The 56,364-nt window shown below is 35.1% G+C and overlaps 7 protein-coding genes across 10 annotated transcripts in view; 5 read left to right on the top strand and 2 right to left on the bottom strand.

Moving 5' to 3' along the window:
• Window positions 1–13,609: 13,609 nt before the first annotated feature.
• On the top strand, window positions 13,610–18,235 carry LOC140987290 (auxin response factor 9-like). The gene is made up of 14 exons (XM_073455745.1): window positions 13,610–13,969; window positions 14,087–14,208; window positions 14,365–14,460; window positions 14,681–14,737; window positions 14,822–14,974; window positions 15,062–15,146; window positions 15,666–15,756; window positions 15,927–16,091; window positions 16,180–16,296; window positions 16,377–16,449; window positions 16,531–16,684; window positions 16,783–17,219; window positions 17,406–17,593; window positions 17,828–18,235. Exons 1-14 carry the CDS (start codon window positions 13,918–13,920, stop codon window positions 17,898–17,900), a joined length of 1,863 nt encoding a protein of 620 aa, XP_073311846.1. The 5' UTR covers window positions 13,610–13,917; the 3' UTR covers window positions 17,901–18,235.
• Window positions 18,236–18,597: 362 nt separating this feature from the next.
• On the top strand, window positions 18,598–21,508 carry LOC140987289 (uncharacterized). Of its 4 annotated transcripts, XM_073455742.1 has the most exons (4): window positions 18,599–18,882; window positions 18,991–19,043; window positions 19,142–19,247; window positions 19,328–21,508. In XM_073455742.1, the coding sequence occupies exons 3-4, from the start codon at window positions 19,182–19,184 to the stop codon at window positions 21,380–21,382; spliced, it is 2,121 nt and encodes a 706-aa protein (XP_073311843.1). In that variant the 5' UTR covers window positions 18,599–18,882; window positions 18,991–19,043; window positions 19,142–19,181; the 3' UTR covers window positions 21,383–21,508. The 4 variants fall into 4 exon arrangements, with proteins under 4 accessions (XP_073311845.1, XP_073311843.1, XP_073311844.1 ...); XM_073455744.1 differs by lacking the exon at window positions 18,991–19,043 and having other exon boundaries at window positions 18,598–18,882; window positions 19,334–21,508; XM_073455743.1 differs by lacking the exon at window positions 18,991–19,043 and having other exon boundaries at window positions 19,111–19,247.
• Window positions 21,509–21,890: 382 nt separating this feature from the next.
• Window positions 21,891–26,109, top strand: LOC140987293 (phosphomevalonate kinase, peroxisomal-like). The gene is made up of 11 exons (XM_073455747.1): window positions 21,891–22,117; window positions 22,202–22,246; window positions 22,326–22,476; window positions 22,578–22,675; window positions 22,777–22,886; window positions 22,962–23,014; window positions 23,453–23,839; window positions 24,329–24,433; window positions 24,914–25,141; window positions 25,408–25,530; window positions 25,652–26,109. The coding sequence occupies exons 2-11, from the start codon at window positions 22,239–22,241 to the stop codon at window positions 25,916–25,918; spliced, it is 1,530 nt and encodes a 509-aa protein (XP_073311848.1). The 5' UTR covers window positions 21,891–22,117; window positions 22,202–22,238; the 3' UTR covers window positions 25,919–26,109.
• A 210-nt stretch (window positions 26,110–26,319) lies between these two features.
• LOC140987291 (pentatricopeptide repeat-containing protein At1g31920) lies at window positions 26,320–28,434 on the bottom strand. Its single transcript, XM_073455746.1, has one exon. It carries the CDS (start codon window positions 28,218–28,220, stop codon window positions 26,406–26,408), a length of 1,815 nt encoding a protein of 604 aa, XP_073311847.1. The 5' UTR covers window positions 28,221–28,434; the 3' UTR covers window positions 26,320–26,405.
• Window positions 28,435–36,783: 8,349 nt separating this feature from the next.
• On the bottom strand, window positions 36,784–38,048 carry LOC140988444 (uncharacterized). The gene is made up of 4 exons (XM_073457456.1): window positions 38,043–38,048; window positions 37,541–37,660; window positions 37,181–37,366; window positions 36,784–37,008 (listed from the first exon to the last, which is right to left on the bottom strand). Exons 1-4 carry the CDS (start codon window positions 38,046–38,048, stop codon window positions 36,823–36,825), a joined length of 498 nt encoding a protein of 165 aa, XP_073313557.1. The 3' UTR covers window positions 36,784–36,822.
• Window positions 38,049–46,976: 8,928 nt separating this feature from the next.
• LOC140987760 (protein SENSITIVE TO UV 2) lies at window positions 46,977–53,309 on the top strand. The gene is made up of 12 exons (XM_073456412.1): window positions 46,977–47,355; window positions 47,499–47,537; window positions 47,674–47,783; window positions 48,195–48,256; window positions 48,362–48,642; window positions 49,048–49,116; window positions 49,284–49,366; window positions 50,282–50,629; window positions 50,708–50,814; window positions 51,067–51,230; window positions 52,144–52,340; window positions 52,904–53,309. Exons 1-12 carry the CDS (start codon window positions 47,080–47,082, stop codon window positions 53,169–53,171), a joined length of 2,004 nt encoding a protein of 667 aa, XP_073312513.1. The 5' UTR covers window positions 46,977–47,079; the 3' UTR covers window positions 53,172–53,309.
• Window positions 53,310–55,387: 2,078 nt separating this feature from the next.
• LOC140988180 (phosphoribulokinase, chloroplastic-like) overlaps window positions 55,388–56,364 on the top strand; it is a 2,682-nt gene continuing 1,705 nt past the window's right edge. The window contains exon 1 of the mRNA XM_073457155.1: window positions 55,388–56,109. Within this exon, the coding sequence (XP_073313256.1) occupies window positions 55,568–56,109 (542 nt within the window). The 5' untranslated portion in view covers window positions 55,388–55,567. The remainder of the gene's footprint in view (window positions 56,110–56,364) is intronic.

Raw genomic sequence — 56,364 nt, forward strand, 5'->3', positions numbered from 1 at the left:
ATTTATTACTTGACAATATTGTGTAAATAAGACTATATCTTATTATTGTATTATTTGACAATATTATTTTCACACTTTACTTTCTTATATATAATATAAATTTATGGTCGATCCTTCAAACATAGTTCGTTGTTCTTTTACACAATAAATGTTGAAATTTTTCATATTTAACTACATTTCAATTATATAAAATATTAAATGACGGAAAATTTGCAGTTTTTTTCTCAATTTGTTTTCCCATATTTTTACATTTTATGCATGCCAAAGTTTAGCAGCGTTAAAGGAAAAATTGGTTAATTTAAATTAATCATTACCTATTGAATAAATTATTTGTTTAATTTGACCTAGGGTCGAGCACTTACGCTTACCACTAGTCCAAAAGCTATAGTCGGTATAACGGTGTAACTCAAATCTTTTAAACCGTATATCAGCTCAAACACCGTGTTTCGTTCGCTCTACTCAACAGAAATAATTATTGCACCCAACATTATGTAATTATATGAATTTTTTATTTTAAAAATGTATGCTATTTCATTTAAGTTTATTAATATTTTCAGAACTATCGATTTCTTTGTTTAGTTCTGAAAATATTAATAAACTTAAATGAAATAGCATACATTTTTAAAATAAAAAATTCATATAATTACATAATGTTGGATGCAATAATTGTTTTTGCTGGAATCGAATCGATTTCTGGGGAAAAAAATATTTTGTTTTTTGGTTCGCATGTTCGTGATTTTGTTTCATTTTGATTTTTTTTTTCCAAAATACATTTATTTTATTTTATTTTCAAAATATTTAATGGTAATTAAATTCAACTAATTTTCCATAACTTGAATTAATTGGTTGTTGGACCATGGCTACAGATTGCGATATACATCATACTTGAAGGCTCAACCAGCGAAGCGAATATTAAAAATTCAATACATTTTTTAGTGAAAAAATTATTAATAAAAATACTCTTATTCTAAATTTTGTAATATAATTTTTATAGTAAATATTATTGTCATTCACTAANTCATTAATTTACCTTATATATATTCTTTTGTCAAAATATAAAATAAAATAGGAAAATATGTAGGATTTAATTTTTAAACTGATATGTTTATACCAAAAACCTAATAAATATGTATCCGATCCGTTATAGAATAAATAAATAAATAAATAATAAAAAGTGGGTGTTTTTGAAATAATACTTTCTTTTTAAATTCCAATAATTTAAACAAAAAAAATATTGATGGTTTAAGTTGTTCTTACCTACAATAATAATAAATAGTGACATATAAGATTCGAGTGTTGTACAAACAAAGGCTTGGATTTTTGCCTATGAATGGGAAGCAAGAAAAAGCATTGGAAATCATCACGAAAAAATTTCTTGGATTCACTTTTTCCCAACATGTGGAGAAGATGTCGCTGTTTATACATCTAACTCAGACAAATCTCTCTTATCCACAATTCTTGCACCTACCCTCCAAAAATAAAAAAACTATTAAAAATAAAAATTTACGATAAAAAATAAAAATCTCAAACTCACGAAATATATTAAACTACATACTTTATAAAATTTTCTCCACTCAATTATGTGTTTTCATCACAAATTGAGATATCTATTTATAGAATTTTTTTGAAAATAATAAAAAAACAAATACATCATTACATACATCATCACACACTAATTTTCAATATTTACAACTCTTATATTCAACATTCAATAATTTCAACTCTTATTTTCAACAAAAACAATTTTCTCTTTATTTTTATTTTTTTGGAAAAAAATTATGACATGCACAAACTGACGAGGAATAACATGATCATTGAACAAGGACTAAACATTTTAAATGATACATTTACAAATATATTTATATATTTTTTCCAATAACAATGCTTCGAGTAAAACGAAACATACGACAAGAATCATGCAACCGACTCGTCGTCCCTTTATCCGGTTACGATCATCCCCTCTCGAGAAGAAAAGAATTAACAATATAAATTTTTTATACATTATCCACGCTCGTCGCTTAGTAGTCTCCTCCGATTTCGAGGGGTGTCTCTCTTTCATTCCAGACATAACGAGTAGATCTTTTGTAACATGACGATCTCATGTATATTTATTTGTTAGATATGTGAATCTTGTCCATAATTACAACAAAAAATAATAATTTTGTCATAAAAATAATTTTTTTTAATGGATGACTCAAATAGAATATTCGTATCACGAAATTGACCCGTGAGACCGTCTCACATGAATCTGTTCTCTATTCGTTCAAGAATTGGTATATTAGTTAAACTCTAGTCAAGGATGTAGAAAATGAACAAAGAGTTGAGAGAAAAAAAATTTGTATATTCTAGGAAATATGGAGTGAGATCCCCTGAATTATTGAATTTGCGCTAGTGGGGGTGTACTAACCTTTGATCTTGAATTCAAGTTTTAATATTATTTAAGCTTGTTCAGAATATCGGGTGCGATGAACATATCGTCAAAGTCAACATGTTTAAATGATCAATAAAATCTGTGTACTCATTATTCTTACATGTTGCAAAATGGACCATGCTATATTGGATCAAAGTAATTTGCCTGTTGGCCTGCCCTACTAAATTGAAATATCGTCCAAGTGGTACGAATAGGTTCGGTATACTGTATCGTATTATACTAAAACTAATGTATCGTATATCGTATCATAAGAAAATATGTATTAATATTGTGGTGAAATTTCGATATACTTACCATATCGATTATGCCGAAATTTTGCGATATACTGATATTTCGTTATGATAACCTCGATATATTGAAAATTTCGATATTTTTCTCACCTCTAAGCATGAATACTAGACAGATGCCAAGAACATCGACCCATCAGTTTGGTTTGAACTCACTCGATGTTTTGAAAGACGTGATTAATTTACCAGGAAAATCAAAGTTTAAAGGATACAATTTATGTCGGTATATATACTTGGAAGACAGAATCGGGCGTGCACACACAACGACTACATCCTGAATGAAAGGAAGACATTCATCTCCCCAAGATTCAAGAGTGCTGCTATATGTCAAAGTATATAATGTACCAAACTATGGAAAATTATGGGTATTACTCCGCCACGATTCAAATTTAATCCAACAATAAATGGTTATGTTTGAAACTTGACTTACATTTGCCTTGCACTACTTTCTAATGCCTAGAAAATTTCAAAAGTTAGGAATTGTAGAAAATTACATACGAATTTAAAATGGGAGGTTGGAAAAAACAAAACATTTATATTTTATGATCGTAAATTTACGGAAATTTTTAAAATATCAAAAATTTCAATTTAGAAAAATCTTGAATATTAAAAGATGACAAAATTTGTTCATATTTATCAGGAATATACTTTAAGATCTTTAAGTGTGACGTCCTAAGAAGAAGAGGGCAAGAAGTGGTCGTTGATATCATGAGTTAGCACGAACAAGTTGCGGCTTTTGACGGGGTGTTAGACGAAAGGAAACATGAATGAACCAATATCATTCCAGAATGAGAGGGATTTCAAGACTGTACAAATATGAAACTATATTGTGAAGGTGTGTCTCTCAAATTGGCACCAACATAAAAGACCCAACACAACTACCGATTGATTGAGTGATCTACCATATCTATCATGTGATAAATGACTTGGGACCCAACTGTCAAGGGAAAAACGACTTGGCATCAGTCAGTGGAAGTAGTTGCGGTTAAGATGGGAAAAAGGTGGAATACTTAAAAAGAGGAGAACAGAAAAACTTCACAGAAGACTTACACCGAAAAATGAGATTCACAAAATAGAGGAAGCTCNGGTTCGTTGAAATTCGACATCGAGAAATTCTCTGGGAAAAACGACTTCGGATTGTGGAGGATCAAGATGCGTGCGATTTTGGTACAACAAGGACTGATCGAAGCGTTGAACGGTGAAGCGAACATGTCAACAACACTGAAGGATACAGAAAAGGCATCAATCTTGGAGAAGGCTCACAGTGCAATAATCCTTAGCCTTGGGGATAAAGTTCTTCGAGAAGTCTCGAAGGAGAAGACGGCAGAAGCAATGTGGAACAAGTTGGAGAAGCTGTATATGACAAAGTCCCTGGCCAATCGTTTATAAATGAAACAACGGCTGTACTCGTTCAAGATCAAAGAGGATAAAAGTATCTTGGATCAAATTGACGAGTTCAACAAAATCCTGGACGATTTGGACAACATTGAAATTAAACTTGAGGAAGAAGATAAAGCTCTGTTTCTGTTGAATTCCCTTCCACATCCGTATGAAAATTTCAAAGAAGCAATGTTGTATGGAAGGGAAAGATCAATCTCGCTGGAAGAAGTTCTATCAGCAATCCAAGCAAAAGAACTTCAGAAGTGGCACCAGAACTCAACTGAATCTCAAGGAGAAATGCTCCATGTTCGAGGTAGGTCAGAGAAAAGAACACAAAAGGGGCCAAGAAACAGACCCCGATCAAAGAGCCAGCCTAGACTCAAGTGCTTCAAATGCCATCGAGAAGAACACTTTAAGAGGAATTGCCCTGACAAGAATAGGAATCCACAAGAAAGATCAAACACAAATGGTGAGGCTGCCATTGCATCAAATGGCTATGAATCAGCAGAAGCCCTCATGATCTCGAATCAAGATCCCAACACTGACTGGATTCTTGATTCAGGACGTACTTTCCATATGTGTCCTACAAAATCATGGTTCGAAAACTTGATTGAGGCAGATGAAGGGCTTGTGCTACTGGGAAACAACAAACCATGTAGAATAAAAGGCTCAGGTTCCATCAGATTAAGGATGTACGATGGACAAGATATGCTTCTAACTCAAGTAAAGTATGTTCCTGAATTGAAAAGAAATCTAATATCTCTCGGAACACTTGACAGTGATGGTCTCACGTTCAAATCTGAGAATGAAACTATGAAAGTAATGAAGGGATCTCTAGCTGTCATGAAAGCTATCAAGAAAACTCCCTGTATATATTACAAGGAAACACGGTTGTTGGAGGAGCTGCTATGGCACAGCAGACAGCAAACAAAGCTAGCCTTTGGCACCTAAGGCTAGGCCACGTGGGTGAAAAGGGACTGATGCAATTGTCCAAGGAAAATCTATTGTGCGGAGATGAAATTCAAGGCTTGGAATTCTGTGAGAATTGCGTACTAGGAAAAGCTAAGAAAGTTCAGTTTGGCCAAGGGAAACACACGACATCCAAGCCCTTAGAATATGTCCATTCGGACCTTTGGGGGCCATCAAAAACAGCAACGCATGGGGGAGGAAGGTACTTCATGTCCATAGTAGATGATTATACAAGGAGACTTTGGGTGTACGTATTAAAGACAAAGGATGAAGCTGCCATGAAATTTAAAGAATGGTTACAAGCTACTGAAAACAAAATGGACCTAAAGCTTAAGCATCTTCGAACAGATAATGGGCTGGAGTTTTTCTCAGAAACATTTAAGGAGATATGCAGATTGAAGGGGATTACTAGACACAGAACAGTTGTTGGTAATCCACAACAAAACGGGGTAGCAGAAAGAATGAATCGCACTTTGCTAGAACGTGTCAGATGCATGATTATAAGTGCAGGACTTCCAAAATCATTTTGGGGAGAAGCTATTCATACAGCTTGTTATCTAATCAATCGCTGTCCCTCAAGTGCAATCAATTTTAAAACACCAATGGAACTTTGGACAGGGACTCCAGCAGAATACTCACATCTTCGAGTATTTGGCTGTCTAGGATATGCTCATGTAAAGCAAGACAAACTTGATGCAAGGGCCTTGAGATGTATCTTTATAGGTTATCCAGATGGAGTCAAAGGATATAAGGTATGGAATTTAGAAGCCACTAGACCGAGATGCTTCAATACAAGGGATATCATTTTTGATGAAAACAAGATGGGATATAAACTGAAAATTGAGTATACTGCCATGGATAAAGGCCAACATGAAACACAAATTGAGGTGGAGACCAACAATAACTTTCCTCAATAAGAAGCTGATGGTCTCATTGAAACTCAGATACAGACAGCAGAAAATGATCCACCAAACCATGAACTTCAAACTTATACCTTAGCCAAAGACAGAACAAGAAGAGAAGTGAGACCCCCACAAAGATATGCTCATGCGGACCTGACATGGTATGCTCTCACTGTAGCTAAAAAGGTGGAGTTTTCTGAGCCATCAAACTATGAAGAAGCTGTCACATGCAAAGACAAAGAAAATTGGCAAGCTGCCATGGATGAAGAAATAAATTCTCTCATGAAAAACAACACATGGCAGCTAGTAGATAGACCAAAGGGACAAAGAGTACTTGGGTGTAAATGGATATACAAACTAAAGGAAGGCTTGCCAGGAACAGATAATGTTAAGTACAAGGCAAGGTTAGTTGCAAAAGGGTACTCCCAAAAGGAAGGATTAGACTTCAATGAGATCTTTTCCCCGGTGGTCAAGCACTGTTCCATAAGAATAATACTTGCCTTGGTAGCTCACTTGGATATGGAACTTGAACAACTCGATGTAAAAACAGCCTTCCTTCATGGAGAGCTTGAAGAGATCATATATATGGACAAACCAAAGGGACTAGAAATAAAAGGGTCTGAACAGAAGGTGTGTCTTCTGAAAAAATCACTTGATGGGCTGAAACAAAGCCCAAGGCAATGGTATAAGCGATTCGATGAATTCATGTCAAGAATAAGCTTTAATAGAAGCAGCTATGACAGCTGTGTTTATTTCAAAAGAAAAGAAAATGGTGTGATGACTTACCTCCTGCTATATGTTGACGATATGCTCATAGCAAGTGTGAGCAAATCGGAAATACAAACACTAAAACAACAACTTGGCTCAGAATTCGAAATGAAGGACTTGGGAAATGCCAAGAGAATTCTAGGAATGGAAATTACTAGGAAAAGGGAATGCAAAAGCCTGTTTTTATGCCAAGAATCATACATAAAGAAAGTGCTAAAACGGTTCAATATGCATGAGGCTAAGGCAGTAAGTATACCTCTCGGACAACACTTTAAACTTTCTGTGGTACAGTCACCAACAAGTGCAGAAGAAAGGATGAAAATGATGCATATTCCATATGCAAATGGAGTAGGAAGCATCATGTACGGCATGGTATGCACTCGACCCGACTTAGCACATGCAATAAGCTTGATTTCCAGATTTATGGCTGATCCAGGGGAAAATCATTGGGAAGCATTAAAATGGTCATTGAGGTACTTGAGAGGAACATTGAATATGGGACTGATGTTTAAAAATCAGCATGAAAACTCCACACAACCACTGGAAGGATATGTTGACTCAGACTTTGCTGGAAACTTAGATACCAGAAAATCCATAACAGGGTACGTTTTCACACTTTATGGCACTGCCATCAGCTGGAAAGCTTCACTTCAATCTGTGGTAGCCCTATCAACAACTGAGGCAGAGTTCATAGCTGTCACGGAGGCTGTTAAGGAGGCCATCTGGTTGAAAGGACTGATAGCAGAGTTGGGAGTTCAACAAGAACAGATTGTAGTGAACTGTGATAACCAAAGTGCTATACACTTATCAAAGAACCAAGTATTCCATTAGCGTTCAAAACATATTGATGTCAAGCTGCATTATGTAAGGGATATTATCTCTAAAGGAGAGATAAAACTTGAAAAGATAGCAACGGATGACAACCCCGCAGACATGCTAACAAAACCACTGTCTATGGTCAAGTTCAGATATTGCTTGAACTTGATCAATGCGGTACCTAAGGAATAGAAAATGGTGGAAAATGGAGAGCAGCCAATCTTGAAGACAAGGTGGAGATTTGTGAAGGTGTGTCTCTCAAATTGGCACCAACATAAAGGACCCAACACAACTACCGATTGATTGAGTGATCTACCATATCTATCATGTGATAAATGACTTGGGACCCAACTGTCAAGGGAAAAACGACTTGGCATCAATCAGTGGAAGTAGTTGCGGTTAAGATGGGAAAAAGGTGGAATACTTAAAAAGAGGAGAACAGAAAAACTTCACAGAAGACTTACACCGAAAAATGAGATTCACAAAATAGAGGAAGCTCAAGGAGAAGAGCAGTAGCCGTCCAAAATTTTCTGGTTTCATTTTCTCTTCTTCTTGATCGAACAAGCTCTGTATTTGTAATTCATTGTTGTTGATAAATAAAGATTGGTTGCCCTCCCGTGGACGTAGACGAATTCCGTCGAACCACGTAAATACTCTTGCAATTTCTTTTACGTTTGCGTGGAGTGTGTGAGTGTTGCATGTGCATGCTCTTCCAGAAAGTCCAAGAACGATCGATAGGAATCGGTTCGAACCATAACATATATAATTAAGGATTGCTTAAAAGATTTGATAGATATTATTCATGTCAACAAGATATATCTTCTTTTCGAGAGTTTATAACTTAAAAACTTCAAATTAAACGTGCTTAACTTGAGAATTTTAGGATTAGTGGCCTACTCAGTAGTTTCTTTAAAAAAAAAAAAGACATGTGTTAATACAGTTGAGACAAAGTATCAAATTTGGGACGTTGCATTTAGAATCAAAATATCTGTATATATCATACGTACATTTGTTCTATAAATTATGCTGTTAAAATTTACATGGATGATGATCAAAATATACATTATTAATCTTACCATGTATTCACATCCATGGCGGAGTGTAGATTTTTTTACTGCTGTTTATTTACTGTTTCGACTAACTATGTTAGATTTTCAAGAATTTCGTGAACATTTTATTATTATTATTATTTTTATTTATGCTATCCAAATTAAATAACATATCGAATAATTTAATGTCATCCATCAAAATTTAAAATTTGTGGTATTTTTTTGTAACTCTATTGTAATTTAGAAATCCAACAATACGAGAACAACAATGATAGACTCTCTTGTTAGGGTTCTAAAGCTTAATTCAACTTTAAAATTCACGATTTTTTCCCCAAAAATTGAAAACTAATATTATCGCATATTCCAAATCAACGGTTTCAAATATATAATATTGCCGATGTCTTATAGGTCATTTAGTATCTCTTGTTAATATTGTGTCATATTTGTTACATCACATAACCAATTTTTAAAATAAAAAATCATTTTATAAAAAGGATTGAAGATTAAAAGATTTCATTAAAAGATTTTTAACGTCCAAAAAATTTGAAGGTCCACGTGAACCACATGCATACAAGTTATCAAATTCTTATGTATTTTAATTAATTTATTTTTAATGTATTAAATGCATGATTATTGCATGCATAAGTGTTTTATGTCATGGTTTGTTAAGATTTTATGTATTAGGTCCTTTTAGTAGTATTTCGCGCTCGAACGAGGAACGGAGACCGGGGACAGTTGATGAAAAATATTTTTATTAAATAATCATTTAATATATGACGTAATTAAGGGTGATTTTCGAAATGGGCATCAGTAGGGTATTTTTACTCGTCGGGTCATATTTTAAATCGGTACGCAAATTTTAGCAATTCGATGGTCTTTTTGAGGGTTCGGACAATATTTTCAAAAATGTACCTAAACGAAATATTTTACGAGAGTGTATTTGGGCTTGATGTGACTATTTTATCGCATAGTGGGCCTAAAATTCTTTTTAACCTCATTATTTTAATTAAGGACTCATTATACATTAATTATTATATTAAAACCTACCAACTAAACTCTAATCCTCCTACCCTAAACATTTCGGTCGCCCCTCCATATTTTCCAGTAGCATTTTCACAAAAAGCTCAAGCAGCAACCTTAGAATTTCTCAAAGTTTTTCAAGGAATCTCTTCTCCGTCTCTCTGGTGCACGTTCTACGTGACTATATCAATGTTTTCAAGAGTTAAAAAGCCAAGGTCTAGACTCCTAGGGGCTGTTCACGTTGAGGTTGATGGTGACTAGGGCTGAGAGCACCTCGGATCGCTCCTAGACAAGGGGGCCGATCGGTTGGGTGTGATGCATGTTTCGGTTAAAACGAGGAAAGGGGAAGAGCAGACGTGAATGGCTCGTTCCACGTGCTGGTTTAGGTCATGAGGGGTTCGTTTCAGGGCTTGGGATGGTCCTTGGTCGACTGATAGGGAGGCTAAGCGCGGATCGAAGCTTGATGGCAAGTTAGGACAAGTTTGGGGCTAGATCGCGTACTCCTTGACGAACCGAGGGATCCGCATGTATGGGACTGCTACCTAGGGCTCAGTCGGTCTAGGAGGGTCCAATCACGTCCTAGGAGGGTCTGGTCCGAGGCTGGTCCAAGCTGGTTAGGTGCAGGGTCGAGCGTTTAGCTTGTTATTGTAACTAGGGTGTTCGGTCCTCTAGTGTGCAGAATTTTCCAGCAGCTGTATGGTCTTTCCCGAGGGTCTTATGTTTGTCTGAAACAAGGGGTTTAAGGGCTGGCCATGTAGGTTCAAGTCATGGTTTAAGTTGGGAAAAGTTTGATTGAGCTTCGGGTTAAAACCGATACCCCGATTCAAATTTTAAAACGAATTATATAAGCTATCGAATGGGCTCGAGTTTATGTCTAGAAAATGATTATAAATATATTTTGAGGTGTTTTAAGGAGTTTGGTTGGCTTCGAGTCGAAATTTTGAGGTCCAAGGGTAAAATGTTCAATTAGGGTTTCCAGAGACAAAGTGGTCATTTTGCACCTGGGTCGAGTTAGCAGTCCTGACAGTACCTTGATCACCAAAATTGCATGTTTAAAATCTTTATGTTTATTATGAATATGAATTTTTATGAAAATACGGGAAATACTTTGCATGATAGGTTTTAAGAAAATGTACGTATATGCATGATTTTTATAAGTGATGAATACAATTACATATTTTGAAGGAAGAGAGTTGGTTGTTACGAACACGAACATGTAAGGCCAAGGCTCAGTGGATGGGTAAAACTAACGCTGATGTCCCTGTCGTCGGGTACTGCGGTTATATGTAGATGGATCCATCGAATTAGAGCTGATATGAAAGTCACAACTAATGATCGGAATTCAATAAAAGAAAATGAACACGTATATGTTGATATGATGACAAATGTTATGAATACGTTTATGCTTTGACATGTTATGTTTAAGTTCATGTTTTTATGATCATGAAATGTATTTGATTACAGTACTTTTCACTGTCGCATGTTACGTCTATGTACTTGTTATATCGATTCAGGCGTGTTGAGTCTTTAGACTCACTAGGTGTGAGTGATGCGGGTGAGCATGATGATGTGGAGACTGGAGGCGTCAAAGACTGAGTAGGTGGAGATGGGTGTGCGCACGTTAACCCGAAGATCATAATTTTTCCGCGTACATATATGTTTATGAGTTAGGAGTGAAACGTTGTTCATTTTATACATTTGCATTTATCTATTTGTTGATGTGTCGGCAGAATTTTGAAGGCTACATTTGAATTCTTTTAAAACAATAGACTAGGAGATTGATTACATTTAATATTTATTTAAATGCAGTTATTTTATTCAGTGGTTGGACAACATTTTTAAATGCATGGTTGTCTTATTTTTATGTATATGAGTATGTGTGTATTTTCGGTCATAGCTTCAAAAAAAAATATTTCAGCAATATTTTAAGTAGCAAACATTTAAGACTAGTCTTTCGAATCTGGATAAATAAAAGGGGAAATTTTAATTTGTATAATTTAAATTTTAGATTTTATTAGTTTTTTTTAAATTAATAAAAAAAAAACGTAGTAACCTCTGGGAGAATAAATTTTAGGACAGGCCATGTCACATGTATGTGTCCTCGTACAACATGTAGTTGTCCGTCCAATCCCTTTGCAGACAGACAGCAGAACAAGTTGACAAAATGCGGGGCCCTTCTGCCACGTGGCGTCAACTGATATCTTGTACTCTCCAATCTCCCTGGACCACTGAACTCCGAATCACAAAACCCCAAGCCCTGGGTAACACACTACCACTGCGGGGCCCTCACGGTGGTATTTCAGTAACTCTTATTAAAACTTTTTTTTAAAATATATTTTTAAGTGAATATCCACTATTGACATTTGAATTCCGGGACGAAAAATCTCCAATCAAAACATTTTTTTGGGTTCATTCCCTACTCACAAAATTGTGGTATTATGTCATACAAATTGTGGTACACTTCATGTGGAAATGTGGTACACTTCATGTGGAAATGTGGTACTAAAAAAGTACCCAAAGACTGAACACAAAAAAAAAAACGACGGCTGGGGACTGAAGACCAATTTCTCGAATTCTTAAAGACAAATAAAATATATAAGGTCATTAAAGTAATTACAAGGTGTTAAAAATATCTTCCCGTGTAACTTTTATAAATTTCTGTCGGTCAACGTTTCACCATTTTCCCGGTTGACCAACAAACCGCATTTCACATCATGATAATTATCTTCTTTTTCTTCTTCTATTTTCTTTGTTTCGAAATTTTTAATTCAATTTTCAAAAATAAAAATAATCTTTATAAATGTAAATTAATTATTATAATTATAAATATTTTATATATTTATTATTAGGGATGTTTTTTTTTAAAAAAAATTAAGTTGAGTTTATTACAAGAATTATTAATAAGATTATTTGTAATATTTTATTGAATTTTATAATTATTATTATATTTTGAAGAAAACACTATTATCGTAAATTAATTAGCGTATAAAATTATTTCAATGTTATTTGAGTTTAAATGGTCATGTCACTTGTCATCCAAAATTATTATACAATATCATAAAAATACTATAAAAACTTCTACATAAATTTCATTTTAATACAATAACTGAATTTTTTAAACAAATATTATCTATTTTTCAATGAGTATTTAATATCTTAATTTTAAAGATTTTAATTAAATTTTCTTCATTCTTCGAAATAATTATTTAGATTTTTTTTAGTTTTTTAAACATATATAATTAATATAATAAGAAGAAGAAACAAAAAAGATAAACAATATCATGGCTTGTAAACGAATCCCATGCTGATAAATGTTGGATAAAACTAAATAATATATTGAGAAAATAAATTTCTATTAAGCGATAAAATTTTTTAAAATGCATTGAGATATTATGTTATTTTTGGGGGAGAGATATAAAATTAAAATTAAAATTAAAAATTAAGATATTAAATACTCATTGAAAAATCTCGATCAAACAAATTTGAAGCTTACATGAGAATGCATAGTTGAATTATTTCGCTTTTTAATTATTTGTAATTTTTAATTATGAGTAATTATATTTTTTAATTATGTTTTAAATTTTAACTATGTGTAATTTATTTTTTCAATTATGTGCAATTATAATTTTTTTCAATCATATGCAATTTTATTGTGTTTTTTTAAATACAAAATTAATAAATAAAATAAAAAATTAATATTTTAATATCTTCTCACCAACATCATCATTACACACTGTTAAAAAAAATATAATAATGAAATTATAACGCCGACATTAATTATACATGACCATGTCACCATTGAACAACATCTGCCCGAACCCAAAGCTTAATATTGTGACCCCACAAATTTTCCTCCACCAAAAAAGTTCGTCCTCTACGAACAGCCTAACTCTGGTTGAATCTTCAACCATGGTTAGTTAGGTTGTACACACGCACTGTGTGTGTAGTGAAAAAGGAGACAACAGAACCAATAGTCCGATACATTTATTGGAGTGCAAAAAAAAAAAAAAAAAAAACACAGAGAAAAGAAAAGGAAGAAAGCAAGAAATCAAGGCGTATATTAAGCTGTTTCTTGGATTCTATTTCTTTACTTTCCACTGATGAATTTCATTTCTTGGCTGTGAAAATCTTTTGTAAAGTTTATACAAATATTTTTAGTCAAATATTACGGCTGATTTTGTGATATATATTTATTAATATCACGCAATATATGTACGTTGTGGGGTGAATTCTTTTGATTTCGATATAAAGATTGGATATTTGTGCAAAAAAAAAAAGAGGGAATTGTTGTGGTCATGGCGAATAGAGGGTCATTTTCCCAGCAGCAAAGCAGTTTCTTGGCTGAAGGTCAAATTTTTTTTGGTGTCCCTTTATTTATTTTGTTGTTTTTTCACGTAATGTATTATAATATATACGAAAATATATATATAAAAAATTTTAAAAAAAGTTTTGGGTAATTTTCAGGGGTTGGAGGCAATGATGCATCATTTTACAGAGAGCTATGGAAGGCTTGTGCAGGTCCTTTGGTGGATGTTCCAAAGGATGGAGAAAGGGTTTATTATTTCCCCCAGGGCCACATGGAGCAAGTAAGTTGAATTTGGATATCTTTGGGTGGGTGGAATAATGGAGTTACCGTTGAAGTTTTTGAATTTCTATTCGTTTTCTTATTTTTCGAAATTTTTTGTGGTTTTGATTTCTGCTTGTTTTGTTAATGTTTATATTGTTAACTTGAATCTTGTTAGTTGGAGGCTTCAACAAATCAAGAATTGAATGAAAGAATACCAATGTTCAATCTTCCTTCAAAGATCCTTTGTCGTATTTTTAATGTTCATCTTATGGTATGGTCCTCTTCTCAACTTTTACTATGTTTAGTTAATGTTTTTTTTTTATAAATATCATGGGAAATTAGTTATTCTGGATCCATTTATCAAACAGGCGTGGAAAATTTTGATTTTTTTTTTCAATTAATTATTGGTAATGTTTCATTAGCAGTTAGAAGAATATAGTTTTAAATTGGATTTGGAGTCGTGGGTTATTCATGAATTGTTCAACTTGTAGGCCGAACAAGAGACTGATGAAGTTTATGCACAGATTACTTTGATGCCAGAACCTGATGTAAGAACTTATATAGTATCAAAAGTTTACTTTGAAGATTCATTTTACTTTGAAATTTAAGTTCTTGATATGAACTATTTATAGCAAACCGAGCCGAGAAGTCCCGATATTTGTCCTGACGAGCCTTCTCCACCTGCGGTTCACTCGTTTTGCAAGGTTTTGACGGCCTCAGATACGAGTACGCATGGCGGATTCTCTGTTCTTCGCAAACATGCTAACGAATGCCTTCCTCCTTTGGTAATGATTCTTTCCTTCCTCTAGATTCTTATTGTGTTATTCTGAAGACTTTCTAATCTTGTTTGGAATAATAACGTTCTTGGACAGGATATGACTCAGCAGACGCCAACACAAGAACTGATAGCCAAGGACCTACATGGAATTGAATGGCATTTTAAGCATATATTTAGAGGTGAAATCTTTATGTCTAATTTCTAATTGAATGCTCATTTAAGAGTGTAAACTAATTGAATGGTATGAATAATTCAATCATATTCGAAATTATCGAATCCAAACTGAGTTGGATTATCTCTTCAAGCCTAACTTCAGCAGGATGTTTAAAATTAAATGAGCTGGAATTGTAATTTGAGGCTTTACTTATTCAGACATGTTAATTAAGTTCAAAACCAATGATTCAAGCTTGAAATCGAACAGTCAGTTGAGACGATCTTGATATTGAAGGCATTCAGCTAGATTCGATTCATTTGGACACTAATGCTCATGTACGATGGATATCATTGAATGCTGAATGCCCCTCTTTGAGAGCACAGTGATTGATCACCAAGTGGAACCAGGATTTTGATTTTCGTGGGTGGGCTTTTCATACATTAACACATAAAGAAAATGGCAATTTAAACCAGTCTAGTATGAAACATCAGATACTTGGTTTTCTTGGGTTTCTACTTGATGTATATCGAATCTATACAAACAGGTCAACCTCGAAGGCATTTGCTGACAACAGGATGGAGTACATTTGTTACCTCGAAGAGATTAGTGGCCGAGGATACTTTTGTGTTTCTGAGGTACTTAAATGTTGCTTACGGTCTTACACTCTTATACCACAATTTAAGTGTGTTGGTTACTACTTATCGGAAAAACTCTAGCTTATTGGAGGGACCCGGTAAAAGTATAGAGAGTGTCCCATCATTTCGTGATAAATCATATTCAATTTCTAATTTTCCAATTGTTTTAGGGGAGAAAATGGGGGGTTGCGAGTTGGAGTCCGACGCCATGCTCGTCAGCACAGCTCCATGCCATCGTCGGTGATTTCGAGTCAGAGCATGCATCTGGGAGTGCTTGCAACTGCATCTCATGCCATGGTGACTCAGACCCGATTTGTTGTTTATTACAAGCCAAGGTGTGATATATGTTAATCACCACCTAGAATGATTTTTTGTCATTCTTTTGTTATCTTATTAATTTTTTGATGCAAAATATATTTTTAGAATAAGTCAGTTCATCATAGGCCTGAACAAATATCTAGAAGCTGTAAACCATGATTATGGAATCGGCATGCGATTCAAGATGCTGCGATTCGAGGGGGAAGATTCTCCTGAGAGAAGGTTGTACAACATTCATAAGCTGATATCTTGTGTCTGGTTGTGTATGTTAACTTACAGTTTTTTGTTTCACGAGCAAGCAGATTTTCAGGTACGATAGTTGGAGTTGAAGATTTTTCATCTCACTGGGAAGATTCAAAATGGCGTTCTTTGAAGGTAAAGATCTCTGCAATCATATGCTTGCGATTTGTCATAAGGGATAGACTAATTCTTCCATTTTTTTCTTGATATCTTCAGGTTCAATGGGATGAACCAGCGTCTGTTCGAAGACCTGAAAGGGTTTCACCATGGGAGATCGAACCATTTGTCGTGACAGTCCCCACAACCCCTTTTCATCCATTAACAACAAAGCACAAAAGGCTTCGACCACACTTTAAAAGCATAGTTTCTGGTTGGATTATCCTTCCGATATCCGTACTTATGTTTTTTTTTAGTTTTTCTCATGTGTTTTGTGCATCATAATTTAGTTACTTGTTATTTTCTCTAAAGTGGGTTGCTGGCAATCGATGCAACATGTCTATGCTCCAACTATGAATCCTGAAGAAACAGAAGAGAGTAGAAGTGCATCAGCTTGGTCTGTTATTTCGAACCACTCAGCCCCAAGCTCAGGGAGAAAAAGTAATAACCCCATAACTTCTTGCCATAAGGAGGAAAGGAAATCTGATACTACTGCAACATGCCGATTGTTTGGAATCGATTTGAATAGTCCCTCAGTAGTTACCCTTTGTGACTATTCTCCTGTAAAATCAGTTCCCATACCAAATGATACCGATGAAGTGTACTTTCCGAAAGTACTATCCTCAGGCAATTCAGAGCAGAAATCGGTGCTTTCAAGGGATTCAAGAGATACGACGAAAGAAAAATTGCAAAACCCATCAAAGGAGGTTCAAAGCAGACATAGCCAATCCTCTAGAAGCTGCACTAAGGTATATAAACTGCAACTGAGTCTATGTATCTATCCTTTCCTAACATTGTTGTATCAACATGGGGTGGATCTAGAATTTGGGAGCAGGGTTGAATTGGCGATCACGTCGTTCAGCCCTTACTGGATCCACCTTATATCTATTACTAATATGAACCAGCATCTTTATATAAGTTTTTCATTTGAGAAGGTACACATGCAAGGTGTAGCAGTTGGTCGTGCTGTGGACTTGACCTCGTTAAACGGATACAATGAGCTTATAACGGAACTTGAAGAGGTGTTTTCCATCAGTGGGGAGCTTCGTTCCCGAGAAAAATGGGAAATTGTGTTTGGAGACAACGAAGGGGACATCATGCTTTTGGGCGATTATCCGTGGCCGTAAGTGTCATCCAATTTTCATCTAAAACAAAAACCTTATTCATTTATATGACATTTACTGAATGTCATTCCATTTCAATTCTTTAAAGGTGTTCTTTTGATTCAAAAAAGATGTTTGATTGGCCTTTTTAGTTTGAAAGGGTGATAAAATTTCGAAAAAGACAAGTCGGAAAACATGCTTCATGGTTTTTTGTTTCACCAAATTTTTATATATCCCAAATTGCTTTCGTGCAGAGAATTTTGCAAGATTGTCCGGAGGATTTTCATCTGGTCTTGCCAAGATGTAAAGAAAATGAAAGGAAACTAGCTTCCATTCTCTTCTTCAGAATAAGAAGGAAACAGCTTTAATTTGGAAAGTGTTGTAGACCAAAATTAACTCTACTTTCCCCTTCCTTTTACGTTTGCGCGAAAGTTATCAAACAAGAAACAAACCAGTCGACCAGGGGAGGATCCCGTGAATGATCGGAAACTAGCTCGCGAAAGACGCAAAGTTTTCGCAAATGAAGACTCATGTTCATGCAGCAAGACTGGTGAACTAATTCGAATCTGTAAAACGTAGGGTGTGCAGAAAAATTGGATGTGATCAAAGGTTTAATTGTTGTGTATTTTACAAAATTATTTCCAAACAAATATTTTATTTTACGAGAAGATTGTATCAATTACTATAAACTAACAAATAATGTACAAGTAGGAACTCAATCTGAAAATATTAGGATGAAAAACCTTTTGGGTTGAATATTCATTTGGAAACGAGATTAAACCGAACCAAATCGAATCGAAATCAAGACATTTGCTTGACTTTAATTTTTGCCAAAAGTTCTTTCTTTCATCTTTTTTTTGAAATCTTTACATTATTTCTATTATAAGTCAAAAATTGAATGTAAAATTTGACACCTTTTTATTACTTGAAAAAAAAATGTGATTGTGATAAATATATATTGCAAAAATAAGAAAAAATAAAAATAAAAATTTCCAGGTTCGGATTCGCTTCAGTTCTCTCTTTTAGTTTGGGTCTGGATGTTTTGGGCCGAATCAAAGTCGGATCTAACCCATCTGCTGTCTGCAGCATTTAACCATTTGGGGGTACTAACAACAAAAATTAAAAAACCCTAATTTTGTTTGTCTTCCCCAATTTGCAAATTTAAAAAGTATCAGGAAGCACTGGCCTTTTAAGTTTGGATCCTCCTTTAGCGTGAACATGGTTCTGTTTCATTGTTAAAGAAATAGTGGATTTTGAGCTGTGGCGTAGCTGATTTTGATGCATTGTCTCAGATTCTCCTTTGATTGCGGTATTCGTTTTGAACTATTCGAGCTTTGTTCTTTATTAGTCATAAGCTCCGTAAGTGCGTTTTTTAATGTGAAATTACTGGAAGTTATTAAGCTTTTAAGTGTTGCAGAAGATCTTTATACTTCAATTGTTAATTGGATTGATCATAGATCAGGAAAGGAGGTGGTTCTATGCTTTTTTTCATTTCTCTCTGTATGAGCAAAGGGTTCTTGTTTATTTCTTGAAGCAGGTTCAAGTTGTGTTTGCATGTTAAATTACAGGATGATTTAAATGTGCTAAAGGAACTATTTAGTTTAAACCATGGAGAGTAGTGAGGTGAATAAATCGTATAAACAAGGAAAGGAGCCAAAAACTACTTTTTCGCAGGTATATTGTGAAATAACTTTTGCTTTGATTTTGTTGGCTATGCTGTTGTTAGTAAATTTTCGATTCTGTGGGATTTACAGGAGCAGGCTTCTGCTGATTCTGGCGTAGTTGTGGCTGATTCAATTGGTCGAGAAGAAGCTCTCCGTCTTAAAACCTTAGCGGAGAAAAAATATGCCACAAACAACATACAATCTGCATTAAAATACGCCAAACGCGCCCAGAAGCTCGAACCATCTCTTGAAGGACTTTCAGACTTGATCACTGCCTTCAAAATCATCTGTGCCGCTTCCACACCCATTTTTCCAACGTCAACGGAAAGCACTTCCAGTGTTACTCCAGATTACTACAGGGTTCTTCAGTTAGAGCGCTTCTCGCACATCAATGCTATCAAGAAACAGTACAAGAAGATGGCTTTGACCCTACATCCGGACAAAAACCCACTACCTGCATCTGAGGACGCATTTAAGTTTGTGGGTGAGGCAGTGAGGGTTTTATCAGATAAGATTAGGAGAAAGGAGTATGACATGAGGCTTAGGATTGTGATGCAGTCACAAAATGAGGGGGTGGCAGGAGTAGGAGCAGAGACGTTTTGGACGGCATGCTCAACGTGCAGGCTACTGCATAAATTTGAGAGGAAATATTTGGGGCATAGTTTGATGTGTCCTAGGTGTAAGAAATGCTTTAAGGCTCTGGAGGTGAAAGATAATGCTGGAATTGGGGAAAATGTTGAAGATATGGAGGTTAACGAGGGGGTTGGAGCAGGGCCTACAAGGACAAGTGCTAGGATTCAGGAGAGAGTTTTGAAGGGGGAAAAAGTAGGGGTTTTGGAGAAGTTTGATTTGAGGCTGAAGCGGAAAATCAGTAGTGTGGGGAAGCCTTTGGAGGAGTCGGGGGAGAAAGTAGCCACATATGAGGATCAAGATGGTGGGGTGGTGAAGGGTTTGAGGTCGAAGAGAGTGGAAGATGTTGGAAATTCGGGTGGAAGTGGTGATGGAGAAGGGTTGAATAGGGTGGGAAAGTCTGCCAGTGGATATGGAAGGAGTAGCAGTGACTGTGCAAGTGGATGGCCCAAGAGAACCAAGGTTCAAGAAGAAGAAACGATGACGTTGGCGCAAATGCATATGCTGGTAAAACGAAAGAAGGCAAATGCGGATAAATTGGGAGTGAAAGAAAAGAAAGACAATAATGAGAAGTTGCAGCATAAGGAGGAGGAACACAGAGAGAAAATGAATAACACTAAAGACAATAGGGAGAAGTTTAAGCCAAAAGAAAAGAAGGAGACCAAGGAAAAGAAAATGTCGAGCGTGAAGATAAATAAGGGCAACCATAGTGCTTCAAAGGATAGGAATTTGGAAGTTATGAAGAAAAGAGCTTCTGAATATCAGTCAGATATGGATATTGAGGTGCTTAGAGCATCGAAAAAAGGTGATCTTGTGATAATGCCTGTGGAAGATTCTGAATTTCATGATTTTGACAATGCTCGAAGGGTGAGGAGTTTCAAGAAAGGACAAGTATGGGCTGCATATGATGATGACGGTGGAATGCCAAGGCACTATGCACTAATTGATGAAGTCTCGGTGAATCCGTTCGAGGTATCATTGAGTTGGTTAGAATTTGAATGTAAGGGAGATGATGAGGAACTAATGATTAGGCAGAAAATGAGATATTTATCATGTGGGAGATTTAAGGTTTCTCGGAAAGTTATGGTTAAATATCGAAATTTGTTCTCTCATGTCGTGGATAACGAAAGAGCAGCAAGAGACCTGTATTGGATTTATCCCAAGAAAGGTTCGATTTGGGCACTCTATCAAACAAATGATTCAAATACTGAAAGAAGTAACTCAGGGGTCAAAGATAAGCAATGCTATGATATCATCGTCTCCTTGAGCAGTTACAGCGATATTCATGGTTTGAGCATAGCTTTTCTGGACAAAGTCGATGGGTTCAGGACAGTTTTTAAGAGACGAGAAGTCGGGGCTCATGCTGTCCAATGGCTTGGAAAAGACGATATTAAGCTTTTTTCGCATCAGATTCCTGCAAAGAAACTCACTGGTGACGAAGCAACGAACCTTCCCAAGAATTGCTGGGAATTGGATCCTGCTTCACTTAGTCCTCAGGTGTCCATAGGATTATAGTTACGCAGCTAAATTTGTTTTACTATTGCTTCATCTGTTTCTTGTAAACCTTTGCCTTCAAGTTGGTTTAATTCACACAGGGCGAGGCAGGATGAGAACCCTTACGTGCTTGTAGTTGTGACACCCGTATCATTTCTTTATCGTCGTTTCGTGGGATGAGATAACAAATTATGTATAATACAGTGATAATAAATTGAAAGATTATAATAACAAAAATGCACTACAGTTTATTGCAGAACTCCAACCAAATTTTGGATAAAAGGACATGGAAATAATCATCCTCAAATTTAAGAGTATTACAGGATACATCAAATGCCCCAAATCAGATGTCGATACGCATCATCTTCGAAGCATGCATGATCCCAAGAGAAATAATTAATAGTTGGAAAAATACACCATTTGGTCAGCAGCCCGTTGGTTGGCTAAAAATATAACATAGGTTCAATACCAGTAAGATAACTTCGGATGTATATAAAAAATGTATAAATTTTTTTAAAAAGAATTTATGATTTTTTCTTTAGCAAATTGTATCTCGTAATTTTCTAAATATTTCCAGCAGAAATCGAGGAATCCCAATTTTTACTTTTTGAAGAATTTTTTATTTTGCACCAACATTCTTTCAATATAAATAAATAAAGCCCATTTATGTCAAAACTATTGAAGTGAAGAGGAGAAAGAAAGACTCCGTGTCAATAGCTCACAATCCCACCGGACGGGCTTCTGATTCTTCTCCGGGTAAGTCCCTTTATATCGTGATTTATTGATCTGGGTTCCGGCGAACCATTCATCATAGCCGATTTTGATTGTTGTTTTAATCAGCTGGAAAAGATCTTTGCGGATCACTGTGTTAGCACAGATGGCCGTGTGAGTTGCCTGCCTCTTCTTCTACCTTTTTGCTGTTTGTTTTAATTCAAACTCATGTGACTTGATTGATCATCAACAGAGTTGCTTCTGCTCCGGGAAAGGTTTTGATGACTGGGGGCTACCTTATTTTGGAGAGGCCAAACGCCGGAATTGTACTGAGTACAAATGCTCGATTTTATGCGATTGTAAAGCCACTTTACGACGACATTAAACCTAACGCTTGGGCATGGGTATGCCTAAATGAATGACCTTTGCAAGTCTAGATATCTGGAGAGGAGAATGTGCTTGTTTTTCCATTTATTTTCTTAAAGATTCAACATTTCTTTTGCAGTCATGGACAGATGTGAAACTGGCTTCTCCTCAGATGGCGAGGGAAACTATGTACAAATTGTCGCTTAAGAATTTGGTGCTTCAGTGTGTTAATTCAAGGTGAATATCATACCATCTTAATGTAGAGATTGGCAAAGGTAGTATGTGATATTGTGGGTGCGTTTTGCACTCAAATACCTGATTCTCTTTGCTAATTTCAGTGATTCAAGGAATCCATTTGTGGAGTATGCACTGCAATATGCAATAGCAGCAGCACACGTGAGATTTGACCAAAATAAGATGGATAAATTACACGAACTTCTTTTATTAGGTGATATCGAATTATTCTCTTATAAACAAATTAAGATTCTGAAGGTATATGGTCTAAACTAAATCGGTTACGCAGGTCTTGACATAACTATACTTGGTTGCAATGAGTTTTACTCTTATAGGAATCAGGTAATGCGACTAAATGTTACTTTCCTGTTAATTTTTTGTAGTGGATTTCTAGTTTAGAACTCACCGGCTAATAAATGCGATGTTTAATGTCATTGCATCCTGATTTCCGGAAGATCGCAAAGACAAGCTTTTTTGTTGATCAAAGCATTAACTTTTGACCATTTTCGAATTCTGAAGTGAAATTGAACTGGTGTCAGGTATTGATATTAAGCTATTTTCAAAAAAAAAAAAAAAAGCTAAGCAATTCGATTTTTAATTTTTCTGATAAAATTTTCTTTCAGCAATTAGTAGTGATGTTGGAAAAGCAAGTTTGGCGCGAAGTGGTCTCTATGAAGTTTGGATAAATCATATTTTTTCCAATTGTCAACATCACTAGCATATAAGCTTATAGTTATAGATTGTTGAAAAAACCTGTCAACTGATTTCTCTGCTTCGCAGATTGAATCACATGGACTTCCATTGACTCCAGAAACATTGGCTTCCCTCCCGCCTTTTTCTTCAATCACCTTGAATGCCGAAGAATTGTCTGAAACAAATCGCAAACCTGAAGTTGCCAAAACTGGTTTGGGATCGTCGGCTGCCATGACAACTGCAGTTGTTGCTGCTTTGCTTCATTACCTCGGGGTAGTCAGCCTTCCTTCGATGGTCAAAGAACATATTCACGGAGATAAATATTCTATGGAACTTGATATTGTGCATGCTATTGCTCAAACCGCTCACTGTATTGCACAAGGTAAAGTTGGTAGCGGGTTTGATGTGAGCTCAGCTGTTTATGGTAGTCAGCGCTACGTCAGGTTTTCACCAGAAGTGATTTCTTCGGCTCAGGTATCTATTTTTTGTTACGCAAACTCTCTACTTTTTTAAAAATCATTCATCTTTTTCTTATTCAGTATTATTTTTAGATGTAACTTCCGTCAAACTGAGATATTTAAAGGCTATCCTTTACCTATGTAATATGAACCAACTACCAAGACAGGAGACCCATGAAGGTCATCAGTTTTTTTCGCAAAAAAAAAAAAGTGAGGAACTGATGGCATCCCCTGAACGATGCCAACTCTGGAAAAAGGTTATTTTATTCTGCACTGTGACCGCTAGTGTGGGATTTGCATAAGGCACTATTGAATTGAATCAGATTGAAACGGTTTTTGAGAATCAAGTCAAGCTTTTGACCAGCTAATAAGTTGCTGAACGTTTATGTAGAATTGTAAAACATGGACCTATATACTTCTGGATTAATCCTTATGGAGGGGGATTACAAGATTCTCGGAAGTGCGGGATTTGCTTGATTATATCATCCTTTCATCTCTTTTGCAGGGTGCTGGTAAAGGGTTGTCTATACAAGAGGCCATAGATAATGTGCTAAAATCCGATTGGGACCATGAGAGGATTATATTTTCCTTGCCTCCATTAATGACTCTTGTAAGTACCAAAAGGCATCTCATGTGCGTGCTATATTGTGGATACATAGAACATCTACTTGTGTCAGAAGGTTTCAATTATTCTGAGTCTAATACTACTTTTTTCATCCTTTCGGTTGTATTATTTGAAACCACCTTTGTATAATGGAATGAAATAAAGTAAACTATTTTCCGTAATCAGCTCTGGTTTTCCTTGCCTACCACTAGGGGAAAGCTGACAAGATCTCAAAGTTCACTACGAAGAAGTGTGACAAGCTTATAATATCCATGATTCTCGCTTTTATTAAATGCCAAGTTTACCATCCCATTTTTTCCTTTTTCTCTCCAAATCATGCAGAAGTCCCCCCTCAAAAAAATATATTTTGTAATCTGCATAAATTATGGAAGAGCATAACTGAACCAATTTATATTTAATCATGGTTTTATGTACTTCATGCTTTCCTTCATGAAGATGCTTGAGATAATAATGGTACCCCTGCAGTTACTTGGAGAACCAGGAGCTGGTGGTTCATCAACACCGTCTATGGTTGGTGCAGTGAAGAAGTGGCAAAAATCTGACCCTAAAAACGCTCAAGCAACGTGGACGAAATTGTCAGAGGAGAATTCTGCACTTGAAATGCATCTCAACACACTAAGCCAATTGGCACAAAAGAACTACGTTGCTTATAGAACGGTCATCAACCACTGCAGCTTGATTACTTCAGCAAAGGTATAATCTTATGCTATCATTCAACCTATACTTTATTATTGAGATGGCAAAATGTCATTTGTAGTCCCATCAATGAGGTTTGACGTTCTTGGTCCTTTATATATGGTATACTAAATTTAGTCCTACAAATATTTTCTATAAACAATTTTAATCGTTTCACACAATGTTTTAATTTTTTCATCAAAATTTCTCAATTTTAGACATTTAAACAAAAATGACTTGGTTCTTTCAATTATTTAGACTGGTTTTTTGAAGTTTTTCTGCAGTGGGCTAAGGAGGCGATTGAACCAAATCACATGGAAGTTGTTAGAGCATTATTAGGAGCTAGGAATGCCATGCTTGGGATCCGTAGTAACATGTGCAATATGGGCTCAGCTGCTGGAATTCCTGTATGTTCTCTGGAATTTAAGTAAAACATGTTTCTTTATTTTTCTTTGTGTATGTTTTCGCACATCACTTTACTTTTACACCTATTTTACTGTTTATTTTGCATCGAAAAAATCATTTCAGATAGAACCAGAATCACAAACTCGATTACTTGACACAACAATGAACATCGAAGGAGTTCTATTCGCTGGTGTTCCTGGAGCTGGTGGATTTGATGCAGTCTTTGCTGTCACCTTGGGGGATTCAAGCCAAAATGTGATCAAAACATGGAGTTCGCTTAATATTCTTGCCTTGCTAGTGAGGGAGGATCCAAACGGTGTTTACCTAGAGAACAATGATCCCCGAGCAACTGGAGTTACAACAGGTGTTTCTTCTCTTCATATTTCATGAAAAATCATTTTCTCATATTAAAGTTATGGAATAAGAGGCGTAGTATGGACATAATAATAAGCACAAAGTGTCAGTGTCTCAAATTTGTAGCTTACATGATTGTTTTTAACCAACTCTTTTCACGTTTCATGTAAAAAAAACTTGTAAACTATATCAGATATTAACAGGTATTGATTTTTTACTTGATAATTTGTTATCAGGGTGAATCAGTTTGATTGTGCCGAAGCAAGAAATCCTTGCAGTAACTGCTTTGATATTTCAGACGTATGCTGTCAAAAATTGCACCCGATTTCAAATGTTGGTAATGAATAAGAATTGCAAATTAGTAAAATTGCACAAGCAAATTTCTAACTACGATAAAATTAGTATGGACGTGAATCATATCTACCTAGCTACTCCGGTTATTTAAAAGTCTCTGTAGACCTATGGGTAAAAATGTGAAGGAGATGAGAATAATTACACGGTATCTGGAAGAGGAAACATATATTCACCAGTAGTCTCTACAAGAGCAAGCTCCATCTCTAAAATGGTGGAATCGATTTCGATCCCTAACAATGATTTCTCGTTCATAGATCATTGAAATTAACTTAGTATAACTGTGACAATCACCGCACATCCTAACATTTCTTACTATTCTTATACGAGTCCCCGAAGAAGTATGTATCAGTGAAAATGCAATTGCCAGCTTCTGACTGTGAGTATTCAGCCTCTGTCTCTTCTCTTCTTCATCCACGTCAAGAAAAATCTGTGATGTATCGGGAAAATAACCTTCAAATCTTAGTTGCCACTCCATTTGGTTAAGCATTTCATAGACTTCCTGACAGTTTGGATGTGATTTATCAGATGATACAAACCTGTATACTTTCCTTTTGACCTCAACGAGGCTTGAACCTGGCACTTGGGGTACTCTTAGATGAGCCATTTGTGTCCGAGTATAGGACACATCGTCCCATCTTTTGGCTTGTGCGTACACGTTAGACATCATCAAGAAATCACTAGCATTCTGTGAGTGAAGCTGCATCAGACTTTTAGCGGCAATTTCTGCTATTTCTACATTTTGACGAGTCTTGCAAGAACTCAGAAGACTTCTCCATATAACATCGTTTGGCTTCATAGGCATGCTCTTTATAGTCTCAAAAGCTTGATCCACCATCCCAGCTCGGCCCATGAGATCGACTAGACAACCATAATGTTGAATCGTTGGCACTATCCCGTGTTCAAATCTCATCTTTTCAAAATATTTAAAGCCTTCTTCCACTAATCTGTCATGGCTACAAGCATTCAACACACCCACATAGATAACGTCGTCAGGTTTCAACCCTTCTTCAAGCATTTCCTCAAAAACTTTTAAAGCTTCTGCACCACGCCCATGAAGAGCTAGACCTGAAATGATTACACTATAAGACATCTCGTTTTTCAACCTCATTTTTCCGAATAAAGACAACCCGTTATCTGTACTTCCACACTTTATGTACATGTCTATTAATGATGTTTCTACAGCAACATTGAATCCACTCAAATTTCTGAGTAAATAACCATGCGTGCATCTTCCCAAATCAAGGGCACCTAAATGAGTGCATGAAGAAAGCACGCTCACCAATATACTTTCCTCAGCCCTCCAAGAATTTTCGTTATTCATGTCACTGAAAAGCCTCAGGCACTCATCCCACATACCTAAATTTGCATGACTTCCAATAAGTGCACTCCAAGAAGCAATACTCTTCTTTTCCATTTGTTTAAAAGCAGTACAAGAATGTCTTATTTTCCCACATCTACCATACATATTGATCAAACTATTTTGCACAAGCACATCTTCCACAAGCCCTTTCTTCAAAATTTGCCCATGAATCTGAATTCCCTCCTCAAGTGCCAATAATTGAGAAATCGCCTTTAGAAGAATCGGGTATGTGAAATTATCCGGTTCTACCCCTTTTTCAAGCATTCCAAGAAATGTACACAAGGCTTCTTCTGAGTTCATATCCTTCACATATCCTCTAACAATGGCATTGTAGTCAAATGAACTTGGATCATCTATGATTTTAAATATTGAGCATGCATACTCCATACTTCCCCATTCTGATAAAGCACAAGTGGTAACAAGATTGCTTTGACAAAACGAGCTCCACATCAACCCAAACTTGAGGATTTGGGCATGAATCTGCTTGAATTCCTCTATTTTCTTGCATTTTTTTATGAGGGAGATGCATCCATGTTCCTTTAGAGTGGAATTATTTTCTGGTCTGCTTGTATTATTCTCCGGTTGAATCGAGAACTGGAGGGGCTGGACAGTTGCCCCTACCATAATGTAAACAATTTCACCATCAAAAGATATAGTGTGATTCAAGATTCAACGGGATCTAGAAGAATGAAGGGTCAAGTACATATTTTTCAGTGATCTTGAAGAAATTAGGGGGAAAAGTTCAGAGAAACTTAACTGTCGTATGAATTTCTAGTGTGTGGACGAAAAAGAATTATTGAGGTTAGAATTATCTTGGAATTGAATATAATTTTCTTGGGGTTATATTTGGTTGTTTGTATTTATATTTGGTTTCTAGGATTTTTAGATTAATTTGGAAAGCCTTACTGGTTCATAGATTTCCTAGCAAAGAATTTCAGCCAGAAGTTGGTCCACGTCGGGGAAGTGCAGATATTAATGGATAGGATATTGTAAGTGCAATACTATATATACTACTAATACAAGCATATATTGCAAAAAATAATAATAATAAAAAGATTGTATATCGTTGTTTTAGGTTCAGCTGTCATTCTCATGTATTTACAGAACTCTAGTCGCTGGACAATTCAAACTGTTATTATTCTACTGAAACGTCATCTACTTTTTAACTTTAAAATCCTACTAATTTTTTTAAAAAAATTCGAAAATCACATTAACTCAACATTTCCATAACCAAAAATTCAATTTAACATTTAAAATCTCAAGTGCATAAAATCCCTAAAACGTCAATTAACAAAAATCCAACTTCGTCCTTTAACATGATCAAAACTAACTTCGAAATAAAGTATAAAAATCTCTAATTAAATCATTAACAAAATCTTTAAAATTTTAACTATCAAGCTAATGTGGAAATTAATGTCTCTCGTGAGTGTACTGTCTGCCTCGATCCATTCAAACATCAGCGCCTTCCTCATTATCATCATCACCTGCAGCATTCAAACCTAGTTAGTCTAATGACTCAACACGTTCTAAACATGAATATCAAATAATAAATATACAAGCACATGCATTAAAACCATATTTTTATTTAAAATAAGCTTGTAATCATAAATAAATCATATATCGTCAAATCGTAAAGCTGTCAATAATATATCATTTTGGGTGAAGTTTAATCCTTGAAAATGACTGGCCTTTATCCTTTGGTCGACTGATCAGTCTTGTCTCACCATTGCGCATGGGGACGGGTACTAGGCACCGACGTAAAATAAAAATACGATTGTTGGGCTCCCTCTGAGGGCCTTCTCCCGTAAACAGGCTCCCTCTAGGGCCTTCTCCCTCACGATATTATCAAAAATCATATATCACATCCTTTATGTCACAGTCAATTTACATCCTTCGAAATATTTTTCCTTTTCTTTTTAATCATAAAATATGGTGTCATTTCCACATTCGAAAAATAACATTTTAACAGTAAAAATTTCACGGCTTTACCATAAATCATAAAATTCTATGTTTTCATCATAAACATTTTAAAATATCATTCAGCATGCGTTATGATTCTTCGGGGCACTGCCAGACCTTTCGTACTACCCGTGACATAAAATGACCATTTTACCCTTGGACTCTAAAATTCCCGATTTTGACATTTTCTTACTTATATTGACTCGATCCTATCCCAACTCATCGTTTAAGCTTAAAATTAATTTCTTATATTTTTCTTAGACGTAAACTTGAGCCTTTCGATTTATTTCCTTAATTACTAAACAATGAAGCGTTTTAATCCCGAATTATTTTCAAAACTTAATATTTTTCTCACAAACTTTAAACTTAAAATTTTCAATCCTGAACTACCCTCGTGAACCATGAATCGACTCCCGTGGACCACGGTTCGAACCACCTCTCTCTTTCTAGCCATTCTCGAACCCTACACCTTAATTCAAGCCATGGCTCCCCCAAAACCCGAGCCACCCTCGAGCCACTGTGGACCAAACCATTCCTAGACCCTCTTGGACCCCAACCGAACCAGCTTTGACCAGTGCACCAGCCCCCAGCCCAAGCCAAGCCGCGCGGTCCCCCACATCTTTCTTCATACGTGCGCCTCAGCCCTCGCTCCTAACCAACCGAGCCCAAGTCTGCACCAGCCCACCGGTCCACTCCATATGACCACCCTGAACCCTTCTGGACCCAGCCTAGCCTCCGAGCCCTCTCCTCCTCGCCTACACAACCCATGCGCACACGAGCCCTAAACCCTTCCCAAGGCCGCGACTCCTATTCCCTTGTGCATCCAAGAGTCCAGCCATGCTAGGACTCTCCTTAGACCCATGACACCACCATAACAGAGCCCTGACCGAACCTGGCTAGGCCCCTGGTCCAGCCGCCCCCTAGCCGATCACTATGCCCCAAGAAAATCCTAGCAAACCCTATGTCCATCCTTCCTTGTCCATGCATGGTTCCAACCCTCGTTTCTTACCTAAACGTCTTTGTTCTCGTCCCTTAATCATACTCTAATGGCAACGTATCCTTAGGAATCATAACGTAATTTAAACAAGCGTAAAATCATCAAAACTTTGAAAATATTTGTTATATCGTTAAACGGTTCATGCTTCAATATTTTTCATGTAAAAATAATCAAAAAAAGCATAATATGATTTGAACATTGCGTCAAAGAAGTTTAGAAGCGTGTCTTTACATTTTAGAAAGCTCGAATATGCGATCGTTGGTGTGGGTTGCGAAGGGAGACGAACGAGCGACAAAAACTCCTTGATTCTTGCTCTCCAAATTTTCGAAAATATGTGTGTGTGTGTTGTGTGTGAATTTCGGCTGCTATGGGGTCCAAGGAAGCCTAGGTTTCTATTTTATAGATTTAAAATTTACATGTTAATGGACTTAGGTTTTGGGCCTTTGGGTTTAGGAGCAATTGGACCTACTAATCTTAGGTAAATTAGGCCAAATAACACCTATTTAATTGAAAAATAAAAGTTTATAAAAATTAATTTTCAAAAATAATAATTTGGTCCTTTAAAAGTCTCTCGTTTGCCCAAAACCGGCTTCCCGAATAAAATCGCACTCGTCTCGTAAAATAATTTGGACTCTACTATTTTTAGAAAAATTTAATCATATTAATAAGTCTTGAAAATATTTATCGAAAAATATTTTATCTTGGTCGTCCCTGGTCTCCTTTAAGCATGTAAATATATCGTTTAAGCATTTAAAATAAATATGCAATTTAAATCATTTGCATTCTATCATAAGCTCAAGCTACAAACATGATCAAAAAATCATCGCTCGAATCTATTTCGAGTCGGACCGCTCTATCAAAGAAGTGTTCAGATTCAGACCATACAAACTCTAACCACGCTCCAATCGATCAGACTTCAACAAATCAAGATGGGTACAACAAACTCAAGTTATTCAATGACTATAAGATAAATAGTCAAGCACTTTATTCTACCAACTCCAGATAGACATTAATGTTTCATAAAATGTAAAAAGTCGATCAAAATTTCAGGAGTTAAAAGAGCTAAAGCAGTAAAAAGTTAAGAAGCATTAAATGAGCATTTAAAACAATGTATGATGAAGAGAGATTGACAATATCAATATGTCGGGAGATAGTCCAAATGATCGTTGAAAAAGTTTTCCGACCGTTCGAAGATTTTGGGTATAAATATACTGATTCAGAACTCAAACAAATAATCAATTACAACAAAGCGAATACAAGTTTCATGTTTTCATAATCTGTAATATATAAAGATATTGAGCACACTTAGTCTTTCTAAGATATCAAGCTCCTCACCTAGCACACTTATTTGTTCATATTAGATTATCAAGGATCAACTTATGTTACCTTACCAACTCTAGTCGTTCGAAGCTAACCGTTGAAAATTTTGTTGCTTTTGGTGAATCTAGTGTTCTTAAACAACCAGAATTTATTATGTTGAGTTACCATTAAGAGTTTTGATTTAGTCAGTGATAAGTCCTAATCGAAATGAGTTTGTGCAATAGTTGTACCAATCAAAGTCTTTTATTAAAATTACTTGTAAGTGTTAAAAGGGGTGATGTAGGAGTTGTTATCTCCAAACATGTATAAAATATTGTCTATTTAAATTGTGCACATTCAGTATTTATTTATACAGGCTTTGTGTTAATTGATTTCTTTAACTAAATATATATTATATCACTAGTCTAACTGAACCGTTTTCGCACATTTTTTAGTAGTCCAGCTAAGTCTAGTCATTCAAGAAAGGGTTTTAACAACTAATAACTGTTAAAGACAGCCCATGTATTGAAAACAACTTTAAAAGAGTTTATTCACATCCTCTTCTAAACTCTATTTTGATCCTAACAAACAGTATCAGAGCTACTTTTTCTTTAACTCTGAAAAAATTCATATATTCAAATGACATCATTTAACAAAATTCTTACATTTTCAAAAGAAGACTATGATGATTGGAAAATATGCATGCATACACATCTAACAGCTCATTATGAGGACATGTGGAATGTAATCACAGATGGCGTGATGAAGATACTCAAAGCCAATACATCTATAGCCATATCAGAAGTTGCATCACAGCTTATAGAAAAATATGTTAGAATGAACTGCTGAGGATAAAAAGAAATCCATTTTGGATATCGTGGCTAAAGACATCCTCCACAAGATCATTGACAAAAACATGTTTAGCAAGATCAAGACTTGTTCTACTTCCAAAGAAATCTAGGAAAACTTGACTCAACTTTGTGAAAGAAATAATCAAATGAAGTAGAACATGATGACCATGGTCAAAAATTTGACAATGCAAAGATGAGGCCCGACGAGACCTTAAATGAGTTTGATGAGCAGTTTAGCAGTATTGTAACTGAACTTGCTGCACTTGGGAAAAAATGCTCAAACCATAAACTTGCATTGAAGGTAATGAGAACATTGCCTAAAGAATGAGATGTAAAGACAATGACAATGAGGGAGTCTAAGGATCTCAACAAACTCGAGTTGAATGATTTATTTGTAGATTTGAAAGCATATAAGTTTGAGCTAGGGATTTGAACAAAAGAATATCCTTCTACTCCTCAACCCACAAAAGCTCTAGCCATCACAACTCACACTCCAAGCACTGGTGAATAATCTTCTAATAGAAAATCTTTTGACCAAATAAGCAATGAGATCGTGTTTTTATTTATTAAGAAATATGAGAAATTTATGAGAAATAATCAATAAAATTTAATTCTTAGTGTAAAATAATCAGGATGATGATAACCTAGTTTCTTTTAACAGTGGAAAAAGTACCATTTTATTGCACTGTGTAACAGGCCAAATAAGGACGATAAGAAGTCATACGAGAATAGATGATACGAAGATGATAAAGGACCATTTAAGAAGAAGGACTAAAAAATTATTGTTTCTGAGGAAAGCCAGAGAAAATGGGCTGATTAGGACTTCAGAACTTTCTACCTTAGAAACTTCATCTAGTGAGAGTGATGAAGAGAATGTTGAATGACGTCTTATGGTAAATGTTGAGCCACAGAAGTTGAGTTGGAGTCTGCCGATAACATTGTATTTGATTTCAACTCTAATGATTTTAAATATTAAGATCCACGTTACTGCATTACATGGTAGATAAGTTTAAAAGATTATCACAATTATTCGGTGAAGTAAAGGCAGCAAAAAAGCCTAATAGACAAGTCAAGGAAGGGACTTTAGCTGCTCGCAACAAAAAGAACCCGACAACTTAAGGGTGAAGTTGAATCTGCTAGCAACATAAAATGATGATCTACTTAGAGTGTTTTAGGTCATTGTTAAAGAAAATAAATGAATAACATAGTTAGGTAGTTTTTGGAACAAATCTTCTGCTTCTATTTAGAAAATGCATGAGATGCAAAAATCGATTGGAGACAAAAATTGGCTTAGGCTTTGGCAACAACGAATGCAATTCTTTTGATGCATGGAATCAATCGTGTCTGGGGTAAATCTAATATGATAAATTTTGTCTGTTCCAGCATGATATATGAACATGATCAGCCAAAATTTTAACCTAGAAAGAATGTATCTTATAAGAGCAAGGCTAAGCATAGAGGTCTTGTCTATATTGAACCGGAGAGTTCTAAGTCGAACCGAATATGGCTAAAATACAGAAAAGGTCAAGATTGTCGCATAGCTCGAATTGGTCTCGCAAAAAGCCAAATCCAGGCGGACATTACTCTATGAAGGGAAAATCTAAGAGTTATCACAATTGTAAGCCGATGCAAAAGATGTACTGAGTGAATGAGAATGATGAATGCATAAAGAATATCAGTGAGAAAGAGAGAACACATCGCCCAACTTCACAAGATTATGGACAAGCTTGCTCTTTTGGATACACACACTAATAAGCATGTTAGTCTAGTTCAAGTGTAGATCCCAAAATGATTAATATGATCATGACCCAAATAGATTTGGGTATCAAATATTTATTTAAATGATTACATACCTCAAAGAAGCAGCTCATCAAAGAGTTTATCTGGTATCTAGACAGTGGATATTCCAAACATATGACCGGAAATGTCAAGCTGCTCTCTAAAGTCATCAACTAAAGGACCAAAGATCACATTTGGAGACAACTTGAAGAGATTATCCACGACAATGTAATTATCAAAGATATATTGCTAGATGAAAATCTATGCTACAACGTGATTAGTATTAGTCAATTATATGATAATAAATATTTTTTTGAGGTCCACAAACACACATGCACTGCCAAATCTGAAAATAGAGATATTATGTTAACCTGACTAAGAGAACAGAACACCTTAAGTGACCTGAAATGATAAACTACTTGACTCTCATTCGTACTTTGTTGCTTTGCATGATAATAAGAACTGGTTCTGACATAAACAATTTAATCGCTTAAATTTCAAGTCTATTGCTAGTCTGAATAAGCAAGAATTGGTTTCTGGTTTGCCTAAAATCGATTTTACCAAAAATAAGATCTAAGTGACATTTACTTTTAAAAACCATTTTAAAACCAAGGGCATAACTTTTCAACCAAAAGCTTGGATCTGTTGCACGTGGACCTTTTTTGTCCTATACAAGTGAAAATATTAAGGGGAATGAGATACACCCTGATAATTGTTGATGATTACTCTATGTTTACTTGGGTAATTTTATTGACTTCAAAAGATCATACTAGTGTCCAGTTGATCAAGTTTTTAAAACGTGTTCAAAATGAGAAATATCTTGTGATAGATAGGATAAGGTGTGACAGAGACACTGAATTAACAAACAAAATTCTGTCATCCTATCTGGATGATCAATGGATCAAGAATGAGTTATTAGCCACTAGATAACCACAACAAAATGATATTGCAGAAAGAAGGAACCGTTCACCACAATAAAATGGTATTGCAGACGAAGGAACCATATCTTAAAATTAGCAACTAGAACAATGATAGTTGATTATGATATATCTCAAAGGTTTTGGGAAAATTTGATTTTTGATTCTGTATATTTGACTCTTTGCGATTTGACCCTCTATATTGTCAAATTATAATCTTAGCCTGTTATCTTTTTTTTTATAGTAATTTTAGATTTTTTCGATTCGACGTTGACCTATTTAGTGTCATATCAGCACTCAGTCCTGATGAAAGGATTATAATTGTCAAAAATCCGAAGATATAATACTAAGACTGAAACTTGATTATATAGATGAGCAAAAATACAAAATTTCCTTCTCTTTACATTGTTACCTTGTTTACAATGTTTTCTTTGACATGAATCCCCCGAGGAGTGGAGACGACTCACACATCTCGGCCGCAAGCTAATTCTGTTGGCGAAAATATGCTTTGGGCAACATGATATAACCATTAAAGTGTATCTTTTCCAGTACGAACAAAATATGATACGTACAGTTGACCTTTTTTTTTCTTGAAACGTAGAGCGTGGCAAAAGCATGTGTAATAATCATGTCTAATACAAGGAACAACAAACTATTTCAACTGGCATGTGCTTATCTATACCTAGTTAGAAATCCAATACTATCCGAGCTATTTTTTTTTATAGAGAATACAAAATAATAAATGTCAATTAAATTCATAAAAATTAGATTTTTTGGACTAAAATCTTAATTTTATCGACTCCATATCCAGACTAAATACAAGTTTGAACAAAAATCTAAATATAAAAAAATTAAAAATAAAATGGTCCGTCCGAGCTACCGTCCGGGCGGGCCATGAGGTAACTCCGCCTTGGATACCCAGCTAGTATAACTTATTTCATTTCTCATATGTTGAGACAATTTGATTTGATATTATTTATTTATTTATTTATTTATTAGTAGGTCTCTTGTGAGACGATCTCACGAATCTTTATCTGTGACACGGGTCAACCCTACCGATATTCACAATAAAAAGTAATATTCTTAGCATAAAAAGTAATATTTTTTCATGAATGATTCAAATAAGAGATCCGTCTCACAAAATACGATCCGTGAGACCGTCTCACATAAGTTTTTGTCTTTATTTATTATATATGTGAGTAATATAATTTTTTTTCCATTGATTAAATAAAAACAATCAGCTTTGTACTCCCAACTTCTATTTGTTTATTATAACCATAAAACACATAATTGGCAACTTGCCTGCGGCAACACAAGGTTCATAACCGATGAAGAATGGCGTTTCAGAAACACGTTTGAGGTTCAACGTTTCAGGTTGTTTGCTGGAAGAAATTTAGGAGACTTTCATCAAGGTTTTGTGTGATCTACATAGCGGCAGATGCATTGTACTCTTCCAGTAATTTAAGGATGTTGCCTTCCGGAGCACTACTCGACGGCACAATAGATCTGCTTGAAACCGGGCGAGGTTTTTGGCTGTGTGTCTTGGATTTGGTTGAAGACAGATTGGGCTTTCTTACTTGCTCCTTCCATATTCTCCCATGAGTTCCATCCTAGCCATCGATGATCGACGTTAATATCATTTGCTTAATACGAAGTTCACAGCAAAAAATAAAAAATCTAAATGTTTTATTTGAAAGTTGAAGTGTTTATAGCAAATATAGCTAGAGTTGAAAATTAACTTGATGTTTAGATGAAGATTCGAAAGAAATCACGTAAAATTACAACAAGCATGGATGGTTCTGGCAACGGACACTGGATTGGTCTATCAAGATCGAGAGGCTCCATCGGGTGAGCCACCGGTTTGAACTCGAAAGCGATTTCGGTACTGCGCGTGACAATGGATACATCCGTGGCTATAGTCGCAGCATTTGTTGCCTCTAAACTTGGATGCAACACTTCACGTTCATCCTGCACACACACACACACACACACACACACACACACACACACACACACACACACACATATATATATATATATAGACACGCACATAAGAACTCATCAGGTATATTAATTCATTTTCTTGTTCATCATGTAAATGGAAACAAAAACAAAAAAAGAACAAGAGATGCAGCTACTCACAACCGCACTCTGGGTCCGACGATGACCTCCTCTCCGTGCATAAAATCTTGAGAACATTCCCACAATTTTCACACAAAATAGTAACAATAATTCAATATAATTTATCTGATCCTTTGGCTTCTAAATTGTATATACATACACGTACATACATATATAGGTCTTAAAAAATTTGATGAATTTCTTTGTCAATAATTCAGGGAGATGCAATGAATTCGTGGAAGTTAACGTGTGGTTTTGAAAAGTTAGGTTGTAGTTTGGTTTCTGTTGGGATTCCCTTAACTTATCTGAATTTAATTAAATAAATGAGACAAGTATTACAGATGTAATCCTAAAGCATGACAAGCTTTTTAAACGATGATGAGTTAGATTTTGTTGCTCTGAATTTCAATAATTAATTTCTCTTCCAGCTAAGATTCAAATTATTGGACATTTCTGTGTATTAGTGTTCCCCAGTGAACGAAATCATTCGCTTCAGTTTGTGCTGTATTTTCATATAATTTACCTTCATTATTTATTACTTATTGCTTAGCTCTTTATATTAATAAAATAATTATTGGTTGGAGAAATCAATCGACCGAAAGCATTTTTTAAAAAAAAATTATTTTTCTTGAAAATATTTATTGTGGTCACAAAAGTTGTTTTTAAAAAAAATTTTAAAATTTTTTTTTTCAGCAGCTATTATTTAATTTCTGATTTTTGAGTCTTTGTTTCTACTTCTATTAAAAAATTTTAAAAAAAAAATTTTTCCAGCATTTATCCAAACGTCGAACCGTTCTGCTTATGTATCCAAACTGACCATATATCAAATATACTTAAATATATACGTAGCAGTAAATGAGATATTTCATTTTTAGCCTTGTATGTTGTTTATTTGAAAATTTCGTCATTTATGGTATCAAATTTCAGTCGTATTCATGTATTTTTCAATTTTTAGCAATTTTAATTTTTCATCGAAAATGCTGATATAACACTACCTATACACTTCAGTGCCACATCAGGCCACGTCGAAAAAGGACTGTGATCACCAAAAAAAAGACGGTGGACTAAGATTTGAGTTGAACAACAAAAAAGGCTAAATCACAAAAAAGCACACATAGATGATCAAAAATTGCATTTTTTTAACAGTATAGGTTCGCTCGAATTTGTAAAATGGCTTGATATTACTCTTTAAAATATTTTATTTTATCTGTCATGGTGTGCTTTAGGGTATGCCATGCTTCTCCGGGAGAATTTCTCCTCCACTTTCAAAACCATTATGTATGTCCTTTATATATATTTTAAGAGGGACACACTATTTATTATTTGAAAAATCGAATGATTTTGGCCATAACATATTATCTAAAATTGATATATTTAACGTGGCATCACCCTTAGTTATTCTCATTTAATTTTATCTGTCTTCTTATTTTTCCAAGATGCGATTAGATTTTTCTTAATATTAGTACACATTATTATTCGAATTTATTCATGTATCTAATTTTTTATTGGAANACTTACAGCACAACATTAACGACTTTTAACAGCTTTCAATTGTGCAATGTGCAATGCGCACTGCGGAAAGCAAATTTGTACGTCGCGAAAAGTCATTTTTGTTGTAGTGCATATGTGAGTAACATCCTATCCTCTAGATGCTTCATTTGCTTTTTCACAAAAGTATTGGGACTTTTGATCTGTCTTTCTTTTTCTTTAAAGTTTTATCTTTACTCAATTATTTTTTCTTATATAAATTTTTGTTGTCGAGAATTTTTTTCTCTTTCGATTGATATAAAAATGGTAGTATCTAATTGTTTGTGCTAAAATTTAACTTAAGCCCAATAGATTTTGTCTAACTCTAATAAATTGAGCTCAAGCCTAGAAAGATAAAATTAACGGATGAATATAGAAATCCCAATAATAAACTCATTAATTATTTGAAAGTTGCTGATTGAAATTTGAATTTGAAAGTTGCTGATTGAAATTTGAATTTGAAATTATTCAAGTAGCCGAAAAAGTTAGCTACACGTTCTAAATAAGTGGAGGAGTGGGGAGTTGAGCAGCTTGGAATGAGAAACTGTCTGCACAGTAGAAAAAAAGAAATCAATTGGCAGAAGGATAGAACACAACTCAAACTCATCACTAAACAATGCTCCAGTAGCAAATCTACAAAGTTTCATAGCTTTAGTTCAAGTATTTTAAATCTTTCTAATACATTTTCAAGCATTTTACGTCTTTTTTCATTCCAGATTTCAGCGAGTTTTATTGTAATTTTCATATTTACGGATTTCTAGATATTTATGAAAATAAAATCATATTGGAAGTTTGTTTTCTTCAATTTACAGTGTTGTTTCTATCAATTTCTTTTATTTTAGTGTATATTAGTTTAGGACAGTCAAATTCAGTATCAATAACATTTGATTTCATAGAAATTATATTATTTATGTTTTTACATAAATTGTTGCTTTTAACATCTTCCACGACCTGATCATATCAAAAAATGTGCGAACAAAGATAGGTACGTCCAGTGGGACACGGAATATGCCGCCAAATAGGAAATTCAGACAAAGGAAGGGGGAGTTCTGGAAGAAGATTTAAAGAGGTTGAAGAAGTTGGGGGAAAGGCAATAACTAGTGGATGCTTCTAACGCCTTATCTGATGCTATTTGCGCTCACGTGAAAGCTTTACTAAAAAACCAAAATGTTTATGTCAAAGATGATAAGAAGACCAATGATAAAATTAAAGGTCAATCAAGGGAGTAACCAAACCAAGGATCAATAAACAGGTTCAATGAGTCACGAGGCAGGTGAAATTCATTGCCCAAAAATTATACTCTCCAATCAAGAAAAATGTTCACACCACCACAAAGAAGAGATGGAGTACTTGGTAAAACAAATAAATCAAACGTGCAAGGGAACAACAATGGAAATGCAGAGTCCCTAGTGGTGACTATTTCTGTATGGCTTCCAAGGAGTAAACTAATTTTAGAGGCAGGGGGGGGGGGGGTGACCGTATGAGGAGTTGAAAGGCGAAGATCAATATAAGAATCATAATTCATTTAATCATACCACTAAATGTTGTTATTTTAAAAATATTTTTTCATGAGAGAATCAACGATTAATTACCCAAGTACCCCAAAAAAAGAACAAGCAATGGTCATATATGAAGATTAATGTATCACAGTGGCCTATGTGGATGTGAATAGAGGTGAGCATTCGGTCAGTTCGGTTACCGAACGAACCGAATTAGCCATAACCGAACGGAACCAAAATATTTAGTCATAATCGAACCGACCGAATTAATTTTCATAACCGATGAAAACCGAACCGAATTAAAATCGGTTAATTCGGTCGATTAGTTTAAAAAAAAATTTGTGATTTAACTTTAATTATATATGTAATTTTTCTTGAACACTACAGTCTACACAAATGCATAAAAACATAAAATCACATACATAACAAATGTATAAGTTTTGTTTGAACACAATTAATATATGTTTTTTTTATAAAATTAGAATTAAGGTAGCTTTTAAAATTAAAAATTAAAATATATATAAAAATTGATAAATAATAAAAATTTATTAAATAATAGTATTTATTATATCGGTTAATTCGGTTAACCGATTTCAAAATTTTAAAAACTGTAACTAAACCGAATTAACCGATATAACCGAATTTTTTTAAATTCGAAAACCGAATTTCCAAAATAACCGAACCGAATTTCCGAATTGACTCGGTTCGGTCGGTTAATTCAGTTTAACCGAAATCTTGCTCACCCCTAGATGTGAATGTCACACATTTGTGGGATTTTTTGGATAAATAAAGAAAAGAGAAGTAGGTTACTCCAGATAGAAAAACAAAAAATTGTTGAACTCCAAATGAGCAAATCTTTGAAGTTAATGCTAATGAAATGAGAAGACCACCTATCCATTGTAATTATTCCAGAAATGTTTAGGGAGCCACAGCCTTCATGCCTAGGAACCAACATTTCTCAATTAGAGAAATAAACTCACAAGCAGTGATTGGTAAGTCGTTTTCTGGCGAAAGAAAGAGCCAAGGATTCCATGAGGAGTAATCTCACTAGAGGACAGAGAGTTACCTTTATAACAGTGATTCATTTTACTCAAAGTTAGAAGGGTCGAAGCATGTGAAAAGGTTGTTATATCAGGACAGACGAGATCATGAGCAAGTGAAAAATGCCTCACTGAAAATACTGTTAGAAGAACGGAGAGATAAGGCCAGATTTGTTATGCCTCCTCAAAGCCAAATATTGGATGTGTGGAGAGTGATCCAACATAGGAAATTCCATATGCCGCTCACCAAGACCCAGAAAAAAAGGTTCCTAAGTGAAAGAGTTGCTTCTAGAACGGGCGAGCTGGATAAGGTAGAGATAAGTCGAAATTTGGTAGGTCAGCTACTGAGTATAAATGATGAATAAGATGATCTATTAAGCCAACAAGATGTATCTTTTTGGGGAAATTTTCACATTTCTTTTGATTGTGCTACTGGAGTAGTTATACTTCCATAAAAATTCAAGTTGATGAAAGATCACGACGGGGAGCAGGTAACTCCGAGGATAAAAATAAAGAAGTATTGGATTCCTTAGGAAAAGATCTTTGAAGAGAAAGAAAGTCTGATCATGCTAACTTTGCGAAGGAAAGATTGCATAAAAAGATTATGAAACGTCCACTACTCGTTTTTCTTCAAAATGTACTAGAATTTTTTTTCATTCTTAAGCTTTCGGCCGGACACATACACACATATATAAATATTTTGCATCGTTTAAAAATAAACCAACCAACCTAATATTTGAAAATCCAAAAACACAAATCAAAACATGAAATCTCAAATGTCAACCAAACCTAAATCTAGCATTCTTCAAAATAAAGCATAAACATCTTAATCCCTCAAAAATCTCTCAAAATCATCATAAGTCATAAAATTTTTAAAATAAACTTAAATCATAAATGTGATGAGGAAAACTAGCAAAAGTCCTCGGATTATGTGCGCCATCAGTCTAGCTAGTTCAACCATCAAGTCTTCCATTAAAATCATGTCTACCTGCATCGATCACACATAGTGAGTCTAATGACTCAGCAAACTTTAATCATGATAACAAGTAGTGCATATACAATCACATGCATCAATAAAATACTTTTACTAAAAATAACTTTTCATTAATATGCATAGCTTTAAACTTTTTCCTTTTATCATAAACTTTTTCTTTTCATCATATACATATACGTTTTTCTTTTAATTGAATTCAGATCGTTAATTGTGACTTCGTTTCAGCTGTAGGTCGATGGATCCATCTACGTATAACCATGGTACCAGACGGCGGGGACATCAGTGACACTCTCACCCGTCAACCGAGCCTTGGTCTTACATATCATCATATCCTTTCGATAGAAATACGATCTTCAGGCTCTCTCTAGGGCCATCTCCAGTAAACGGGCTCTTTCTGGCGTATTTTCCGTCACGATATCCCCAATCATATCTTTTTGTGTCACAATCTAGTCATCTCCTCCAACCTTTCATTATTTTCATCACTTATAAAAATTCATGCATATATGTATCATTTTTCTTTTAAATTAAGCATGCAACACGTCTTTTAGCATTAACATTCCATCATAAAATTACATAAACATTTTAACATCCATTACAACATTTAAAGCACTACCAGGATGTCTAATATTTTTCAGGTGTAAAATGAATGTTTTGCCCCTAAAACCCGAACTTTCCTAATTTATCCTTGAACCTTAAAACGACGTCCCAAATCCATCCAAACCTAACATAATACCTTAAAATACACCCATAAATATTTCTTAGACGTAAAATTACGTTCCTCTACTAATTTCTTAATTCGTTTTAATAACTTAATCGTATGTCTCGGTTTTAACCCGAATCGGCTCGAAACTTTACCAGACTTGAACCATAGCTTATTAACACCTAACCATGCCCTATACAACCCAAATCAAGCCAATTAAAACCCATGACATGCCTAGAACAGCTACTGAATTTTCTGCCTTAAGTTTTGAAACCCTAGCCTCATAACCTTGCACCCATCGGCCTCAACCCTTAACCAACAAGACCAGCCCCTACGTGACCTTCCTAGGACCATGACCGAGCCATAGACGAGCTACTGGACAAGACCCAATGATCTATACCCTTGCAGCCCTCAAACCCGTCGCTACATGTCTTGCGCGCTTAGCCTCACGCCACAACCCCTTGCATTTGAACCAGCCCTCATGCAACCACCCTTGGAACATCCTACCATCCCCTTAGGTCTCCTGGACATGACCTACAGTAGCTAAGAGACGTGCCCCTCTAGGAAGCCCTAGCCGAACCATAGCTCCCATACAAACCAACTTTTCGTTCAAGCCTTTGTCCTTGTATGTACAGACCTTATCTAAGCATCTTTGGACCCTTAACATGTTGGAAAAACGTCTCTTCTAGTAACCATACCATGACAGCCCCTTTGTGCATCATAAGCAAGAGTTTTAAAAGACAAAAACTCTAATTTTGTTCATGTTTTGCTATAAAAACAAAAATAAAAGAAGTGCATCATGTTTTTCATGCAAATATGTGTCAAAACATATAATATGGTATGAACGATGATTGAAGGAAGATTAAGACGCGTCTTTGCGTATTTCATGCACGAAAAACAATTTGCGATGCGATGGACGTTGGTGGAGAGACAGAGGATGAAGGCTTGCCAAGTTTTCCTTCAAAATCACGTGAATCCCTTCTCAAAAATGTGTGGTGTGTGGCGTGTTGCTGTTGTTTGGAGAGACCTAGGGCTTTTGTGTGATGTGTGCGTGTGTTCGGAGGTTTATGGGTAGGGTTTTCGGTGTCTTGTTTGATATAAAATAATTGATACAAGTTTTAGGCCCCGCCCCTTAATCATAGTATATTAGTCTCATTAAGCCAATTAGATAGTAATTAAAATATTTTGTTCAGGATATTTTTCGAAAATATCAACCGAGTCTCCAGAAAGTCCCTATTTTCGTTACAAATTGATCGCCGATTTAAAATACGAATCAGCGCGTAAAAACATCCCAAAAGTTTTCATTTTCGAAAGTACTCCTTAAAATATACCATATATTGAATAATTAAAATAATTATTTAATAAAAATATTTTCTCTTATATGGTCCCCGGTCTCCGCTCCTCGATCGCGTCTCAAATAACCTTTAAAACACAGTTTTTATGCATTCTAGTTTAAAGCCACATTTTAAACATGTAAACATACCTACCATAATTAATTAATGCAATTAAAACAATTTAATTGGTCATTTTCTATTTTTCCTATATTTGCTTGCAGTTAGTTTATGTTATTGTATTTTGGACCTTACAGATTAGCTATCAGAGGAGTCAAACCAAAAAAGTGGGAGAGTCAACTACTTTTGGGCTGAAGAACCAACATTTCTCAAAAATATTGGTGACTTCACCGTCAAGAGACTAAGTTTTCACTTGATAAATCATTTTATAAAAATGCCTTTTGGGAAGTTGTCTCGCCAAGGCTTAAGGATTCATTATCACATGAAAGTGTTGAACAAATACTTCTCAATGAATATGAGGAATTCAAAGCTAATGAGACAAGGTTTTATTGATAAATCACTTAACCAAAATAAAAGGAGTCAAGGATACCAGAGGAGTCAGCTTGCCAGAGGCCAGATATTTATTTACACTATGGGGGAATCATTTTATTATTGACTAATTGGTCATAAATACATGGAGTGTCCAAATATGGAGAGTTTAAAATAATGAAACGGTGCAATTAATCTTGGAAGTTGTTATTTTTGTTATTTGTTTTAAGATCTCTTAACATGTTCTATAAAGCATGCTTGATAGCCGCAGCTTGAGAACACAAGATTTTCTTTCTATTAAATGTTGAGAGTTTGTTAATTAAGTCTGGCTCGAGATTTAAGGTTTTTAGAGTATGTTGGCCAACATATAGTTACACAACAGAAAAGTTGCAGAGTGCAGCTTGAGAGTATGGAGGAGCCAAAGTAGTTGGCTGAAAATTATCGATAATTATGAAAATAAAAATGATATTAATGAAAAATAGGCTTATGGGCCACTCCGATCAAACCCAACCCAGCACTATAAGATATTATAATTATGATTGCCATATAAAAAATATATTTTATTTAAAAATAAAATTGATTAATTTGAGTGTTTATAATTAAAGTTAAAACGAAATAATTTTAATTAAATCTGACCTCTATTTAATTTTAACCAAGGGCCGATCCTGAACTAGAACTAGGTGAACGGACGGAACTAGAACAAGATCACCTGGCCGGTTACCCGTTAATCGATGGACCGGAACAGTGAGTTGTCAGTCTATACGCAGACCGGCCGGTTCACTGTTTTTTTTTAAATTTTTTTTTTTTGGTTTTAATTTAAAAATAGATGTGTCAATATGGAATACTCACTTGAATCCCAACATCTAGTTTGACAATTGAGTTTGGCAAAAACTTGTGTGAGACGGGCTCACGGGTCATATTTGTGAGACAGATATCTTATTTGGGTCATCCATGAAAAAGTATTACTTTTTATGCTAAAAGTATTAATTTTTATTGTGAATATCGATAGGATTGACATGTCTCACAGATTAAGATCCGTGAGACGGTCTCATATGAGACCCACTCATTGAGTTTTTACCGCTGAGCTCAATTACCTTGTTATGCTTAGGACACCCATAATGGGGTGTTAAATGACTCTCTCCATTGTGAGTGGGCGTTATAATGCCCACTCACAGGTGAGAGAGTGAGGGGCGTTCAATTGACAATTAGCGACGATTTTTTAAATACCGTCGCTAATTTGTGACATTTTTCACAAACTGTTGCTGACGCGCGGGCCCCACATATTTTGAATTATTTTAATTTTGCTTTTAAATTTTTAAATTTTTGACTTTCCCTTCAACGGTTATGAATTATTATTTCATATGTTAGTTTTAATTTCATCAAAGTGTAGTTTATTTCTAAGTTATTGTTTCATTTCAATTTCATAATTATTTCTTTCGAACACCTACTTTATTTAATAAATATATTTTTTAAAAAATTAATATTATATTTTAAAATTAATAAAATTATTTTATTAAAAATAAGATGGTTTTAAAAATTATAATAATGATTTAAATAATGTAAAATATATTTAAAACATATTTATTTAATATGAAAAAAAAATTAAGATGATTGAGTGGACTGTGGGACCTATAAATAATGAGTTTGAATGTTAAAAATAATGTGGGTAAAAGAGATATGTTGTTATAATGAGTATGTGGCAGTAAACCTCAGATTTTTTGATGAGTTGATGCTTGGATATTTTATGATATAATATAAACCAAACAAAAAAGTCATACGACGAACCGACAAATTTGAACCGTTTAACCTGAGGTTTAAAAAATGGCCATGTCCAAATTTTAATCGATCTTCCAAATTTTTAAAAGTAAAATTCGAATTTCCAAACTAGTTGCAACCAAACAGGAATCCTTGAAATGAAAAACTGGAGAGGAGCACAAGCCGCACTGAGCACTTTTGAGCCGATGTGAACTCCGTGGGAAAATGGCGAACGAGGGTTTTGAGGCGGATGAATGGGACGCCGACTTCTTAGACAAGCTTGTCCAAGCCGAGGAGCAAGCACTGTCAGCCACTCAAATCCCTCTCCACCTCCCGCTGCCGCGGCCACCTCCTTCGTGGGACGTCAGCTATTCTCCTCCCCGTGAGTTGTCTCAGAGAACTCACCAAGTCTCAGACGCGGGTGGCAATCTTGATTTGTTTGACTCGTTTGCTTCTCGTGGGGCTCAATTTACCAAGGAACATGAAATCGATAGATTAAAGGTTGAAATGATACACAAATGGGCACATTTTTATTATCTGTATTCACATGTTGGCTTAAAGTTAATGAATGTCTTTTTTTTGCAAGAACTGAATAAAAACCAATTTTTTTTGCTTGTTATTGCTGTTGTGCACTATCATTGCAGAAGGAGCTCAGTCGGGTTTCAAAGCAGCTTAATCTCAAGGTATGCTGCTTTAGCACCCTCATTTTCAATATATTTACTAATACCTTTTTTGGTCAACACAATGAGCAGGTTGTTTTCTTTGTTTGGTTTCAATGTGATTGTGATATTTTGAGCATGGGAGCTTCTTTAACTGCAGGAGCAAGAATGCTCGGATCTTAGAAAGGAAAAAGTCAAAATGGTGGAGGAGCTACATGCAAGAATTGAAATTAAGAATACTGAGCCTCGTCACACAAGTAATGAGGAGTTGTAAGTGAAATTTAGACTTTACTGTCGTACTTATCATAGAGTGGCCTTCCTAATAATGTCCATGTCATCAATGTTGTTGTTTTGTTTTTTTTTTATATGGCGGTTGCATCCTTGCTCGCTCAGACCATCAACAAATGCATTTGTCTTCTGTTTTTGTGGATCCTCTTATCCCACCTAAGTGTAGTTGTTTGAGTCCTTTTCTAAAACCTGCTAGCATTATATTACTCTAATGTCCTGGTATTTTCATCCGTGAAGCTTAAGTAAAATTGATATCAGAGGGAAATTGATATTGAGTTGAAAGACAGTTAATTGAGTTGATTTTGTATTGGTGAACTGCTAATTTTATTTGAGTATCCATCTCTGATTCTTACCTAGCTCTTGTAAGTTTCACAAGGAATATATTGGCTGCAGGATATCTCGAGCATGTCAAAACGCAAATGCATCAAATAAGCTGCTGGACTCTTGGACAACATGTAGGTCAGCATTTTTCTAGAATACTAGGGGAGGGCATTCACTTAATTTGTTCCTCTTATTTGATTCTATTTCTTTTTTTCTCTTCTCAATGTTTGGCATATCAGCTTGTGATATTGTAGGAGCACTGGCAGATAAAACCACTGATCCAAGAATAGAGAAGACAAATACTCTCCGAGGCTCAGAGAAGTTACTTGATTTGTGGAACTCAAGCGGACAAAAACTGGGAAAAATGCTGGTTGCAAAGCTTCTTGTGTCTTGTGAGGCGGATTTTCATGTGCTATTTGGATACCTTAATGGCTCTAACAATGCTTTGTCAGATGAACTGCATTCTATTCAGTCCATCGAAGCTGCAAAAATTTCACAGCTTTACTCTGTGTTGATGAAGGTTAATGCTTACTTATCCTTTAATTTTTTTGAACAATATTTACCTTCTAAAGATATGCGAGAATTCTGATTCTTAACTTTTGCTTACTCTCCTTTTTTCTTTCGTGTGAGGCATTTTAGTTGAACTTTGTTAATACATCAGTTTAATATTTTCATTGGTCTTGCACATTTAGTACATTTGATGCTGAGCACTATCTTAGAAAGGAATTGTCAAAGTAAATTAATGAAAGGTTTTATTACATTCTATCAAACCACGGTATAATCTGGCATTTTAAATTTTCACCTTTGGTTTGGAGTTGCAGAGTTTCTGCATTTAATAAAGGCAACAACGTGTGTGATTGTCATCGGTCATCTACCTTTCTAGATCATGGACACTATCTATAAATTTTTCCTATTACTATTGCAGATTAATGATGAAACCTTGAGATTGGAGGATCTGTTAGAAAGTTTGGTTGATCTTTGCAGTCTCAAAAAAGTGAGTACTTCACTCCATTGATAGGTCGCCTATCTTGTTTCCACTGATCAAAGTTGTTTTTTTTAACATACTAATCAGAGTTGTTTGATGCATCTTTTGTAAAAATAGGAGCGTGGAGCAATATCTTTATTTCCCCTCTACATTTACTTGCCTCTTTACTGGTGTAGGTTGACATAATTCACAGGACTCTTCATATTCTGCACATGGTTTTGTGCAATTCCTCTAACATGGAACAAACAATTGGAGAAAGGTGGGATGAATTGGCTTAAAATCTTATACTCTTTATGAGAGAATTTATGCTTGCCAAATTAGGTGCCTTCATTGTTCAAGCCGAAGGCAAAGTAACAGAATCTATGTATCAAACACATCTTGTAAGAACTGCCGATGTTTGGTCTGAGGCATTATTTTAGTTCTATCAGCTGAGGCTTGTAGATGCAGTGGCCTTTCAGTATTTATTTTTCTATTTTATTTTTGTTCTTCAATCATCTTCAGTTTCTCAATATTATGAATGCCAGCTGTGGAAGGAAACCTGTTCTTCCACAATTTTCATATAAAAAGAACTTAGTCACGCTCATGTTATGCTCTCATGATTGCCCTGTTTTTTAGCATTATAAATATTGAGATAGAGTTAGTCCTCCTTGATATCCAGAATACAGAAACCTCTTGTTATTGAGTCACTGTGCTGACACAATTGCTGTAATGACTTTAGGAGATGCTTATTCTGAACATTTGAGATAAATGGTTTGTGTCATCATATACGTCTGAAGCCCTTGCTATTTATTTTGGTGGAACTGACTTATCAAAATTCAGTACAGTGTTCATTTCTTATCCCTCTCTTGTTTTTCTTTAATTCTTAGACTCTAAAAGTCAAGTGGCATGTCTGTACTTATTTGCAGTTCCTGCATGAATTGAGTTATTCATTACTAAAAATGTTTCTCCAATGTTATGCTGTTGGAGTAGGAATCATGCACGATTGTGTAGTTACCTTTTGTGCATTTTCTTCCGATGTCTTCGGTCTTTAATATTATACTACATTGGAATTTTTTTTCCTTACTTTTCCTCCTTTCTACACCACATAAGATAATTATAAAAAGAACTAATGAATTTGAGGACAAAATATTTGCCTCTTTGTCCGTGTTAGTTTTGACCTTCCGTACTGTACCAGGAAAAATGTTGTGATTGAGGATCCTGTCTCTAAGACCAGCAATTCTAAGTTAAATGGAGGCGGGTATATGGGCAAAAAGGATCAAGTCTTCGCTAATCTTTCTGAGATGTTTAATCAGGCCAATATTCCTTGTGGACTGAAATTCTCAACTGATAAACCACCCCTGGGGTCCGTTGGGTTATTCAGGAGTAGCTTTGAAGCATCTATTTCTAGTCTCTATTGGGCTTCTCTTTTTCAGCATATGAGCCAACTTGCCATGATGTATAAGGGAGACCAAATAAGGTGTGAAGCACTTTCAATTATGAAATTAATTCTGCTTAGAAGCAATGCATACACGGAGAGGGACAAGTAAGTAGCTTTATATATCTGCTGTGTTTCATTTCTTTCGCTCATTTAATGTTCTAAATACTGGCTTTGTTGAGATAGGTTTACTGGGGAAATTGTGTTTCAAAGTCTTTCGCAACTTCTGAGGAGGGAGGCTGGCTTTTTTGTGCAAAGTCAAGCTGTTGATATTATTTATCTGTTATTTAATTGTGAGTTTATCTGTATTTAGCACTGAAAACTAAATTATCAGATCAACGACTTTTTAACACCTCCCTGTTTGATCAGATTTGATTAACTATTCTTTTTTTGGAGAATTCCATGGAAGTTATTTTACTACCATAAACAAAATTTGTTCCTGAGCTATAATCTTGCTTCAATCTCCATGTCCCTAATTGTAGATGCTTGGGTTGGAAGTTCAAATTATTTTGGTGTAATTGTTTCTGTTGCTGTGTTCTCTGAAGGTCCCAAATTCATGGCGTTATTTTGTTTGGATTGTAAAGAAGATGGAAAACATTCATGCATTGAGCCTGTCGATGAGAAAGGTATTGCAAATTCTCAAGGATTGAGAGAAATTTTAAATGGATTGGTAGATTGTTTAGCTTCCAGTGGAGGTGTCTCTGCTCAGGTGAGTTCGGTTTTGGATTTTGTTCTGCGTATTACTTTTTCTTTTTCCTTTTCCTTTTCCTTTTCCTTATTATTTTGCAGTTGTGTCATCATGCTCCGTCGCCTTATAAGCACCTTTTGATTACCTAATACTCTCCTCTTGTAGTGTTTAAACTTTGGGAAGTTTGTAATGTGAACTATAACTAAATGTTCCAATAAAATGGTGAAATTCTATTGCACCAGCATGAGAACTCCATTATTTTCAAGGCAATTTGTTTTTTGGAGATTTTAGATGGGTTATATTCTAGATCAGAAGAAATGAATATTGCTTTTGGAAAATTGGGAGTTATTTGTTAAAAGTTCATTGAGATTCAAGTGTTTGGGAGCAACAATTGCTCTTCTGTGCAAAATGATCGATCCGTGATGCATAAGTTGATGAATAATTTTAAAGATTTAAATTGCACTATTGTCATTAGTGATAACTTTTGATAAAGAAGCAATTTCTCACTCTTCTTATTGGTATCAGAGCCAAGCTTATGATTTTCGTGAGTTCTAAGTTGTTGTTTGGAAGGAGGATCATGTTAACGCAACAATCTATTCCACGTGTTAATACAACCCAAAACTCCAGTTTTTTAGCATAACCTATCATTAATAGCCAGCTCCTATTTTACAACTGATGTTAAAGCAACAGATGACCTGTATCAAACTCTTTTCAGAACTGCTACTGGGAGAAGTACCAAATTTCTGTAAATTTTGAGGACGAGAATGTAAGTTCTGTTGTGCGCTTAGAGCTGCAATATTTGAAACTGGCATATTTGAGTTGGCATATTTTTGTGTTTCATATTCTCTTGACTAGCCTGCTTTTGGATTAATGTTCCTTTTCTAATACGACGCTTATGATTAATCGCATCATCTTAATTTTGCTAATCTTTCAGGAGATGAAGCTTCGTAGAAATGCTATAGTTTTTCTCGCTTTCTTGGGATCATCTGGAAAATCCGGCCTTGAAATTTTGATAAATTATAGGACACCGAAGAGTTCCAATTTCCTTTCAATCATTTTGCAAAGCTTGGTATCAGATTTGGACCAAGGGGCACTAGAATCTGCTCAACCATACAACATTTTCAGAGAATGGTATGTTTCTTTAGATGACCAATTTTTACTTGTATTTACTTGTTCCAAAGAGAGCCACCGTAACATTTGTTGACTGTGTCCATCATCAGGAGTAATTATCTTCATTTCCCCAATACCACTAGATGACGTGGGTCTCCCACGTTTGTATTGAAATTAACACCATCTATTGGGATCCAAAGGCTAAGATTTGGCCACAGGCCACTCCAGGTGGAGCATAGGAAAACAACATTTATATTTTTCCTTATGTCATTTGATTGGCTTGTTTCCTGTTTGTTGGGGAACACGAGAGGTGTGGAGAGGAAAAGTTTTGAAATGGTGTTTGGATGTTTTGAAAATTGATGTGATAGGTAATGACTGACCAGTTCATTGTGATCAGTATGATGATGAGACTTTGCATGAGCGACTGATCAACTCGAAATGCATGAACACACCGTTGTACCCATTTAATCACACTGATTTTCTGGAGCGATCAAGCTTAGAGCTTGTTTGGATTCGATTCTTGACGTTTCATCTCATTGCCATTTTCTTAATTATGATCTTTTCCATTTATTTTCTTCTTGCAGGATCTTACTTATTCGTGAGGCACTTATATTTTTCAATAGACTCGTCTCCCACCCGCAATATTCCGTGCTTGTTCTGCAGTCACTTACAGAAACAAGAGATATAGCAAGCATGACTGTAGATGTTGCAAACAGATTGACCAACAAAACCAAGTTGTTTTGGCAACTAGATGATAAATTGACGAAGCAAATCAGGGAATGTGAAATTGTGGAGTTGGCTTATGTCTTCAAAAGGAGAGTTTATTTTTATTTAGGAGAAAATATATCATGAGGAAAATATCTTCTTTGGCCTCATATTTTGACTTGTGCCACATCATTTTGATGCCATTTCATGACATAACGAGAGAATGGAATGGTGGAGGGAGCTAGGAAAAGATGAAGCCAGCCATGTGAAGGGCAGATACGGAAATTCAAACACATCTGCTCTGCTGATAGAACTGCTCTGGCAACATCATTGCTCCAAATCCTGTAGTAAAACGGTAAAGAAAGTGAGGGGTGACCATTTTTGACATCGGGTGTGAGTGGAGCTTTAGTGGGTTCTGGTCCAATTGGATCGGACGAGCGTGGGGCCCAAAAAATTTTGGATTGGGTTGGGTTGGGTTCATTTGACTAGTGAAACCACCTACTCAACTTATACCTCAACCACAAAAAAAAAACAAAAAAAAACCAGATCAATATTGAGCAAAAAATATGGAATGTGTGTATCATTAGAAGTTTTGCTTTTGGTTTCTTTAATTAGATTTCCATATTAAGTTTGTTTTGGCTAATTGGGTCAGACCCCCTTAAAAAGCATAAATACCACTAAAAAAGTATTAATAAGTTATTATATCCACTATTTTTAAAAAGGTTAAGCACATTTGATTCTTGTGTTAAAAAATTTCAAGCACATTTATCTTATTTGTTGGGAGTTTTGTATGATTTGAAAAGCATAGGATTTTAAATGAAATTAATTTTATATATGACATTTAGCTTGTTAATAAATTACAGGCTCTTGAAATATTTTGATTTTATCTAATTTTGAAGAATCTCTGGAATTTTTAAATATTTTTTTGAGTATCTAAATGATGAATTCTTGATAGCTTCACAATACTGGGACGACATCTCATTATTTTTCGATTTGATAAATAAATTAACTCATTGATGTTGTAATAAGGGAGTTTTTGCAATGTTAAAACAAATTAATTCTTGGTTTTTTGCTTAAAAAGACTAGTTGTGTGTTTTTTAAATTCATATTCTGTGTTAATTTTTGTTTAATTTAATTAAAATCCAAAATATGATGAAATGTAGATTCTCTTCTACAAAAACGATTTTAATAAAAAGTTATAATCAATTGTTTATCAAACACTACTTACGCTTCCTATGAATTAAGTTGCAAGCATTTGTAATTTTTTTTTTCAATTTTATTTTATTTTTTTGAAGTGGCTCCGATGCGATGTTGATATGGTGGCGATATGGAACTGATATATCCAGTGTAACATTAGTATTCTCGATGAAAAATAAATAGAATTGCAAAAAATAATAATAATAATTATTATTATACAAGACTAATATTGACAATATTGGTCAGAAACTAAAATCGAAAAGAGATAAATATATAAAACTAAAATCGCAGTTTTATCATGTTTAAACTTATATCAAATGGCTCTAAAAAGCCCATCTATGATCAATTCTTTGGTGGCCATTTTATGAACTCCAATGTCCTCAAATTGAGTGGTGGCTTCAATACAATTCTCTGTATTAACCAGAGGCAGGCTATTGAGAAAGAAAACACACACACACACACACACACACACACAAAGGTTCATGTCTCGTCCACTCATGAAGTCCGTACCCTCACAACTTCAACGTCTTGCTTCCACGTGGCATACATATAATCCAAACTCCACTCTATCATATGACCACCAAGCTTTCCAAATTCCTCAACATCTATCAACCTTATCATCACCCATTCTTCCATGTATATATATTATTTTCTTTTTAGCATTCAATGTTATGTAGCTCCATTTTTAATTACTATAATCTCCTTAGACAAATGAAAAGTGACATATGAGTCCATTGATGGTATTTTGAAAACTGAGACTAATGATATATATAAACTATTGTAAATTAGATATGAAGTTCTGCCATTTAATAAATATAGATACATACATTGTGCCACTAAGCCAATATGGGAGCTAAACCTATGGTTTTAGAATCATGGGGAGACCTATACTACCTAGACAAAAACTTGTGTGAGACGATCTCACGAGTTATATTTTGTGAGACGAATATCTTATTTGGGTCATCCATGAAAAAGTATTACTTTTATGCTAAGAATATTACTTTTTATTGTGAATATCGGTAGGGTTGACCCGTTTCACAGATAAAGATTCTACTCTACTACCTAATATAATCTCCAAATTTTTGTCTTAACCAAAGGGTAATATGAGAAACATATATAAGCAACTTCACTCGATCCAAGAACACCTCTATCCCATCTCTCCTGCCAACCATAACCTCTTCTTTCATACTCTTTTGTGTCCTCACATTCTTTTTTCCTTCACAACAAAAGAATTTTAAAAAAAAAGGCCAATTTTTTATGTCATCAAATCCATTTGAAGAATCTAAATAACACACTCACTTGAACTCCTCTTTGTTAATAAAGAGGAGAAGAGAGAAGCAGCAGAAATGGCAGTCTGTACAGTCTACACAGCTCAATCCCTCAACTCAATCTCCACACCAAAAACCCACTTAGGATTCAACCAGAAACAAGTCATTTTCTACACAAACACCAAGAGAAAATCCGCCAACAGCAAGAGGTCCGGCACTGAAATCTCATGCTTAGCTCAAAAAACAGTAGTGATTGGCTTAGCTGCCGATTCTGGCTGCGGGAAGAGCACTTTCATGCGTCGGCTAACGAGCGTATTCGGTGGCGCGGCCGAGCCCCCCAAAGGCGGAAATCCTGACTCAAACACACTCATAAGTGACACTACCACCGTGATATGCTTGGATGACTACCATTCACTCGATAGGACAGGAAGAAAAGAGAAGGGAGTGACTGCTCTCGACCCTAGAGCCAACGACTTTAATCTTATGTACGAACAGGTAAAGGCCATTAAAGATGGAGTTGCAGTGGATAAGCCTATCTACAATCATGTTTCTGGTTTGTTGGATCCTCCTGAATTGATCAAGCCCCCCAAGATTCTTGTTATCGAAGGATTGCACCCCATGTAAGTTAAATTATGTTATTTCTAAACATTAATCTTGTGTTCAAATACATGCAAAACTACCATCTTATCGTATAAAAACTGGTCATTTTCCTTGATATTCTTACAAAGAAATGTATTATGTCTCCCTTTAATTTGTTTCCCGAAAAAATGAGCTAAAGACGAATGGATCATATTTTAAAGGCGTTTTGAGAAAATTAAAATTCTAATAAAATCTTTTAAGTCTTTTGATATATATATATATATATATATATATAT

The sequence above is a fragment of the Primulina huaijiensis genome, chromosome 11 (assembly GCF_012295235.1).
Source record: "Primulina huaijiensis isolate GDHJ02 chromosome 11, ASM1229523v2, whole genome shotgun sequence".
NCBI lineage: Eukaryota > Viridiplantae > Streptophyta > Magnoliopsida > Lamiales > Gesneriaceae > Primulina > Primulina huaijiensis.

What these genes read in the sequence shown, in the direction of transcription:
- LOC140987290 (XM_073455745.1), top strand. Translation starts at nt 13,918, where the DNA reads ATGGCGAATAGAGGGTCATTTTCCCAGCAGCAAAGCAGTTTCTTGGCT. An exon ending in ACGAATGCCTTCCTCCTTTG is followed by an intron (nt 14,975 to 15,061) that starts GTAATGATTCTT and finishes GTTCTTGGACAG; the next exon opens with GATATGACTCAGCAGACGCC. An exon ending in GATACTTTTGTGTTTCTGAG is followed by an intron (nt 15,757 to 15,926) that starts GTACTTAAATGT and finishes CAATTGTTTTAG; the next exon opens with GGGAGAAAATGGGGGGTTGC.
- LOC140987760 (XM_073456412.1), top strand. Translation starts at nt 47,080, where the DNA reads ATGGCGAACGAGGGTTTTGAGGCGGATGAATGGGACGCCGACTTCTTA. An exon ending in CAAAGCAGCTTAATCTCAAG is followed by an intron (nt 47,538 to 47,673) that starts GTATGCTGCTTT and finishes CTTTAACTGCAG; the next exon opens with GAGCAAGAATGCTCGGATCT. An exon ending in GTGGAGGTGTCTCTGCTCAG is followed by an intron (nt 51,231 to 52,143) that starts GTGAGTTCGGTT and finishes CTAATCTTTCAG; the next exon opens with GAGATGAAGCTTCGTAGAAA.
- LOC140987291 (XM_073455746.1), bottom strand. Translation starts at nt 28,220, where the DNA reads ATGGTAGGGGCAACTGTCCAGCCCCTCCAGTTCTCGATTCAACCGGAG.
- LOC140988444 (XM_073457456.1), bottom strand. An exon ending in GTCGGACCCAGAGTGCGGTT is followed by an intron (nt 37,367 to 37,540) that starts GTGAGTAGCTGC and finishes GTGTGTGTGCAG; the next exon opens with GATGAACGTGAAGTGTTGCA. An exon ending in CAGAACCATCCATGCTTGTT is followed by an intron (nt 37,009 to 37,180) that starts GTAATTTTACGT and finishes ATCGATGGCTAG; the next exon opens with GATGGAACTCATGGGAGAAT.
- LOC140987289 (XM_073455742.1), top strand. Translation starts at nt 19,182, where the DNA reads ATGGAGAGTAGTGAGGTGAATAAATCGTATAAACAAGGAAAGGAGCCA. An exon ending in CAAAAACTACTTTTTCGCAG is followed by an intron (nt 19,248 to 19,327) that starts GTATATTGTGAA and finishes TGGGATTTACAG; the next exon opens with GAGCAGGCTTCTGCTGATTC.
- LOC140987293 (XM_073455747.1), top strand. An exon ending in AACCTAACGCTTGGGCATGG is followed by an intron (nt 22,477 to 22,577) that starts GTATGCCTAAAT and finishes TTTCTTTTGCAG; the next exon opens with TCATGGACAGATGTGAAACT. An exon ending in TGCCTCCATTAATGACTCTT is followed by an intron (nt 24,434 to 24,913) that starts GTAAGTACCAAA and finishes GTACCCCTGCAG; the next exon opens with TTACTTGGAGAACCAGGAGC.